The sequence below is a fragment of the Prosopis cineraria genome, unplaced genomic scaffold (genome assembly GCF_029017545.1).
Source record: "Prosopis cineraria cultivar Desert tree isolate PC_DT_omini unplaced genomic scaffold, ASM2901754v1 PC9, whole genome shotgun sequence".
NCBI classification, from domain to species: Eukaryota; Viridiplantae; Streptophyta; class Magnoliopsida; order Fabales; family Fabaceae; genus Prosopis; species Prosopis cineraria.
In genome coordinates this window covers 21,199,639-21,260,810 of record NW_026555340.1, presented here as the reverse complement: position 1 = coordinate 21,260,810, position 61,172 = coordinate 21,199,639, and the positions used below count along the sequence as shown (strand labels likewise).

General features: G+C 29.4%; 7 protein-coding genes across 9 annotated transcripts; 2 read left to right on the top strand and 5 right to left on the bottom strand.

The window, feature by feature from the left end:
• The first annotated feature begins 6,238 nt into the window (after positions 1-6,238).
• LOC129320539 (uncharacterized) lies at positions 6,239-8,484 on the top strand. The gene is given in 4 exon segments (XM_054966045.1): positions 6,239-6,444; positions 6,611-7,397; positions 7,400-7,567; positions 7,569-8,484. Coding segments are annotated over 3 exon segments (1,050 nt in total). The 5' UTR covers positions 6,239-6,444; positions 6,611-6,746; the 3' UTR covers positions 7,800-8,484.
• A 2,739-nt stretch (positions 8,485-11,223) lies between these two features.
• On the bottom strand, positions 11,224-12,201 carry LOC129319656 (late embryogenesis abundant protein D-34-like). The gene is given in 4 exon segments (XM_054964747.1): positions 11,224-11,679; positions 11,681-11,701; positions 11,799-11,851; positions 11,854-12,201. Coding segments are annotated over 4 exon segments (801 nt in total). The 5' UTR covers positions 12,125-12,201.
• A 2,432-nt stretch (positions 12,202-14,633) lies between these two features.
• Positions 14,634-15,101, bottom strand: LOC129319655 (late embryogenesis abundant protein D-34-like). The gene has a single exon (XM_054964746.1). It carries the CDS (start codon positions 15,075-15,077, stop codon positions 14,634-14,636), a length of 444 nt encoding a protein of 147 aa, XP_054820721.1. The 5' UTR covers positions 15,078-15,101.
• Positions 15,102-17,260: 2,159 nt separating this feature from the next.
• On the bottom strand, positions 17,261-19,045 carry LOC129321029 (lactoylglutathione lyase). The gene is made up of 4 exons (XM_054966759.1): positions 18,886-19,045; positions 18,442-18,675; positions 17,662-17,737; positions 17,261-17,517 (listed from the first exon to the last, which is right to left on the bottom strand). Exons 1-4 carry the CDS (start codon positions 18,979-18,981, stop codon positions 17,480-17,482), a joined length of 444 nt encoding a protein of 147 aa, XP_054822734.1. The 5' UTR covers positions 18,982-19,045; the 3' UTR covers positions 17,261-17,479.
• A 2,549-nt stretch (positions 19,046-21,594) lies between these two features.
• LOC129320459 (protein OBERON 2-like) lies at positions 21,595-26,270 on the top strand. Of its 2 annotated transcripts, XM_054965925.1 has the most exons (6): positions 21,595-21,819; positions 22,405-22,538; positions 23,234-23,660; positions 24,110-24,684; positions 24,807-24,873; positions 25,706-26,270. In XM_054965925.1, the coding sequence occupies exons 3-6, from the start codon at positions 23,285-23,287 to the stop codon at positions 26,131-26,133; spliced, it is 1,446 nt and encodes a 481-aa protein (XP_054821900.1). In that variant the 5' UTR covers positions 21,595-21,819; positions 22,405-22,538; positions 23,234-23,284; the 3' UTR covers positions 26,134-26,270. The 2 variants fall into 2 exon arrangements, with proteins under 2 accessions (XP_054821900.1, XP_054821899.1); XM_054965924.1 differs by lacking the exon at positions 22,405-22,538.
• A 5,287-nt stretch (positions 26,271-31,557) lies between these two features.
• LOC129320704 (uncharacterized) lies at positions 31,558-33,293 on the bottom strand. The gene is made up of 2 exons (XM_054966265.1): positions 32,413-33,293; positions 31,558-32,133 (listed from the first exon to the last, which is right to left on the bottom strand). The coding sequence occupies exons 1-2, from the start codon at positions 33,070-33,072 to the stop codon at positions 32,065-32,067; spliced, it is 729 nt and encodes a 242-aa protein (XP_054822240.1). The 5' UTR covers positions 33,073-33,293; the 3' UTR covers positions 31,558-32,064.
• Positions 33,294-49,888: 16,595 nt separating this feature from the next.
• LOC129320953 (uncharacterized) lies at positions 49,889-50,638 on the bottom strand. Of its 2 annotated transcripts, XM_054966649.1 has the most exons (2): positions 50,199-50,638; positions 49,889-50,028 (listed from the first exon to the last, which is right to left on the bottom strand). In XM_054966649.1, exons 1-2 carry the CDS (start codon positions 50,513-50,515, stop codon positions 50,022-50,024), a joined length of 324 nt encoding a protein of 107 aa, XP_054822624.1. In that variant the 5' UTR covers positions 50,516-50,638; the 3' UTR covers positions 49,889-50,021. The 2 variants fall into 2 exon arrangements, with proteins under 2 accessions (XP_054822624.1, XP_054822623.1); XM_054966648.1 differs by having other exon boundaries at positions 49,889-50,638.
• Between the last annotated feature and the right edge of the window lie 10,534 nt (positions 50,639-61,172).

Genomic DNA, 61,172 nt, shown 5'->3' with positions numbered 1-61,172 from the left:
TTTGACTTGTGAAATATCAATTCAATTTTTAAAAGTAATCTCATTTGGTCAGTTTGACCTAAAATTGATCAGTTAGCCATGTCTAATGCATTTGATACTAAAACACGGCCTAAAAAATGGAAAACGGTGCAAACAAACCCTTCAAGTGTTGTACTTATTCCTTGTCTAAATCAAAATTGACGTTGTGCCCCACAATATTTTTTAAAAAAATTAGTCACAAAAAAAAATGTATTACTTATTTTTTTAATCAAATTGAACAAGTGTGTGTGTATTATCTTCTATTGCAAAAGGCTGGCGTGGAGCGTTTTATTATATTTTCGAGGGTAGCAGATTAGTGCGTAAATAAAAAATAATAATAAAGTGGTATGTTATTTATTAATGGGTTAAATGGTAGATTTGTCCTGTAAATTTTTGCCAGGTGCAATCACTGAGTTTCATAAATAATGACTTTATATAGTAATAATTGATAGTTAAACAATTTTAAGGTGAAATGGTAATTTGACTTGAAAATTTATCTAAAAGAATCATTGTTATTTTAAATTTTCAATGAATGTATTGTCTTTTTAGTTTAATAGTTCAATTTAGAAGAAGGATCTAATAACTTGTTACAACCCAAAATTAGAAAAAAGAATTTTGAGTTGAAATGTGATTGATGTCTTAGGGTGTGTTTGGTTTGAGAGGGGGTGATAGAGGGAAGAGTTTTAATGTTATCTTATTTGATTTTATTAGAGGAAAGGGAAGGAAAAGTAATAATTAATTTACTAATTATATTCATATATAGTTTAATTTTTTTAATTATTTCTTGTAGAAAATAATTTTACACCTCACTTAAAATTGCATAATTTTTTTAAAATTTACTTTCATTCTCTCATATTGTCAATATGTGAATAAAAAATTAAGCTATAACTATAATGATAACAATTTTTTTTTTATAAAAAAAAAATAACTTCCTTAAATATATAATAAAATATGATAAACTGTAATTTTTCAAAAAAAAATCCAATAAGATCAAGTAAAGCATAATCTGAAATGGAAGAGAGTTTTTTTTAAATTATAAATGTACTTAAAATATTAAAAAACAAATAAAGATAAAATAATTAAAAGAATTAGTTCCCCTCCAAAACACTTCAATTTGAAAGAGAGCAATATTTTTGCTCAAAAAAAAAATGAAGAAGAAAGAGAGCAATATGGGAAGAGAGATGAGGAGTTATTTTGGCTCCTCTTTTTTCCAAAATTTTTTAACCAAATAAGAGTTTTCTTCAAAAGTGTGCGTTTGGTTTTCAGTTTGTCAAAAGTCAGTTTCATGAAAGTTAGTTGTTGCAACGAAATTTGTGTTTAGATATATTTTTTCAAAAGTCAGTTTGGCAAACTGAAAGTTGTTTGGATTAATAAAAATTTATGCTTTTCAAATGTACTTTTTAATATGTAATGACCAAAAAGGATATTAATTTATGATAATTTATAACTTTTATTATACAAATGTAATATATTAAAAAAAAGGTAAATCAAATTTAAAATGCCATAAAATTTAAAATGTTAAATATTAAGAATTAAAAAATAAAATTTAATTTTGGAAAAAAATTATGTAATAAATAGTTAAACATTCATTAATATTGAATAGTTACATGATTAATGGTTCGATCTATAATATACAATCTGATCTCTAATAGAATCTCGAACCCTATTCATTTCTCTATCAGAAGCTATGCTTGAAATTGCACTTGGAATTGTTGATGAAAATGCAGGCTCATCAGTATCATCGATAGTGTTAACCATATTTTCATCCTCAAAATGCCTGAAGTCAGAATCAGTTACAGATTTTCTTCTAATAAAATTATGTATAGCCATTGTTGCACCAACAATACGAACTTGCTGCACAAATGGATAGTTAGGGATATGTCGTAAGATTGCAAATCTATTTTTCCAAACCCCGAAAGTCCTTTCAATCGTGGTCCTTAAGCTTGAATGATAATAATTAAAAATCTCATTATTATTTGCAAATCTAGATGAACGCCTGAAATCTAGGAGGTGGTACCTATGAGATCTATAAGGACCTAAATATCCACGTGGAGTTGGATAGCCAGTATCTAACAAATAATATTTACCTACCAATAAAAAAATAGAAATTATAAGATCCCAAAAAATATTAAAATAATTGTTTAAATTAGATAAATATGAAATATACCTTGGGGTGGATGTGGAAATTTCATGTCCGGCCTTGTGAGAACATAGTCAAACAAACGAGCATCATGAGCAGTCCCTTCCCATCCAGCCATGACATAAGTGGAGCACATATCCCAATCACATGTGGCTATTATATTTTGTGTTGGAATGCCTTTCCTTTCAATATATTTTCCTTGCTCTTCAACACTAACCACACACGGGATATGTGAGCCATCAATTGCTCCTATGGCATCTTTAAAGAATGGCCAATATCGCGGATCACCTAAAATTTTTGGATGAATATCTTGAAAAGTGCGATCTTTTGGTTGGATATATTCCTTTGCTAGCTTTTCACAAGCATGCAATACATTTCTAAAATGCCTGTGAACAGTCTCTGCTGAATGTTGAAATCGTTCTTGTGCCATCCTATTCCCCACTCCATGTCCAACAATATTTAGGAACATACCGACCATTTCATGAATCCCTGTTCTTCTGGTTGGACGTAGGCCATGTTGCACTAGTTCATCACAAAGTTGAAGAAAAATATCTTTTTCCATACGAAACATATCATAACAACGTTGAGGATGCCCTTGCAAAATTTCTTGCACCCATGCATGACCTGATTGCGAACTGGTTCTACAAGGCTCTTTCAATAAAGTTGTTGAGTAATTGGATATTATTGCAGTAATAGCCTCAATCTCATCGTCTTCTGCATGTACAAGTAATTGTAATAAGCGAGATTGCGTATTGTCATCCATAAAAACTGCATAGCATAATTAACCAACCATTACACTATTTGTCCATGACTTAACGTAAGAAACACATAACACAAGAGTCAAATAACACAGTCAATTTCAAAACAAATTAATAACATGAACGACACTAGCTAAATTTTAAAACATTAGAAGGCAAGCTAAGATGATCTAATTTCATTTTTTGCCCAAGCACCTCAAATAGGCCACTAATGCTCTTCTGTTGTCCCTAAGCCCAATATACATGTCCCTTGCGGTCTTATCTAGCAGGGCCACAGCACACTATCCAAGAAGCACCTCATCATAAGCAATCTCCTCGATTCCATAAAGTTCCTTTGCAACCTCCAACACATTTTGGTCAACTGATTTTGTTTCACCCTCTATGGAATTAAGAATTGACTTCAATGTTGAAACCCTATCCTCTTGTGTGGACACCAATCGACTCACTGAATCAACCATCACCGTTGCAAGACGTTTTCCTTTTTTGTTTTGACCACTTTCACCTCTCTTTCGCTTGCTCCCTGAATTAGTACCACCACTGTATGCATTATTTAAGTTAACCTGCCCAATTCCTGGGAGAGCTCCTCCATTAATGTTTCTTATATCATCACTGTCTCCTGCTCCTTCGGTCAAATCCAATTGAGGCCTGTACACATCTTGTGGATCATCAGCCGCAGGTGTCCACATGTAAGTGCCCTGTGCTGCAACTGGCTAGAACAACTGTGTCAATTCTTGTGCATATGGAAGTGGTCTATGCCTGAATTTCCTATACTCAGGATTCTCCTGCACATTTACAAGAACTGAGTCTAGTATATTTATAAAATAAAATATGAAATGTTTAGCATGCCATGTATAATTGTATACCTTAATCTTTTGACTCCACCACTCCTCTGGTGCTGAAACAGTATTCTTTTCACTATCCCATCCCAAACCGGTCTCTTTGTTTAATAGCTTGTCCCATATATTTCAATCTTTCCTCAAATTGTCCCATTTATTCTTCAACTGCTTCTTATCATAACTTCTTGAACTCAAAGCATTGAACTGTTGCATTAGCGCCTCCCAACCCTCCTTTGATAATGTAGAGCCTTTACGCTCATTTTTCTTAACTTGCTGGAGAGCTAATTTAATAAACAATTCGGTCTCTTCGGTAGTCCATAGTGCCTTCTCTTTACTCATTTTTACTATCAAAATATCACATTCTCGATACAAATGAAATTTGAGGAGTAAAAATCCATAATTGAGTTAGAGTTAAAATATTAAAAATTTTACTATCCTTTTTTATCCTTCTTAAAAATTTTACTATCCTTTTTTTGGAAACAAAAAGAGAAAAAGATTATTCGATCATAGTTAATTAACCACTTGTTATCTTAGCACATATACTTGTCGAAAGAGGCAGTTATTCAAAAGCAGCCATAAGATAATTTCTGCACTCACTCAAAAATTCAAATCCTATAATTCAATAGTATGTATTAAAATAAGCAAGTTTGACCAGAAATTTGTAGCCTTTCTCATCCCTTCATCAATTTTCAAAAAATAAATTAGCTCAAATTCTTATCAAAATGAAATTAAAAAAAAAAACAAAGCAACATAGAACAATCAATAGATCAGTCACCAGAATATATTTCCAAAACACCGTGTCATATTTTAAACATCAGCAGATCAACAGAATAATTACAAAATGCAGTCATAAATAATGTTCTTGTTTGCTTATTTTTTCTTGTTATGTGAAGCTATCAAAAGAAGGCAATTAACAAAAATCACACCAGTCTGAAAAATAAAAAAAAAGACCAGAATGCTTCATGGTGGTCTGAAAAACGAAAGAAACAAACCAAAACAGAATAATTACAATATGCAGTCATAATTAATCTTCTTGCTTGCTTATATTTTCTTGTTATGTGATCAAAACAAGGCAATTAAAAAAAATTCACACCAGTCTGAAAAAGAAAAGAAACAGACCGGAATGCTTTCACGGTGGTCTGAAAAATGAAAGAAACAGACCAGAATGCTTCACGGTGGTCTGAAAAATGAAAGAAACAGACCGGAAACAGTGGCTTCACGGTGGTCCAAAAAAGAAAAGAAACAGATCAGAACAGAGCTTCACGGTGGTCCGAACAAGAAAAGCAACAGATCACATCGAAGAGCAGAACAAAGCAGCACTATTTCCAGATCTGACAAAAAAAGCTTGGAGGCTATCATACCTTGCAGATCGAAGAGCAGATCGGAGAAGAGGATTGGAGTTCCACGAGCTGGTCGGAATGTTCACCTTTGCACTCCACAGGTTGCAAAAGCTGCTGGTCGGAGTTCTCTCAGCTCCGAAATGCCGCCCAAGTCCCAAAATGAGCTTGATCCGTGAAAGATGGGAGAAATTAACGGTGAAATGCAGCCACCGTTGATGAAGGAAGGAGAAGCTTAGGGAAGGAAGAGATCCGGATCTGTGATGGTGGAGGAGAGGCGAAGGAGAGAAGGAGAAGAGATGGCCAACGGTGGACTAGCGGCGGACGAGTGGCGGACTAACGGCGGACGATCGGCGGACACAGAGCAGCAGCAAAGGACGAAGAACACTGATGTATCAGCTGCACAAATGAGGACCACGACTCAGGAGAGTATGCGTGATATGTATCAGCTGCAAAAGTGAGGGGCATCATGGTCAATAAACAAATTAGGTACCAGCAATAAATGTCCATCCAACTGATCACGTTTTGAAAGCAAGTGGGAGTAGCTTTGCAAATTTTTTCATTTCAAACGTATTTAAAAGTCAGTTTAAAAAGTACATTTTGTCTGAAAAAAAAAAGCCAAACAACATTTTACATTCAAAAAGTTAAAACTTACTTTTGGAATGTAAACGTAATCAAATCCAAACGCACGCTAAGTTTTTATGGATGACAACTTAAAGAGATGTATTTAGTTAGAGTTTAGGAATGCAAATTATATTATAAATATTGATAAGAAGTTGTTGGATTCTTCTTTTAATTTAAAACTTGATAATTTAATAATACTATGTCAATTAAAAATTTAGGATACAAATTATTTTTCATAAAAATTTTCAAACAAAATTGTCCATTAACATTAGTTAAAATAGTTCAACTAATTGTGATGTTAGTCGAATATTATAATATAACAGGAAAACATTATACTAATAAGACGTTAAAAATACCAAATAGACATTATGAAAAACTTTTATAGCAAACTTATCTTTTAACCTTAGAATATGATTATAATTATTACAGATTATCTACTACTAATCGGATTTGAACTCATGAATTAGGAATCAAATCTTTAATAATTGACCATCTTTATGAGTAATATGTTCATAATTTTTCTTACAGACAAGGAATGCAACTCACCTTTACAAATACGGTTATGCAACTCACTCCTTGGTGCATGGCGACCGGAACCCTTCAACAAAAGGACGAGCTGAGGCGTCGGTGCAAATGAAGCGCGGGTTCGATGGCGGCGGCGCGTGAAGGAGAGGCTTAGGTCGTGGGTCTCAACTGCGTTGAAGTCTTGCTTCTTCAATCGAAATCTGCAGGTGGTGGGTGTGTTTTAGTTAATCCTGAATGCTGACTGGCTTGTTTAATCTCTTCTTCCCAATTGGAATTTAAACTGATCTTCACTTGCAAATTCAGCTATTCAGTTAGCTTCTGCAAAATCTTCTCTTTGTTCTTCCCCTCATAGTTAATTTTTAAATCATGCAGAGGAGAACGCTGCAGAATTGGAGTTCCGCACTTCCTCTGCCACCGCACGCCAATTGTTTGTTGGTTTGCCTCTGTGAGCCCTCACACTCATAATTCTAATGTCGAGTTCCTTCTCAACATTCTGATTAAGGGGTCGATGCTCGCGAGAAAAGGTGTTGCCTTTGTTTCACGGTGTAATCCACACCTCTTGAGTAAACTCAGTTTTTGCTCTGAGGCCTATCGGAGAATTCCCAATAAGGAGGATGAAGCTACGGCTCATTCCGTACCAGTTCCTGATTTTTCCAGTAGCCTTCATAATCTCTCTCCATTATTCTCTGATGGTAAACTTCCTTCAAATGGTTACACTATTGAGCTTGTGGATCACGACGCTTGGCGGGTCTCATCAGGACTATCTCAAGCTGGGCAAGTTAGGGAACGGGGTACCCCAGAAGCAAGTTCTATAGGTCAGGAAGAAACTGATGAATTCCCTGATTTCAATCACTCCGATGTTGAGGATGATGTTGATTTTGAAGACATTGATAATATGAGAATTCGTGGAAATCTGTTCTACAAACTTGAAAAGAGTTCTAAAGAGTTTGAAGAATATAATCTAGAGTTTCACAGGAAGAAATCTCCAAAGAAAAGAGATGATGGGAACGATAATTCCAAAAAGGAAAAGAAAACTTGCCCAAGTCCTAAAACCTCCAAACTTCAACAAGTCCCAAGCACTAAAAGTGCTAATATACCTCAGCTTCGTCAAGCTAATGTTACTTCTGTGGAGAACAAGAAGCAGAGGACTCTTACTTTTAACCAGCTTACAACCAGCTTACAGGTCCATATCATGAGCCATTTTGCTTGGATATATTCATATCCAAAGCCTCTGTTCGTGCTTGTGTTGTTCATAGGGTGACAAGCAAGGTGGTTGCTGTGGCTCATTCTATTTCAAAGGATATGAAGTTTGACTTCACTTCCACTAAGAAACAAAAGCACCTGTGCTGCTGTAGGGGCTTTACTAGCTCAAAGAGCATTAGCTGATGATATTCATGATGCGATCTACACACCAAGGAAAGGAGAGAGGCTGGAGGGTAAGCTTCAAATTGTTCTTCAGTCTATCATTGATAATGGCTTTAATGTGAAGGTGAAGATTAAACAAAGAAACCCAAGAAGGCTTTTCAATCACTTAAGAATTAGTGACATTGACACACGATAAAGTGTCAATGTGTAATTTGAACTGTTGGTGTGTGCCTAAACATGAATGCTGGATACATGCCAACACAAAAGGCTTGATATCTGAAGCATAGATGCTTCATAGCCAGCCACTTCTAGCAAAGGAACGAGCTCATTTAATTGGCTCTCTTGGTTTTGTCTGTTGACTCACTTGATTGGTTTGATGTATTATGCGGTCGTTATATGCAATGAATATGCATAATTTCATTATCGTAAGTGGATGTAAGGCTTCAAGCACCTTCTAATCTTGTGTTTTGGAATTCCATTACCCCAAAATGAAGCGAAAACTAATTTGTGTTTCCAAAATTCCATGGAAGCTCGCTACCTTATGGACTGGGATTTCAAGCTTGCTACTTTCTCTTGGTTTGGATGCACAAGTTACAGTATGCCTCGCTGGATAGCATGTTCCATAATTTCTGATGGAATTTCAAAGGAGGATTCAGTGTCCACACTTTTGTTCGTTTTGCTTGAAAACTGGTGAATGAAAATTGCAGGTGGCACCAATATGGGTGTTGGGTACATGGCTTTTGTTGTATTAGAGGCTTTGATCAAGAAAGGATTAGAGCTTTGTTAGAATAGAGGCTTCAAAGCAGTGGAAATCTATGCCGACTACGTGGAAGCTGTGAATCTTCTTACCAAAAAAGAGATCCCTCTCATCCATTTCATGACATTTTTCTTGAAGTTATTGATCTTTTTATCTTAATTGGCTAGGTCCTGTTTTTAGTCTTGTTAGGAAAGCTCATAAGTTTACTGATGATTTTGGCAGCTTTGATCATTTCTCACGTTTAGGTTTGGTTTGGATTTAGGGAAAATTGGAAAGAAAATAAGGAAGAGAAAAAATTAGGAAGAAAAATTTCCAAAAATATTTTTTTCCTTATAATTTTCTTTGCTATCTATTTTTCTCCTATGCCGTGGAGGTGGTGAATGATGAACGTTAGGTGGGAAGTGTTGTAAATGCCTTTTTATTTTTTTCCTGGTTCAATTTTTAATGAAAGTTATCCAGTTTTATATTAAAAAAAATTGCGGGTGGCAAAATTCACTATCAAGAGTAGCATTCCTTGCATTGCACTACAAGTTGTAATATACTTGTGAATTTTCGGTGCCCAGATTTACACATTCACAGTTATATAACATATCTGCAAAGCACAACGCATTGTTATGAACGGGTGGCAATATAGGGATCGGAAAATGACACACGAGGGCTTCTCAGGAAGATAATGACGGAGAATGACCTTGAATTTGGAAAATGATAATTAAGTACCAAGGTCTTTTCTTAGAAAAATGTTATCTAATCAGTTAGAAATACAGTGGTTTTTAAAAAAACCAGAAATTCAATTATGAATAATGTAGTTATAAATCCTGGAAGTTTAATTATAATAATGATTATTTGTAATGTAACAAATTAAAGATGGTCACTTACCAACTAATGAACCTTTAACTCCCCGACTAACCCTAGTCAGACGCTAGTTAGTTAATTTCTATATTAATGATCGGCAATAATAAAATTCATTTTTGTTAAAAGATATTATACCGTAAACTACTGGACGAAACAAGAAGATCGCCTTATAAGTTATAATAGATATGTACACAAAAGAAGATAAAAAGATTTACCAAAAAAAAAACAAGAAGATAATAAAATTTATGCTAAATATTTCCATTTTTAATACAAGATGACAGAAAATCGTTCAGGAAAAAAAATCAATTTATGTTAGAGTAAATAATACTTCTATACAAGATTGTCAGATTATTATTTAGTGTATGATGATCAAACAAATCTACTCATTTATTTGCTTATTTAGACTATGTGTCCGTTTGAATTTCAGTTGGAGTATAATAAATTATGAAAATAATTAATTATATTATAACACAATATGTTTGGATACTGTTTTTTTAAAATTAATTTTAACAGAATGAAGATATTGGATAATTTATTTAAAATAAATTTTAGCTGTATAAAATTATCATAAAAGACATTGCTTTTTAAAATTAATTATTGATAAATTTGTATCTAATATTTAAAAATTAAAATATATTATTTAAATTATATATTTGATTAATTATAAAAATTTAAATTATATTAATATTAATAATTTTAATTTATGTAAATAAATAACTCAGTATATCTTAATTTAAATAAATTTAATAAAAGAGAAAGATTTAATTCTTAAATACCAAACATAACTTTATAATAATTAATGAAGATGATAATGTACAAGTGGATCTTTAATAATATCACAAATATAAGCCATATTTTATGAAGATTAAACACTGCTTAGAAATTTTGGCAACATATCCTTTACCAATTAATATTTATTTAAATTAGTTTTATAGTAAGTGCTAAGTGGAGAGTGGTGATGATCGAAATTTATACTGTAACTTTTTAATAATTCAAAGTTTAAATTTTATTGAAAAAGAAAAGAAAACAAGGGAGTTGGTTTTATTTTATTAAATTTTGTACCTATTTTGTAATTTTTTTCTTAGGTCTTTTCTGTAATTTTTCTATGTAATTTTGTAACAAAAGACGGAGGAAAGAAGCTGAAACTGTGAAAAATCCATTTTTTGGGAAATTGATGTTTGGGTAATTAAATGGAAAATCAATTTTTTTTTACCTAAAAAATCGATTATAATCCTTATTCAAACACACACCGCCATGTTGAGTAAAAGTAAGAGCTTTAATTAAATCAAAATAAACGTTGACTTTTGCTTTATCTAAAAGAAACCCTTAATTTTAATCGAACCTCGGTGACAAAATCATTGATGTTAACTAAGCGACTTCATTTTGTCTGATAGATATATTCTCATTTTTAAAATGTCTAATTAAAATATTCTGATTTATACTTTCATTACGTTATATGCTAATAGAAAATGTGATGGTCTATGTCAAAAAAAAAAAAAGTGATGGTCTATAACTACATTAACAAATCACCTTCCTTTGTCACCGAAATTAATAATATCCAGTTATTGTAATAACTCTATATTAAAAGTTTTATGTTTTGTTCACAAAATTTTATCTCAGCAGTGCGTTAACAGAATTGTTCAACGGAATATGCTGCTATTCACACACTTAAACACGCTAATATAACTCAGTCTACCCCTAATAAGCTTGTCGGCAAAAATGAAAACAAAGTTCACACAACCTGAAAGGCAAAGAAAAAAGTAGTCAATTATTTAAACGATGATTACCTGCCATTCGTATTTGATGTATATTTTATTTGATGCATATTGCATACACCATATAATGTACACTCTTATATTCCTATGCAGAAACAACCAAACATAAACCTTAAAAAACACCTTTAAACGTAGTACTCACGAAGGTTCAGCTCCTTTAAACTTGAAGCTAGAACCTTCCTTGAACTGTCCCAAACAAAAACAAAAACAAAAAAGCTAAAACCTTCTTTGTCGGTCTACATAGCTACTTTTACTGGTTGTAACGTTCTCTTGAGCCTTGCGGCGGCGGCCACAGAAGCCGCCACACCTCCCGGAGTGGTCGCCACATTAGGGTTGTTCCTCTGCTCTGCTCCTGCCACTCCCTCGGCATCTTGCCGTGTCGCCGCCTTGTCCGCCGCCAATCTTTTAGTCGCACCCGACATAATGTCACTCATCTTGATCTTGTCTTCCTCCCTATCACATCCGGCGTTGTAAGCCGCCGCCGACTGCGCCATCGCTGACAGTCCACCTGGTTTTATCTCATTCCTTCCGGTCGCCCTCATCTCTGCCGCTTGTATCGCGGCAGCATCGCTCGGCTCCACCGGCTTGTCACCCACTGTATAAGCCGTGGCTTCTAGAGCTTCCCCTATGGTTAATTTTACTGAGTCCCCTCCTCCGGCCGCCCCCGCTTGATCCGGTTGATTCGAGGTCGGTTTGAACATACTGTCCCACAATCTTGGAAACACATCAAAAGACAACAAGTATAAATTATACACTTATTCATAATGATATCCATAAGATTTAAGAGATTGAGAATATGGAAGCAAGCAACCTGACCACCGACTGCTTCAGTGACAATGCGTCTTCCGGCGACTTGAGTCTCATGACGGTGACACCACGGTCGCCGGTAATGTCGTTGACGTCACGGTGACCGACAAGACCAGCTTGTTCATTTTGCATGGCGGCAGATTGCATGGCGGCGGCCACTCCTCCAGGCTGCGTCTGACCGAACACACGGGTTTCAGCACTCTGCATCATGGCGGCGTCTTGAGGAGCCACCGGCTTCTCAGCGAGTTCGCCGGAACATTGAAAAACGTCGCCGTATTTGATTGGATCCTGGTTGGCTCCTTGGGGACGCCTTGGCTGCTCCTGGCTCATCTTCTCCAACAAAACTTGTTCACAAATCCGATAGAGATATTAACCGGCGAGGTAATTGTTGATTTGTTGTTCAGAGCGAGTTCGTGTGTGTTGAAGTTGAAGATGACTTATGTCGCAGAGTTATAAATAGCTTATAGTGTATGGCGGGGTAAGTGGTAAATGGCGACACGTGACAAATGTCCGCCTGCCAGGTGGACGAGCAGAGATAGCCACGTAGTTTACACGTGTCACCTATTGAGCAAGCCCATGCCCAACGGTGCATAAAAGGGCAAATAGAAATAGAATTATAGAACATTGTTGCCAATTGCGCCGGGAGAATTCCAGATCGGGAAAATAACACTTACCGAATTAATATTTTTTATTGAATATGTATATTGTATAATATTAATTAAAATTACAATAAATGAATTATAATTTTAAGAATTTTATAAAATAAAATATTATTTAAAAAATTATTACTAATTTTTGTTAATTTATCACATAATGTTTTATTTATTATTGTTCTAAAAAAGGTAGTCATATTTATTACAGTTCTAAAAAGATATTATTGCATACTGTGAGCTTTTTGGCCAAAAAGAAAACTGTGAGCTTTGAAGCAGTATCAACAATATCAAAACTTACCATCCTCTATATATCTTCCAATCCTTACATTTATTTATCAAACTTGTACATGTTAGGAGGGTTCAAATAGAATATTTTGTAAAGCATGACAACTATATATATCAAGTAATTAACCATCATATCATTGATTCAATATTGTATAAATTCAGTTCTTTTTTAAACAAATTTCAATATGAATGGACCTATAAGTTTAATCCCTTATAGGACATGGGATTGGTACTAGAATTATAGAACTTCTCATTACTCTATACAAATATAAAAAATTGCTATTGCTCAATTCTATTTGTTGAAATGTCAAGTGTGCATTGGCTATAGACAAAGTCACACATTAGATAGAGTTGGGGTTGAAGATGAGGCATATAAGTAAAAAACAGACTCATAAATTCAATTAAGGTTTTGGGTTAAAATATAATATCATACTCATTTATAAGTGATTTTTGAGAATCGTTGGGTGATTTAGTTGTGTTTTTCCTTTTCTTTAAGATGCTCCCGGGACCCAACATTAATCTCAAGCCCAATCCACCGTTCCTATGTACCAAACCGTTAAAGTTATGAGTTGCATGCCAGAGTTGCTGCATAACCATCAGATGAAGTTTGGAGTTGTTGCCACGTTTTGGTTTCTTAAGTTCGTTTTTAACTTGTTGCAGGTTTGACATATCTGAGGCCCATTGGCAATTTTCATGAAATTCACTTCGGGCTTGTTTGTATTTGTTTGTGTTATGGGCTTTATGAAAGGACTATGTTTCAATATATGACGCTTTTTTTGGGTGAAAAATATATGAAGTTAACCATAGCAAAGAAAGGCAAAAACCAATTATCTGATTGTTGATAATATCCATAAACTTTTTGCATTTGATCTATTTATTTAATGCATATATAGTTAAATAAATTACCAAGGTGCACTCTTTTATATTCTTCCAAAAAAAAATAAACAAAATTATTAACAAAAATTGAGCTAATCAAAAAATTTAGTGATTCACTGTAAGTTGCGTTGAATTGAAATCAATCTAATTATGAGTAAAAATAATATAATTTGATTAAAATATACAAAAAATTGTATATTCATATTTAACCCTAAAAAGTAATGTTTTAAAAATGCATTAAGCAGTAAGTAATTAAAATGAAATATTTGTGTATAAACCTCATATAATCCAACAAAACAACTTTCTTAAAGCATAGATTTGATAGGTTGCTGTTTTTTTTAACTGAAAAGTCAAAACAATGTCGCCTTGGGCCCAATAATAACAAAAGAAAATCCACTCCCAACTCTAGTTCACCAGTCTAAGTAACCCAAATTGGGTTTTAATACGATGGACAAAACACTATGCATAGTCCAAAACTCTTGACTTTCTGTTTGAAATAGTTGAAGCGCAAAGTTTTTCATGCATTCAGAAATTGCCATGTTTTCATTTTCATTACCATTTTAAAAGGTTCTAGTTGTTAATCTATCTTTTATCTATTTAATTTTTCTTTTTTCCTCCTCAAATATGTGTTGCTTGTGTTTCGCACATGATAGCTTATTTACTTTCTGGTTTTATTAAACATTATTTATTTATTTGCCATGACTTACAGGAAAAAAACACTTTGGCCATAATGTTATTAATGAATATTTTTCAATAGACATACACACTGTCATTTCTAAAGCTTTATTAATGTCTGATTTTCTATGTAAATCTATGTGCATGCATGTGGAACTGGAAGGTAACGGATGCAAAAATTTAGCCAATGACAATTTTATAAATAAATTAATTAAAAGTTTAAAGGTCACATCAGTTTTAAAAATAGCCAACGTAGTAATTATCATAATTTGAATAATATTAATTCATATAATAAATATAATAGGTCTCTTAACGAGAATTCGAACATCTTCAGTCTTCAAGCCACAAAATTACTGGAAGTTCGGATTCTCATTGAGCCTGGTGGCGACGGCCACCGAAGCCGCCACACCTCCCCGAGTGGTCGACACATTAGTGCTGTTCCTCAGCTCTGCACTCACCACTTCCACGGCGTCTTGCCGTGTCGCCTCCTTATCCGCCGGCAATCTCACCGTCGCACCCGATACGATGTCACTCATCTTGATCTTGTCCTCCTCCCTCACGCATCCCTTGTTGTAAGCCGCCGCTTTCTGCGCTAGCGCCGCCAGTCCACCTGGTGTTATCTCGTGCCTGCCGGTCGCCCTCATCTCAGCCGCTTGTATTGCCGCTGCGTCGCTCTGCTCCACCGGCTTGTCGCCTACTGTATGGACCGTCGCGTCTAGAGCTTCCCCGATGGTTAGTTTTATTCTGTCTCCTCCGGCCGCCGCCACCCTTGGCTGCTCCTTCTCATAGCTCATCTTCTCCGGCAAAACTGGTTCGCAAATCAGATTGTTGTTCAGACTTTTGTGTGTGGTGTGTGTGTGTTGGTGACTATTTTTCACAGCTCTCGGGTGGATGGTTAATTTTATAGTTATGTGATACAGTGAAGGAAAATAGGAAATGGAAATTAGATGACACGTGGCATAGATATGGGTGTGGAGGTGGACGAGTGGGGATAGTCACATAGTTGCGTGTCATCAATTTAGCATTGCATGGCACCACTGCACATAACAAGGCAAGGCATGTTAATGGGACTGGAAAGGGAAATAACACTAACGAAGTTAGGATGGAGTTATGAGATTTAGTGTATCTCAAGTTTTTTATTGAATAAATATATCACGTGATATTATAAAAGTTCTCCATTCAATCAATTAGTTACTAGAGATGTTAGTATAAGATATAGTGAAATTTTTTTTTTGTAGGGTATGTTTGGGAGTATATAATACAAGGAAAAGGAGTGATCATTAATAAAATGGAATGAAATATTTTATTATTTAAGAATTTTATCAGATGATTTTATTTAATTATTATTTAAAATAATTGTAAAATTAATATATTTGAATTAAATAAGTAAGAGAGAGTGAAAGGATGAGAGGGTGAAAAGGCTGAGATAATTTTTAAAAACATTATTTACATTAGGTTATTTCATTTTCGACTTCCAAATTGAGAAGTCAGAAAAATGGGTTTATGATATCTAAGGATGGTTTGTAATGCCAAATTTCACTTCCTTTTAAAAAATTTCCCCCAAACACTGGTATTAAGTTTTTAGCCATTATATCCAATTCCATTCCATCTAAAAGAAAAAAAACTCACAGACACTACCTTAATGTCTTATATTTTAATCCAATATTTTTATATAATTATAAAAAAAATGGTTGAAATACATCATTATAAAATTGCTCTTTAATCCCATTTATAAATCATGGTGTGACGTTTTAGGTAATATTTAAAAGATATTTTTAAAAATTACCCTTAATAAGAGAAAAAAAAATAACATGATATCACTTTTTGAATTTTTTTTATAGGGGTATATCTAGAATTCTACACAATTTTTTATTCCTTATATTTGTTTTGCATTAATATTAATAAAGTTAGTAGAAATGACTTATAAAAAGAACTAGAGGAATACTTTATAAGATTCATTCCCATTCAACACAACACAGACTTCATGATATATACTATTTATACTCCTTCCGTCCCAAATTACAGGGCACTTTTGAAAAAATTTCTCCATATTAAGATATAAAAACTTTGGATAGATTAAAATTTCATTAAATGCACTAATCAAAATATTATCCTTCTCTTTTTATAATTAATTTCCATCCATTTTTTTTAATATATTAAATAATGAATATTTTTAAAAATTTATATTTTTATTTTGAAAAGATAAGATTATTAAGTGTACTTAATGATATTTATTGATATATAAAATTTTATCTAAAAATGTTTTATAATTTAAAATGAAAAGAGTAATATATTATCTGAAATAAATTTTTAAGGAAGAAATCTTCTGGTCAAGGATATTCTCATTTGATTTGATATTTATTTTCAATCAATGACATTCTCTTTTCCTGGACTTCCATTTCTCTTTGGAAGCTCTAGTCCAACTCTCTTTTCTCCTCTCCTTGCAATCCTCCATCCGTCCATTCTTTCTTTTTTTTTTTAATCCCATTTATTTAGTCACCTATATTCCCCCCCCCCCCTAAATTTTTGCTATGACTCTGGCAGCAAATTAATATTTCTAATTATTAGACATGGGATCTTTTCAATTTTAATAACAAGGACAAGTAGCCTTGCGCTTACGCTTGAAAAATACATTAGCAAAATGACTTTTTTTCTAGGGGGGGGGGGGCAGTTAGATTTTGGTTTTTCAGATTAAGATGCTCTGCTTATGTGAGAAAACTGTTGAGTTATGCAATTGCCGTAACAATCACTATAGATGTACCTCAGTCAATGATAAGGTGCACTATTCAATATTGGAGATAGAGATGAGCTTCACTTTCCATAATCCAATCCTATCCCTCTTTTCTCACTCCTTAGATCATGATATTTTCCTCACAGAAGGAAAATAATAAGTATTGAAAGATGGATTGATCATTGAACCAATTAAAAACACCAGTTTAAACATTTAAAGTCAAAACCATAGTCAAATCATATCAAATTACTCATAAACTGGATATTTTATTAAGCCAATCAAGATAATGGGCAAACGGTTCAAGCAAGTGTGATAACCTAGATTTCTATGCCATGAATAACAATCCTATTCCTCTTTTATTATAACTACACAAACATACATATAGGGGAACTTTTATTGGAACCTAGGTCTGTTATCCTCATATGACATTATTCTACAGTATATTGACTCATGCACAGCAATCTCTCATGATTCTTCCTTGCTTGCAGCCTCCAAGCCATTACCTGCAAGTACAATGTAAACGTGAAACTCATATTAGGGTTCTGTGAGAATCTCAATGACAAAGACATACAATGAAATTACACTTAAGTTTCAGTTGAGTTGTCAATCGAATTAGGTTCCAGTAATTTTAAGGTGGGGAAATTTACCATCTGGATCGAAAAAGAAGACTTGCTTTGTCTTCCCATTAGGTAAGGATTTCTGAAAAGTTTCGATGCCCTTGTCCTGCATAAACAAATTCATGTAAGCCCACACATCTCTTTCGTTATTAATAAGAGAAAAGCTAAAAGAAATTAAAGTGAATCTTATTGATGTTAATGGGCATTTTACGTGCATAATTTCGTTTACATAGGATGACAGAACAGTCTAGTCTGGTTTGTGTTTTACTAATAATTAGACTGAAAAGATTCAGACGAAGACGAAGAATTTCAGGCGTTTTTGTTGTGAGATTCTCTTAATTGAATTGTGATATTTGAAACATTCTTAAGAACGTGCCAATGATGTGCATATGTATCCGAGAACCTCATGCACAGCCAAGAACTTTCATCAATTTTCATCAAATAAACAAAAGAACTGAGTGCAAAACACTAAAAAATTGTTAATTTTGATCGATTATCCACGACGGTACTTCATTAGATTATTCTTTCGGCAAATGATCCAAAGAAATTGGAAGAACTAAAAGACCAAAGCTATAATCAATTGACTCGTTAATTTTGGAGACCAAAGCCACATAGATTTAAAATGACCAAAAGATTAGTTTCCCCACACAATTCTACTTGTTAGTCCCTCACTCATTTGTACACTCCAAAAGAAACATCGAGAAACAGACCCAGAAATTACATTATCAGTTCACAAAACAATATATAACAAACCAAGAAATAAACACACCATAATCAAACCATAGAATTCAACATAATCTAGAAGTGTACCTTAAGAGTATGTAGGAATGAGTCAAAATTGGAGACAGAGAAGCAGATATGGTGACCTCTGGGAAGATGATGAGGATCAGCAATGGGAGAGACGGCACTCCACGGACCTTCAGGAAGCTTAGTCGAAGGGTTCCTCTCAATGAGATGAAGGTAAAGAGAAGACGAAGGAAGACGAAGCCACACCACCTTGAAATCTCCGAAGTGAGGGCTTTCTACCTCCTCGAACCCAAATATCTGAAGAAATATAAAGAATAATAAAACATCACACCGAATTTCCACTAAGATTATTGTTCTTCAAGCCTAATAATGCACAAATTTGAAATCAATGATGATGATAATACGAATACCAAATAGGATTATGAGAAGAATAAATCGGAAGTTACGTGAAGCGAAAAGAGGAATAAATTGGGAGTGAGAAAATCGGGAAAAATGAAGAAAAGACACCTCCTGGTAGAACTTGGCGAGGCGGTGGACGTCGGAGGTCTCTCTGGAAATATGGTTGAGGCTCACTTCTTGTACTGCCATGTCTTTGTTTCGCATTTGCCTTGGGAAGTCATGGAGAATGAAGACGACGCTTGGAAATGTTACTAACGCAGGCAAGGGGCTTGAAAACGACGCCGGTTAGATTTGTGCGTGACCCCTAATGGAAAATATTAACATACCAAAATTTGTGGCCATTGCTGTTATTTGGAAAAAAAAATAAAAGTAAAAAGAGAAAAAAGTACATTTAAGTCCAATATGAGAAAACTAATTATTTACAAACCCCATCTACATGTAAATACTGAAATTTAACAAATAAATATAAAGCTTAACTTGTAAATGGACTGAGAAAATAATTAATTTCCTCATTTGGATCCTTAGTGTAATTTTTCCCAAAGAATCATGTGAGGTTAAGAATAAAACAATTTTTTATAATTTTTATTTATTTATTTGTACAACCTTGACAACTTAAAGTTATTTGTTTCTTTATTTTTATTTGTACCATTGACCATCACCATTTGGTATTGATCTAATGTCATTATGTATTGTTAACCATCATCAACCACCATTAACAGTTGTCGATTACTGTTGTTGCCACAAATCACCTTCTATTATCAAATCCCATATTTACCATCATCCGCTAACATACTCAATACATGCATTTTTTAAACAAACTGAGATAAAATAAAATAAAATGATCATTAATAAAATACATGTATTTTTAAAACATGCACTGAGCACATTATCCATGTGCACTTGATCTCCATCAAGTTTTTTAAAATGGGTTTGGCTTGAGAACTGAGAAAGGACCAAGAAAAGGAATGTAGATTATAGGTAGTGAATAATTTCCTACTTATAATGCTATATGTAGAGAGAGAGAAAATTAATTATGACATATGAAATTCATTTGTTAGGTGCGAGTGGCCCATGTGCCACAACAACACTAATACTCGTCTTCTAACAATAAGAATACGTGTTCAAACTCAAAATGAGATATGGAAGATGCAAGTATTTTTTTTTTTTCATTACAAAGGGAAAATCAAAACTAGGAAACACCGCTAAAAAGTCTAGGTTGCCCTATGTTTAGAGCATCATTCTATAAAAATATTCAAACAGTATCCAAAATTTCATCTAGGACATGAAGACCAAATCCTATTAACAATGCATGAGATGTTAGAAAGTCAATGCACATGTTATCTTTATGAAAAATATGTGATACCTGCACTCACCAACTCCTAGTCAGAAGGTGATTAATCTGGTTTATAAGTTAGAAGACACATGTATTTCATTCTTTTAAGGAGTAAATATAAATATTAATGGTTAAGTGCGTGTAATTATAATTGCTGCCAGCTAAAAAAAATGGCTTATTTGGTAGCATATAATTTGGTTGATGGAATTGGAAATAGAAAGAGAATTTGGTGTGAAGGAGAGATGTTCATCGGAAAACCAAAATCTTGTTAAAGGCTAGAAGGTGACTTTTTATATAGGTGATAAAATGGTAATAAAAATAGTTATACATTCTTCAAAAAAATTTTATCCATTCAAATAAATTATAAAAATACTTCACATTATGCCACATCACTTGCTTGCCAAAACTTGGGAGATTTAAAAAATATCTAGGCATGTAAATACCCTTACTAAGACAAAGGCTTAGGGTTTTGTTAGAAAGCATGAATCTTGCCAAAAGGCTATGGATTATAGATCAAGTAGTTAAAGAGAATTACAATTAACGCGGAGAACGATTTAGGGGGTCCCACCTTCATTTTTACTTTCTTCGTATTTAGTTTAAAATTTTCCTTGTAAAAATGGTAAAAACTATTTTTAAAACCCCCATATTTTATAAAATTTAAAATTTTGCTCCCCATGGATGACACTCTAAATCCACCCTGAATTAACCCTAGAACAATCCAAAATACCCTAACCTCAACCAATCATAGATTGTTGATGAAACATTCTTGGATAAAATTAAGAAAATGTAGAGGCAACGACATTATACAACATGAAATGTTAGATTAAACAAAGGACTTTGATTTATGTGATTTATAAAACATATTTTGATGGCAAATTAACTAGATCCAATCATCCAAACTTTGAAAAAAAAAACATGTTAATAAAAGGAAATAAAATGAAAGTTGAGCAACAATAGCCAAATTAACTAGATTTCATTGTCACAATATTAATCTAACGATCTAAAATTAAAATAAGATGTGCATGAAATATATTAAAATGAAGGATTCATATTTTGCAAAGTGGCTCGTTTAACTCAATATATATCTATAAAATTATCTAACGATCTACAATTAAAATAAAATATAGGAGAGATATTTTTTTTTTTGGTTGCCCAAAGTATCCACCACCGGTAATAGTGACTAATCCTTTCACTGGGGGGTCTCTCACAAGGAGGCAAACGGCTGGCTATAGAGTGCTCTCCATTCGCATGAGTGAGGAATCGAACTTCCCACCACATACTTAAGGGACGAAACGAGATAACCATTACACCATACTCACATAGTTATAGGAGAGATATTAATAGGAAATACGATCGAGATTTTACGAGTTAGCCCGTTTAACTCGAAAGATGGGCTGAGATTTTTTTTGCCCCCTTCAAAAAAAAAAAAAAGGGATTTAGAAACAAGCTTGAACATAGACTTGTCGTCCATTTTGGGCGGGCTGCTTTCTGGTTTCATAGCCTAGCAAGATAAAACTATAAGAAGAAAAAGGCAAGCTCTCGTCCCCGGAAGACTGAGAGAGGGATATTCATTCAAGCTGCGGCTGTGCGCTGTGGCTGTGGCGTGAGAAGGAAAGTCGTCTTCAGCTCCAAACTCTTCCATCCACCGTCTGGCTACACTAGTCACGGCGGAGCTCAGGCTCCCACCACCACGGCAATCACCAGCCCCTGTAAGTAAATCTTTATTGGGTTTTTCCAGTGGGCGTGGTTGAATTGTTAATTGTCTGATTGGTTTAATTTTTAAAAAAAGAACAAGAATTGATATATTGTTCCAACAATTCGGAAGCAGAGTGGTGTATATTTATTCAAAGTATCACCCACAAGGGCCAATATCAATGAGAAAGTATAGAGTTTAGGTAGGAAGGCTTATGTGCAATCTTACAAAGCCCCTAGTTTGCCTCCAGGTTTATATTCTGTGTAAGATAGACATAATTAATGTATTGGCACAGAAAATTCATAGATATCATGTTGATTTGTTCTTCGTTTAATTTATTTGTTCAATACTATTTGCCAATGTATAAATCATAGGGTGAATCGAATGATAATTAGGTTAGATGATGATATCATGGCAGAGATAATAATGACATTGATCTCGATGAATCGGAGGATAATTAGGTTTGGGCTTGCTTGCTTATGATATTTTTAGTTTGGTTTAGTTTTTTCAAAACAATTTTCACAAACTAGGGTTTGCAAAGTGAAATTTGTATAAAAGCTTATCCAAAGTGCTTCTGATCATAGTCTCAATGTTTTTAAAGGTGAGCACCTGAGTGAACCCATCACCTCTCTTCATGTGAGAGGCGATTCGGCGGTCTACACCTCGCCTCAGCACCTAAGGCGCAAAGGCGAGCGCCTTTAACAACACTAGTCTTAAACATGGTTAATTGAAAAGGTAATCTGAATGTAGAAAAATTATCCCAACCAGCTTTTGGCCCCTCAAAAGAATTGTTAGTAACTTAGCTGTCATTTTGTGAGATTTATGGTTACTTATTTTTCTTTCCTTTTTTGGACAATGCTTGGTTCCAATTTATCATGTTGAGCATCTGTTTATGTTGTAGACATATACATAACTTATATAGTATATTTCAATTTGTTCTTCAACGTGTCCTTGACTCATACAATTTAACACAATTTATGATTCACAGTTAAAGAATAAGCCTCCTGATTCATGTTTTGAATTGTGTTTTGACAACTATGATTGGTACCAATCAGGATGAGTGTTCTAGAGTCTAGACAACAATTATGTTAAATTATAGCATTTGGTGTAAGAACATGGCATATCAAGTCTACCTTAAGGAGTTATCAATAGGTATCAATTAGGACCTGTGGTTAATGTTGAAGGGAGGCTGTATTTTAAAAATTTCCGGTTTTGAAAATCCTCAAGACAGTGAAATCTATTGCCAGCTTGTTGAAATTTATTTCTTTGAATAAGTATTTAAAATTTCTGCAAATTCATTGAACTGCAGACTAGTCCATTAAGCACACTGACACATAAGGGTGGATATGTATGGCCTGTCTGACAGTGCTGTTCATTGAGGACTTCCATTCTACATTTTGAATTTGAATTTCTTCTTGTAAAAATTGCAGTTGAATTTGATCATTCTTTGGAGGTAGTGACTCTAGCATTTGCTTCACTTGATGGAGATAGATGCTGAGAACAATGGTAGTGCAACTGGAATGAGTCTGTTACCCTTGTTGCCCGTGGCAGCAGAAACACATGGTGAAGGTTTACCATATGCACCTGAGAATTGGCCCGAACCTGGTGATATTTGGGGTTGGAGAACTGGTAGGAGAGTTGCTCAGAATGGCCATTTCTTGGATAGGTACCTGTATCTTCCCGCACGTCTTTCTCATTCTGAGATCCCAGGCTCCAGTCGCAAACATAGACTCTGTTTTCCAAGCAAGCTTTCAGTTGAACGCTACATCAAATCAAATTATCCAGAAACTGATATTGAGGCATTCTTTGCTTTGTTCAGCTGGAAGATTCCATCCATACCATCTACACCAACCAAAGGTCAGTTACAATTTTTCACGTGTGTGTGTGTGTGTGTGTCTATACTTTCTGAGTTCAACCCCCCCCTTGAAGTTTATGTTTTTCCATTTTCCCATTTGGACAGTCTGCCTCACCATGCCATCAGATTTTTGATTTAACATTGATTGTAAATTAGCTAACTGAAAGCTAATTGGATAATCTCCTGTAACGTTGTGCTGTAATGGACTTATCTATGCAAGGAATCTTGTCCATTGATGGGAATGCGTTTGTGTTGAAAATCCTTCACATTTTTGCATATTCTTTGTAATTTCACCTTGTTATGATACATTTCTAATATATGTTGAATGCACTTGTAAGTCCTCTGTTGGTTATGCCTTCTTCTTTTTTTTTTGGGATGTGGTGTTATGCTGATTTTTGTTTCTTGTCCAATCTCAGAGCTAAATAACTTAGAATGTTGCTCTGTATTGTAGGCAACTCAGATCCTATAGTTGCCGTACCTCTCCGACAGATTTCACATGATTCATATACAGAACAGTCAGCATCTGAGTCAGAGTCTGTTTCTTCTGGGTGTAAAGTTAAAAATAAGATGTGCAATGGTCAGGTGTTGAAAAAAGCAGGAGAAGATTCACCGGCTATGCCTTGTGATATTTGTTGTGCTGAGCCAGGATTTTGCCGTGATTGTTGCTGCATTCTTTGTTCCAAAATTGTTGATTCAGCTTATAGAGGCTATAATTACATCCAGTGTCAGGAAAAGATTAACAACAATATCTGTGGGCATATTTCGCATATGGAATGTGCTCTTCGATGTCGCATGGCTGGAACAGTTGGTGGAAGCATTGGATTGGATGCTGAGTATTATTGCCGACGTTGTGATGGGAGAACTGATCTGATTCCTCATGTTAACAAGCTTCTACGCATCTGTAAAGCTATTGATTCAAAGGATGACATTGAAAACATTTTAAACCTTGGTGCTTGTCTCTTGCGTGGTTCAAAGAAAGCTATTGCAAAGAAGCTGCTGAGACATTTTGAATTGGCTAATTTAAAGGTATGAACATTTGATTTGACTCTACCTAAAACAGTAAAAGCTTTATTGCGTGATTTGTGCATGTCTGCCCTCTCTTTACCGCATTAAAGCTGCAATATGACCAATTTGGTTGTTTACATCAGCTTAAATGTGGGTTTGATGATATCTGGGAGGAGGAGGAGGAAGGCAATCATGCAGCTTATTCTGCTGGTAAATATCCTCACTGTATTACTCATGCATCATAGTGTAATCAAACTGCTTTCCACTAAGAACTGTGTGTATGCTTTTGAAGGTGCTGGTGATATTTTAGCTTCAAGTTATCAATATATTAAATATGTAATTCTGGTCCTATTTATAGTGCAAAGAGAGAAGGATTTTTTTTTTTTGTCCTATTTATAAACCATGTCATTAATTTTTTATTACAAGTTTCTTCTTTTACCTTCCAATAAATATTGATGAGAAAAAGTATGTTATTAAAATATTTACTCCATCCTAAATTATAAGACAATTTGAGATGAGTTTAGGCATGCTAATAAAGTTCAATAATGACACTTTATAAAATTATTTTTTCAGAACAAAAATATAAGCTTTCAAAAATGTCCTTCATTTAATAAAACTTCAAAATCTATAATTATTCCAATTCTCTCTCCACTTAAAGGGTAATATTGGAAGAGCATCATTAATGAAACCTTATTTTTATCAAATTGTCTTATACGTTGGGACAGCAAAATTCTTTCAATGTTATCTTATAATTTAGGATATAGGAAGTATATTTAAGAGGGACAAAATTGAAAACTTATTAAATTTTTTTTAGACAAAGTTAATAAATTTTAAGATTTTTTTTATTTCAATAAAACATATTAGAAATAACTTATAAATAGAGGATCAGAGGGAGTATAATATAAAATCCATAAAAAGCTGCACTTTTCAGTTTTCATAGATTAATAATGGTGTGATTTATCTTAGATTAATAATTCCCCCTTTTTTATAAAATCCACATTCATTTTTTTTTTTTAAACTTTGATATTGCATCTATGAACAGGCTTCACGGAGAATGGCCATGCTCCAATGGATGTAATGCGAGATGAGAGCCCTTTAAATGTTAGAAATTCAGAATCCTGTGGTCATCCGCCAGAGTTGGTAGAACTTGAGGTGGAGATTGATCAGGCTCTTCAGGATCTTAGAAAGTCACAGGAATTTGAGTACAAATTGGCAGAAGAAAGACTACATGCCCAGAAGAATTATTTGAACAATTTGTATCAGCAACTGAAAAGTGAGAAGTCTGAACTGGCGCGTCCAAGATCATCATCATCTTCTTCTGTTGTATCTGATCATGCTATCAGAAAAAGAGAGGAACAAATAAGACTGGAATCACAGAAACTTGAAGACATGAAAAAGGTAGCCCATGGCTTTGGCAGTACACCGCATTATATATTAAGGGAACACTTTGGCTTAGGAATTGCAGATTAAGATTGCAAATGTATCTGCCACTGCTGCTCCACAAAATCTTCAGGAACATTGTTAAATGTCTTTGGGATAGAGGTTTGCTTAATGTAAAAATTGATCAAAGGTAGTGGAAATTTTAGTTTAGACTTTCTTTTAATTAAGGCTAATCCTCATCTCATTTGCACAGAAAATTATGTTTAGTATTGAAAGAAAATCTCATAATCATGTCTGTAAATACTAAAATCACTTTATGGTCTCATTATACCTTTACATATTTCATTGTCCTTAATCAAAGATTTTTTATTTATTTATTTGGGGGTGGGATATTTGACCCTACCAGCTCGATCAAGTTTAAGGTTTTCTTTAATTTTTATTTTTAAAAATAAAAAATTAACAACTTATTTAAATAAATGTTTTGAATATAATTGTTTTTAAAATTGTTCTCATTTTTTGTTTTTAAAAACAATAAAGCTGTTTTTATTTTATTTTTATTGTTTTCAAAATACATTAGATTTGATTATTGAAAGTTATAAGTTATTTTAAAAAAATAATTTTTATAAGTCATTATCATTAATCGCCAATGATTATTACTATTGGCCAATTTTTAATTTTAAAATTATTTTTAAATTAATACAACCTAACAAATTTTCTTGTTTTATTTTGAAAAACAATTTGAAAAACTGTTGCGAAACAGTTTTTTTTTTTTAATGATAACAGAAACCAAACAACCTTTTCAACTTTGCAGGCTTATGTTTTTCCTCCTTCCCTATTGTAAGTTGGTATTTTTCTTTTTTCATTTACATTTAGTAGATTTCACAAAAACAACAAAATGAATGTTGTGCGCCAAAATCCTCAAGCAATATATATCAATACAAAGATTCAAACTATTGAACTTGTTCGATTTTATTCCTATTTTTATTTTTAAAAAATTTTTTTAAACATTTTAGAATAAAATAAAAAGAAAATATGTTTCATTATATTAATTTGAAAAAAAATAATTAGAACTAAAAAAATATCAACCAATAGTGATGATCACCAATTATTAATGGTAGTAATTGGCCAAAAATGATAATGGTTGCTAATCAAAGTGACCAATAATAGCTAATGATGGCAATTGGCTAGTGATAATGGCTGATGGCTAAAGTTGTTAACAATAATAGTTAGTGGTGGTGACGGTGAATAATAGTAACCAATGGTGATAGCTATTAGCAGTAGTTGATAATTATTGACACTAATGGCTAGTAATAATTAATTGATAACAGTTAATAATAATTAATAACGGACAATAATAAATGACAATAATTGATAGTGATAACTAATGGTGACAATTAACAGTGACAACTAATGGGGAATAGTAATGATTGCTAGCGATAGAGGTTAATATTGATGGGCAACAACAAATGATGGCAATTGGGTTTCATGGTGATAATTTACAATAGTTAAATATAATGTATTTTAAAAATAAAAAAGAAAACAAAAATAATTACAAAATGTTTCTATTTTCTAATTTTTTAAAAAATAAAAAAGAACAATTATGAAAATAAAATAATCCAAAACTCTTATCTAAACAATATTTTATTTAAAAAAAAAACTGTTCCGTACCTTCACAGGTTCAAACTTCAAAATCTGAAGTGAATGATGAACAATACAATTTATCTTGCATATTCTGTACACTGCCAAACCGAGGAGCATCCACCCCATCCAATGTACGGGAGCACATTTGGTCCTCACTAGGGGCATCACCCCTAAAATAATCTGAAGTATCCAGGATTAGATTCAAATACTTTTTTATTATTTAAAATAAAAAGTTTATAAAATTTAATAAATCTATTAATTACCAATATTATCTTCTTACAATTTTTATAAATTGACCATATAACTTTACTTTGGACTGTGTTAAATCTGACAATATAATAACTTAAAAGTTTTGCATCTGAACAATATAAAGTAATTCTGTATAATCAAGTTATAAAAGTTCTAAAAAATTAATATTAAATTTGAATTGATCTGATTAAATATGAATTGTACATATTGATAATTAATAAAATTTATTCAAATTTTTATAAATTTTTATTTTAAAAAATATTAAAAATAAAAAAATTATGTAAATCCAAAATATAGACTGACCATGTTATTTTAGGTGTGTGCTCATCTCTCCCGATAAGCACCGAATGTGCTCCCTCCAATATACACTCTTATCAACGTATATCCTATAACATTAAATTAAATGGGAATAGCTCTCGTTGTATCCAAAATCTCCTCTCATCTTCAAGTAATCAAGCCTTCCAAACTAAACGATGTTAAAAAATTGTGAACAAAATATTTTGAGGTAGCTTTTAAATTGATAGATTTAAATTTAATCTTGTATTTAAAATTATTTATTTAAATAGTGTAAATAATTTTAAAGGTAAAAGAAAGAGACAAATTAAAAATTGAAAAAGAAACAAAAGATTAGAAGTGACAAGCTTATCTTTATTTTTTTAATTGGTCAGAGATAGAGTTGATAATTTAGATTAACTCAAATAAGTTTAGAAAATCTTAAGACTAACCTTAGGAATTTAGAATTTTTTTCACTTCAAGTTTATTCAAACCGCTTAAATAAACTCAATAAAATTCAAACTAAACTCAAACCTGAATGAATCTAGTGTAGCAGCCCTCCGCTCACCCCGCCTACCCGAGGTCTTTTGCGGCGCTGGACACTCTCCCCCCAGGCCCCACAACAGGGCGACCCCACCCCTTACGGTGAGCATCAGGAGACAAAGGCTTCCCCGCAGTAGTGTGCAGGATTATTCCCCTTGCGAGGAGCCTCCCCAGGTTCGATCCTCCAACCTCTCCTACATAACAAAGTTGAGGCTGAACCTGGTACCATTGAACCACGGGTAGTGGTTCAGCGCCCTGTTGTGGGGCCTGGGGGGAGAGTGTCCAGCGCCGCAAAAGACCTCGGGTAGGCGGGGTGAGCGGAGGGCTGTTACATCTAGTCCAAATATCTGAATTCTTTTATTATTTAAAATTGAAATAAGATAAAAATATTAAATTAAAATGAGATAAAAAATAAAAATATTAATTTTTTAAGATAAAAATTGAATTGGCTAAAAAAAATAAAATAAAAAATATTGAACAATTTAGATATTTAAGCCACGCCAGAAGCCTAGATGCAGAGGCAAAATGACATTATGTCTGGGAGGGGGGCCCCCACCCCCCAAAATTTCAGCATTTTGTATAAAATATTATGTTAACTTAATTACACTTCAACCACGCCATGCTTTCAATCTACCCTCGGTGACAATTTTTCTAAAATATTGAATCTAGTAAATAATAATTTTTGTATACTCATTAAGTTCGCATGCTTTACAGACCACAAAAATCTTTTTCGCGTGATTTATTTTCATCTAGATTATTCGATCTTTTCAACTGAAATTCTTGTTCTAGATAATTAATCGGAAAAAAATTGTATATAATTATATTTGCATTTAGATTGTTTGATTTTTTCAACTAGAATGACATCAAGATTTATTATGATAAAATTTGATTAAAAATATCTTATATTTTTTTAACATGTAATTTCATTTTGTCAATTTTTTTAATTTTCAAACATATCATATAATTATATTTCCTTTGAATTATAATAGAGGACATTGGCAACGAAGTCATAGTTTCAAAAAAATTAAGTGAAATCTGAATCTCTTAAGAAAGTATATCTTTTTAATTATACTCTTATTAAATAATTTATATAAGTTGCTTAACAATGACAATTGAAATTTCAATGCATGATTTTTTTTTTTTCAAAATGACTAGTAAATAAAGTAGGGTATAGTTGAGCAAGTTATTATAAAATTATCTAATATCCTATATTTTGAATCAAAGAAGGTTTCTAAAAAAAATGTCCTATATATATAGTGGATTCCAGGGAGTTTGTAATTTATTCTCTAATGATTTTTAAAGTTATAAAATTATTTTAAAGATTAATTATTATAACTATTAATAAATATATAAATATATGTATGTATATTAATTTTTTAAAAAATTTGGCCCCTGAAACACACAAGCTAGTTCCACCCCTGCTTGGCTAGATAGGTTATATATATATATATATATATATATATATAAACTCAATCCACATGAATTATTAACTCTAAAAGAATAAGAAATAAAAAGAGTAGCAAGAATAATAGAGATACTAATAATGAAAACATGAAAAAAAAGAGAGAGAGGTTGGAATAGCGGATATTTCAAATGACTAGAGTTGGAGAATTTGAAATTATAAAAAAAATTATAATAAAATATGAATTTGAATCTCGATCAAATTCAAATTCAAAAACTTTTATATATCAAAATGAAGGATTTGATTTAAACCGAGATCCAGATCATCATGCTTATCCAACGGCACCTTAATAGTTTTCTGCTGCATCTGTAGTTTGACAAATCATTCGTGCACAATCAATAAAAAAAAAGAAAAAAAAACAATAAACTCCAGTGGAAATATCAACTATTGAGCCTTCAACGAGTTGTTATTCTTCCCAATAAATAAAGAGTGATTCCATGCAGAGTTCTATCTTTCAAAAATAAAATAAAATAAGATTTTTCATCATTAGATTCAGTTTCTGATTCTTTTTTTAACAAGAAGAGGGGTAGAGCCCAAAAGGTATAGGAGAACGATGAGGCTTTGGGAAAAATTACAACAGTGCGAACCCAGCCCATCCAATAGCAAAAAGAAGAGAGAGAAACATTCTTTTGAGACAGAACAGAGCTCTTCATAGTAATACCCTTTGGCAAAAAGGATAACAAGTCACAAGACAAGATTTAGCATGATGCTCTGTATTTGCCATACTGTTCTGAGAATATGTCCCAAACTTCATGCAAAGAACATGCTTTCCAACAAAATGAAGCAACAAAGATTTATGGCTCTACCACATTCAAAATCCAGACGTGTCCCATGTCCAATAACTAATTGCAGGACGTCTTGAAACGCAACACATCTTGCTTAAGGAACCTCCAGGTTCATAATTAGATTACCCTCTGATTTTATTCTCAGGACATGTGAAATACATATGAATGTAGCGGAGCACTTCCTAATGACACTGTTTTCACCTGGCACTATTTGCTCAAAGTTGTACTTTTGATCCTTAAGTTTATATAGTTTCAGTTTTATTCTTCATTTTTCAGAATGTCACTAACGTTTTCTTCCAACCTAATTTATGAGAATCTCTTAATGGAATATTCACTTTAGATGATTATGACCTAGACATTGACAAAATTTTGAAACCAATCTTAACATTCTAGGCTACAAACTACTTATGCTACAACCCTTTCCATCACAGTAAACATGACAGACAATGGGTTGTCTCAGTATAACAACATGAGAATATGTTCTTAGTTACGAGAAGACAATCTTTATTGTAAGGAGAGAAACAAGAAATGCAACTGATTGGCCAATGAGATGACAGACTCAATCTTTCAAGATTGAGGACCTGTTGTTGAGGGTGTGATCCTACGCATTCAACTTTTTCCTCTCCTAATGCTTAGGCCCCATTTATAACCAAAAGGAAAAGGAAATGCAAATGATTGAGCACCAACAAGTATAAAGAAGGGAAATGAAATTTCACCTTCTACAAACTCAAATGATGCAACAGTTGGTCAATGATGGGAACTCGAATGAAACGAAAACAAGGAGGTAAAGATATAACTGCCTTGCAATTCATGTGTTGCTCTTATTGGGCACAGAAAAATGTTGAACAGAACGGATCATGAAAGAAAAATGTGATGTTTGGATTAGGCAGACCTAAATCTAAGGCTTTCCAGCAGAACTAGCTATATGGCCTAACAGGAAAACGAACAAAATTGAAAAATCAGAAAAGAAACAGCAAGTTCATAATCTCTCTTCTCTTGCCTGTTATCCCATCCAACTTATCCTTTTATTGTTAGGGATCATGAAAAGATTTGGCCCTGAAGTTCAGCTCAACCAAAATGTGCAGAATAACTGTGTAGAAGCAAATGCTCCTCAAACTCAGAAGCGTAAGCAATGACCTGTGTTCACCAGGAAGCAGAGTTACTAATAATTAAGGAGTACAGTCCCTGAAGACATAGAATGAGTCAAGGGAATGCATTATATGCACCATGCATTTGTTAACGAATTCATGAAATTGCCATTAGCCGGATATAACATCATTGCAATGTGAAAGGAACGCGTTTTGATTCAAAGGCAACAAGAGAATACAGTCACTAGTTCCAATATTAACCAGAAAACTAACTTGCATACTCAAGGAACGTTGAACAAGAACAAGGTAAAAAAGAATATCACTGTACAAGCACAAGTCTTCCTCCGAAATTCCCATTACCATCACTCCACAACCCTCCATTTTCATCCTCAGCATGCTCCAATTCTTCACTCTTTGGCACTGTCACAATGAGCTCTCCGTCAGCAAAAACTGCGCTGGCAAGTTCCGGCCGGGTCGATTCCGGCAGCCGAAACCTCCATATGTCAAGCTCCAGTTCATCCAGCGATAACTCCAAAGACCCACTATCCCTCACCACAACCTTGGTGACCCCAGGATGGATTTCCACCATATGAGCTTGCACGTCGCCGATTCCGTCAGTTTCAGCCACGAATCGGAAGAAGTCAGGGCTTTCCTCGATTGTCACATCGGCGTCGGAGCGAAATGGAAGCTCCAAGACGCGACTGAAGACATGGGGGAGCCTCCGCAGCTTCTTATTTGTGAAACCCAGAAGTGCCTGAGCTTCAGAAAGAGGATTTCCTGCATTCATGTCAAATTGAATGGTGATGTTGCGTTTTCTGGGCACAGGATGAACCTTCATAGTTTGGGAATCACTTGCGGCGAAAACAGAACAAGCTTGCAACAAGATTAATATCGCAATCAAAGACGATGCGTCTGGGATGAAAGTTGCACAATAAAGGATGAGAATCAAGAACTGGGTCTGATTGCGAGGTCGAAATGAAATAATCATACAAGGACGGTTTTTTGTCGTGTAGTCTTATTTCGGTAAAAGCTATGGAGAATGGAAACTCGAATCCTAACTCAATGCCTAACGATGATTGAGGCATAAGATGGAAGGTTCACGAGAATACACGAACGAAAGCCTGAAGAAATTCTTTGCGAGCAAAAGCAAATGCTCTGTCCATGGCTCAAGCGAGAGGAGAATCACACGCTGCTCGGAGAAGGACAGATATTGTCGTTATTAACCTTTTGCTTCGCCGAATTTACCAAAGAACCATTTGCCCATATCCGATTGCCATTAGCGAAAACATAATCCTTTCGTTTTAAAATATAAAATATTTTTAATTAAATTTTATTTTTTAATAAATTAATTATCTATTTTTTAATTAAATTTATTTTTTTATATTTATTCCTATTAAATACTTTATAATACATATAAAATCATTATCAATAATAACATTTTTTAAAAAAAGCAATGATTACACTTTAAAAGATTAAAAATACCTTATATTTTTTAACATCTAATTTTTTAAAAAATATATTACATTTTTAAATGAAAGGAGTAATAATTTATTTATATAATTTTATCACATTTTGCTTTTAGTTTTTATAATGTATTTTTAATTTCTATAATTCAACATCTTTACAGACTTTAGAATTAAATTTCACTCATTCTTAATTAAATATAAAAACCAAAAATATTAAAAAATTATAAGAACTAAAAATAAAATTCAATAAAATTATAGAAACTAATGGTTCTATTTTTCCTTAATGTTATTAATTTATTAGCAAATAAATGATAATCACATTTCTTTAACAAATCATATTATTTCTTATAATTCATAAATTAGGCAGATTTAATGTGCATTTCACAAATATCAAAATCTGAAATAGGACTTATTAATTATGATATTTTATTATAATTTTGTATTTCAAAAATATTTAGAAAATGATAATAAAATCACCCCAAAATATGTAAATAACAATCTAATTTTTTAAAATGATATAATTTCATTAAAGTCCTTAGGGACTTCTATGTTAATAAATTTTAAAATAAAATAATTATTTTATTCTTATTAAAAATAACAAACTTCAATCATAACTTTTACTTAAAGAATAATAAATGTTATTTTATGAATTATAATAGTTGAACAAGAAATTATAATTTATTATGTGTAATTTTTATTATTAAAAAATAAGCCTAATCATACTTTTTACTTAAGGAATAACAATTTTATATTGTGAATCACAAGAATTAAACAGCAAATTATAATTTGACATGTGTAATTTTTATTATTAATAAATAAGCTCTTCAAATAATAAACCTCAATTACTACTTTTGTTCAAGGAATAATAATTTTTACTCAAATAATCAAAAATTGGACATAAAATTACAACCTATTACTAAGAATAAAATAATTTCTTCAATTTCAAATTTATTAACACAAAAATTCTTAAAAATTTTGATGAAATTATATCATTTTAAGGGATTAAATTATTATTTATATAATTCAAGAGATTTTATTATCATTTTTTAAAAAAATTATAAATTTTATATTGATAAAAAATTATTTTTAAATTTAAAGTTACATAACATTTCTTTTTAATTTTTAAATTTTACGCAATATTTTTCAATTCTTTGACCAATTAATCCTAACACTTTTTTTTTTGGGGTAATAGACTAACCTTGGCACTTTAATAGACTTTTATATCAATAAATTTTAAAATAAAAGACTATTTTACTCTTATTAAAAATAACAAAATTTAATCATAACTTTTGCTTAAAAAATAACAAATGTTATCCTGTGAATTGTGATAGTTGAACAAAAAATTATAATTTATTAAGTGTAATTTTTGTTATTGAGAAAAAAATCCCGATCATACCTTTTACTTAAAGAATAATAATTTTTATTTCATAAATCATAAAAGTTAAACAATAAATTATAATTTGACAAGTATAATTTGTGTTATTGAAAAATAAGTTCTTAAAACAACAACCCTCAATCACTACTTTTGTTTAAAGAATAACAACTTTTATTCAAATAATATCAATAATTAAATGAAAAATCACAACTTATCAATAACGATAAAATGATCTTTTTAATTTAAAATTTATTAACACAGAAGTTTCTAGGGGCTTTAGTAAAATTATAGTATTTTTATGGATCAGATTATCATTTATATAAGGGTTAAGGGTCAAAAATATTCATAAAGTGCACACGACAAGTTACAAATGACCTTAAATTCAACTAAGAATTACTCATATTCCTCAATTTTAAAAAATTATTGCTTCGTTACCCTAACACTAACATATTGTTATGTGAGTCTCACATGTAATTTTTTTAATGTTTTATTATAAAATATTGCTTGTGGGTTCCACATTATTTTTTTAAAAATAGGTTAAGGGTCAATTTTATTTCTAAAATATATATGAAAGGTTACAAATAATTTTAAACTCCATTTGGGATCAATTTTATCCCTCAACCATTAATTTTTTTTAAATTTATTACCCTACCATTTTCTTCATTTATTTTCTCTATTAATTGAGCTCATTTTACTATTTTTTTAATATTTTTATTATAAAATATTTAAGTGAGTCCCACCACTCATTTTTTAATAATTTTTCTTCTTTCTCCCCTCTCTACCCTTCAATCGTTGAGTTAAGATCGTGTATCATCTAAGTCATTGTGTATAAGTTCCTCAATTGAAAGCAATATGTACCCAGAACTCAATCTACGACTAGAGACACAACATGCGCTCATTCAGTGCGAAATCCTAAATGAAAAATGAGAAACATGGTAACTAGAGGCTAGCTTTACATTACAAAATATCACTTTGTAGTTTGAGCCCAAAACTCAATCTACAGCCGAATAGCAACTTGCACGTAAACATACATGTCGCACTTCGAGCATGACTTAAAGTAATCACAGTGCCAATCTCCTTTTAACATAGCACTCAAAGAGAGGAGAGAGGGGAGAGATAAAAAATATTAAAAAATAATTGATGGGATTCACTTAAATATTCTATAATGAAAATATTAAAAATCTAAAATGGGCTCCATTAATAAAAAAAATAAATGAAGAAAACGACATGGTGATAAATTTAAAAATTCTAATAGTTAAGAGATAAAATTGATCTCAAATTGAGTATAGGATCATTTATAACATTTTTTATATAATTCAAGATAAAATTGGCCTTTAACCCATTTAAAAAATAATAATGTGAGGCCATAAACAATATTTCATAATAAAAAATATTAAAAAATTTATTATAAATGATCATAAAAATTACTATTAGGCGAAAGGATCATGAAATTGTAATTGACTATAAAACTTATTTGTAGTGCCTTAAAATTAACTGTACTACATAATTACAAAAAAAATTTAAAAATAATTTTAAACCAATGAAAAACATAAAATGTAACAATTTTAAAAATAAATATTTTTAAATTATATTTATTTAATTTTCAAAAGTAATAAATTTAAAATTATATTCACTTAATTATTTTTAAAAATATATTGATCTAATTAAATTTAATACTATATTTTTGTTTTATGTGTGTGGAATTGAAATACATACAACTTTAAAAGAATTTTTTTGCAACTCATGCAATACCGTTAATTTTAAGATATTATTAACAAGTTTTATATTAAAGTTATAATTATAATAGTCTTGATATTTAGGCCTAATTTTAATTTTTATGATTTTTTAAATAAATATGATTTTCTCTAAGTACTTAGCAATAATTTTCCCTTAGAAAAATCTTGTATTCACAAATTAATGAAACAAAAAAACTCAAATTTAATTAAAATTTTAAATTGACACGCTGATGATTTCATGATTAATGAATGAACAAAATTTCACCCACACACAAAATATTTATTCATTCAATTTAGATTTAGGGTAAAATATATTCACTCTTTAATTTTGAAGGAGGTTTGAATAATTTTGTATTGTAATCAAGTTAAAATATTAAAAAAAGTCAAAATATTTTACTCTTTAATAATAAATTAATATGCCATGTGAATTTAAATTTTCTCTACCACTTATATCAATTTTAATCGGTAAAATATTACTAATCATTTAATAATATAAAATGTTGATTCGTCATGCAGTATTCAAATAAATTCGTGTCTGGATCAATTGACTGTTGTTTCTCTAATAAATGGGTCTATTCTTGGCTGTGATCGTGAGTTGATTTGAAAATCGAATTTAATTTTGTTAATTAGAGGTCATTCATTAATCAAGCAAATGAAATTGGCACCTCAAACAGCCTATGTATTTTTAGACAGTCAAGTAAATATTAAACCTGCATTTTAACCAATTCAATTAAATAACAATAAAAATTATTGAAAAAATTGAGATCATATCACACGATTGAGAAAGATATGATTAATTGTTGTCGTTTGTGCATAACTAATTGAGTTTAGATTTTATAATCATCTTGAAATAAATGAAATAATCCCCCCATTCAAAATAATTGCTCTTAATTACATATATCTCCATTTTATTTTAGAAACTTATATAAACCTCTCCTATACAAAACACAAACATCCTTTTTATTTTTAAGATTTTATTTTCATTCACCTAACTGTTAGTTAACTATTAAATTACAAATGTTTGACCAAAATGCCCCTTCTTTAAATATAAATATTTTCTAAAAGTTATTCAAATCACAAGAAAAAAAATTTAATCTATATGCTTTTTTTAAATTTTTATTTATATTTTAAATTTTTTAGTTATATAAATGCATTTATTTAGTAACATTTTCTAAAATTTAAATATATAAATTGGACAAAGTAATATTTCAAACATGTAGTTAACAAATTAATGAAATAAAGATTTAATATAACAAAGTACAGACCATAATTTATATCTATGTTATATTCTATTAATTTTAACACAATTTTAAATTATTTATTTAAATATTTTCATAATTATTTAAATTTTTTAAAATTGAGAGAGGGAGTAGATAATTAGATCATAAGGGTAAAATAATAAATTTAAATTTTTAACATAATTACAAATAAAAAAATTAAGTATTTTATAATTCTTAATAGAATATTTTTAATGGTGTTAACAATTAGATCAAAATGTAAGTTTTAAAAATAGAGGGAAGTCCTTGTAATTTAACCAAAATGAAAGAGAGGCTAATGCATTTTACTCTTAAAGTAATGTATAAATATTAAAAAAGTTAGACTAAAATACAGTAATCTCTTTTCCGTTTTACTAAAATGATATAGACTTTTTTTCTACTTTTAAAACATGCACTTTAGTTTAATCTTTAATTTTATTAGCAATATTTATTTACAAATTTTAAAATAGATAATTTTTTTATTTTGATTATATTAAAAATTTTAAATTATTAATTTATCTTTATGATCTAATTGTCTACTCTCTCCTAATTTTAAAAAAACTTTAAATAATTAAGTATGTCAATATTTAAATAAATGATTAAAAAATTTGTGTTAAATTAATTAATTTAAATAAAAACTTTAAATTATATTGAGAAATTTATTACTTTCAATTCTAAGTGGTTGCAAAATGCCAGGATTTGAGAGGTGGGAAAATTTGGAAGTTGCATTCAAAATTTCAGAGATGTAAGAGAGGAAGGAAGGTGAGATAGTGATGAAGAAAAGGACAGACAATGAAGGTGCAATGATGTTTCCTAGAAAATCATGAATGGCCAAATATTTTGTTTGTTAGCTTTTGTTCTGTTATTTTAAGATTTCGATTCTGAATAATTTAATCAGTAATTTCTGATTACTTAAAAAAAAAACTCATATTCTACGGTTGGTACTTTCCATTTATTTTCACATCTCTTGCGACTTTTGCTTTGCAATACTTCATGACATGTGCCTAGGTCCCACGTTATTTTATTTTTTATACGCATAATTTTAATTTTATCTACACAAGCTATAAAAATGCCAAAAGAAAATAGATGAAAATATTGTTTGATTGGAAATGAGGCTTCTTGATTTTTTTTAATTTAATTTTCTGAGTTCTCTAAAAATTTTAAGAATTGTAACTTGTCTGAGTTGAGTATAGAGAGAATCTAATGCCTATACTAACTAAATTGTTAATTTCCTCCATATCAACGACATGGAGTGATAGAGCCTTTTCAAAATTATAGAAACTTACTTTATTTGAACTTTATCGCTATTCATTAGGTGCGTCTCACAACAAGACCACTTTCATGGATCACAATAAAATTCTTTGTAAAATAACAATTTGCTAAAAACCTAAAAAAATGCAATAAGAGTGTTATATGTTTGGATTAATAGAAATTTGAGTTTGAATTTAATTCAAATATCTCATTTAAATATATGAAAATTTATAAATTTAGGTTCAATTCAAATCCAAATCCGTTTTTTATTATAATTTTTTTATAATTTCAAATTATCTCCACATCTTAGTAATTTAAAATTACTATTATTTTAAACATTTCATTTTTTCCGTATTTTCACTATTACTATATCTATGACTCTTGCATCTTTTTTTATTTCTCATTTTCATTTTTCATTAATTAAAAAATAGTGTTAAACCCATCATTTTCAATTTTTTATTTTCTTTTTTAATCTCAATTCATCTATCTTCTTCATTTAAAATTTTTTAAACTATATAAACTAACAATTTTAAATACATTAATAGATTTGAAATGCAACATTTCAAATACAAAATTTAAAATCAAATCCATCAGCCCTAACACCAACTTGATGAATTTAAAACGAATAAAAATGTAAATCAAAGAAAAAGACTAATTCTTGCACTTGAGTGTAAACGCATAGGTGTTGACTGATTGTGTGATTAGCTTGTCATGAGATGGTGTTACCTTGCTTCTTATATAAGCAATGTGACAATTTTTTTTCAAGAAGATGATAGCCAAGCAACGAGGTAAAAGATAAGTTAAGATAAATTTAATAATAATTAGGTGACAAAACAATATTTAATTGCAAACTAAAGGTTGGGAAAATGATATTAATGACATCGCAAAAACATTAATGAAAATTATAAAGACCTAACTATTGAAATCTTAATGATAAACATTATCTTTACTTGCAATAAGTTATCTTTTATTGATTGATTTAAGATTCACAATGAATTTTAGTAAATTTCAACTAATGCTATAAAGATTTTAAACTATCTTTTATTGATTTTTCAAGTGATAGTAAAAAATTATAAGTAGTTAGCTTGTAATTCATAATTGATTCTTGTAAATTTTCAACTAACGTTATAAACAATCTTAACTATATTTAATAGATTTTTTAAATAATTTATTTACACATTGACAGTAAAAAAAACATAAGTAATTAGCTTGTGATCTACAATTAATTATCATAAATTTTCAACTAACGTTACAAATAATCTCAAATATATTTATTTAATTTTTCAAATAGTTTAGTTGTATATCGATAGTAAAAAATCAAGTTTCACAACTAACTCTTATAGATTATCAATTAACATTATAAATAATAATAAATGTATTTAGTAAATTTTTTAATTGATTATTTGCAGTTTTTGTATTGCATGTAAGTAAAGACCATGGTTTGTTATTAAAATTTTAATAATTCAAAGAATGTAATTATCATTAATATTTTTATGAAATTCCTTATTTTCATTTCCCTTAAAGATTAGTGGTGGCAAATTATACTATACAAAGTTGCAAATAGAAACAATTAATCAATTTAAAGAATATGAAAATAATGCTTGATTGAAAATGACATTGACGTAATCTTCACCTTAATTTCTGAGATTTTCAAACAAGACTCAAGATTTCCAAGTACTACCTGCTCTCAAGTGTTTGATTGATTGTGTGATTGGCTTTGTTGATATTGATCGTATGTTTTAACAATTTTCCACAAGGTAGTAATTTCTTGAGACAATGACAGATAGGCATCAAAGTATTAAACTCTAAAATATTACATGTTTTGGCTATTAATTTTATAACTTTATTATGATAAATTTATAATTTATTTTTTAAATTTTAATATGATTGAAAAATAAAAAAATTTATTTTTTTGTTAAAATTTAAAACACAGGTTATAAATTTTTTACAATAAAATTATAAAATTAAAAGTCAAATTTATAAATTCTTAAAATTTAATACTTTGAGGCTTAATTTGAATTATTTATTATTTTCATACTTATCTATCATTCTCCCAATTTCTTACTCACAACCCATCTGACTTGGTGGTGTGACTGATAAGTAACTTTCTTTTTATAAAATATTTTTTATTACTTACATGTATAATAAGGAGTCAATGAGTCACACTAACTCAGCAAATAGCAATAGCCAATTAATAACTTTTGATTAAAATTTTAAGAATATTGGCCTAACTATTTTATGTCCTAACAATTAATTAATTTTTTAATACAAGACTATAGAAACTAACAATAATTAATTGAGTTTGATAAAAGTTATTTAGACTGTCTTAGAAATTAATTTTGGGCTAATAAAAGTTTATTATGCTCGGCCTACTTATAAGTCATGCCCATGGAATTTGTCCATGGGCCAAGTTGTATGGATACTTTAAAATATCTTGCATTAGCCCACATTTAGGCCCGAATCATTTTTTTTTTTTAAGTAGCCTTATCATCTTAGCCCATTTTCCCTCCAACTTTAAAAACTCAAGTATTGCCTTACTTTTTTAAAAAAGAAAAAGAAAAAATCTATTAAATTTTTTTTTGGTTTTCCTCCTGGTATTTTGGAGTGTGAATATTTTGAATTCATTATCCGCCCATTCCATTCCAAACTAATTCGGATTCTCACATAGATTAAGCTCTTAATGTGGTGGTTTTGCAACTATCACTAGTGAGACATACTTTATGTGCTCAGCTGCACGTTTGCATACTTTAAAACTCGAACATGAGACCTTATATTAAGCTATCTAAGTTTCTAACTGTTCAGACAAGCACCCATTAGTAAAAATCTATAAACTTACTCTAAAACTATCTTCACTTTTTTTTTTCGTGCACTTTGTATATAGAATCTTTCGATCTATCACTATTTGGAATTGAGTTGAGTACGACCGCAAGGGGTGGCAATCTTTCCTAACTAGTATCTAACGCAACTATATACAATAAAATGTTTTGAAATAAATAATATTATTATAAAATTATTCACATCTTTTTCATCACACTCTTTATCATTGTTTATTAAAAAAATTATTATTTAATATTTATAATTTTGATTCAATTATAATTTAATTTTTAAATTTTAACTTATTGTAACTCAATTCTTATAATTTTAAATCAGATGTAATTTAATTCTTAAACTTTAACTTTTGTAACTCAATTCTTTTAATTTCAATCATTTAAAATATTGGTTCATATATATATATATATATTAATAATGAAATTATAAAGATTAAAATTAGGTTAAAATTTAGGACTAATATTTTAAATTACTAAACTCTTGTAATCTTTATAAAGATTATAAAAATTAAAATTTAAGAATAATTTTAAACCTTTATAATTTTATTTTTTAAAATGTGGGAACCGATAATTTAAATTATTAAAATTATAGTTAAGAGTTAAAATTTATGAACTGGATTAAAGGCGAGTTAAAATTTTAAAGACCGAGTTAAAATAAATTAAAGCTAAAAAATTGAGTTACAATTGAATCAAAACTACAGAAATCAAATGATTAATTTTTTTATTATTTTAAAAACAGGAAAATATATTTATAACCAATTACAGTAGTTTAATTAATTATTAAATAATCATTTTCTCAATAAAATTCCGAAATAACTTCCTCAAATACCTACTAACAAAGCTCTTCACTACCCTCATGCCTGTTATACAAAAGACTGAAAAATAAGTTGTATGTCTTTGACATATCAATAGTGAGACTTCTCAAACATTTTTTAATTTATATTGGTAATTGTTAATTTATAACAACGAATCAAATATATCTGTGTGTGTGTGTGTTTGCCTTTGCCCAATGCCCACAGGCAAACGTAATCACAGTATTAAAGTTGTGATTGTAACAGAAGCAAGACCGTGACTCCACGGCACAACAGTTGATGAAGCACATATACGACAAGTGAATCAATTCCCCAACCGGTTCCTAAAATTCGTTCGAATTATATAAATGACAGTTTAATTTTTTAAAATATCATAATTTTAATAAAATCTTTAAGGATCTCTTTGTTAATAATTTTTTTAATAAAAAAATATTTTACTCTTACTAAAAAAATAAATCCCGATCATAATTTTTATTCTGTAAATTATAAAAGTCGAACAATAAATCATAATTTGTCAAGTGTAACATATATTATTGAAAAATAAGTCTCAATTATAATTTTTGTTCTGCAAATCACAAGAGTTAAATAAAAAATTATAATTTATTAAATGTAATTTCTATTATTGAAAAATAAGTTCTTAAAATAACAAACCTCATTTACAACTTTTATTTAAAGAATTACAACTTTTCTTTAAATAATCATAAAAATTGAATAAAAAGTCACAATTGGTCACTAAGGGTAAAATTATTTTTTCACTAAAAAAGTTATTGACAAAGAGATTCTTAGGGACTTTATAAAAATTATAATATTTTGATGGACTATATTATTATTTATATAATTCAAAAAGATATTATTATTATTTTTTCTAAGATGTATGGATAGATTGATTGGGTTAGATTTTTTTTTTAACTAGAAATGACATTGTTTTGAGTTAAGAAAATCTATTAAATATGTGCTTTAGTAACTCTGCTTTGTTAGATAACATTGCATTTACTAATAAATTAACGCCTGTTTTATTTAAATATTATTCTTTTATGTGTTATATATGATAATTTCTATACATTTTAATTATATTATATTATTTTAATTATGATTGTGTTGACCCTAGTATAACCACAGATGAACACCATTGATCCTTGAATCATGGGAGAATTATATCTAAGGACCATTCAAAAAATTATTTACACTAATATGAAATAAATTGTTGTTAAAATAGGAATGTAATTTATTTTTTTTTTGAATAAAACTTATTGTTAATCCTTGTTTGTGAATAATTTCTTTGAGTGATTCTTAAATGTAGTTCTCCCTTGAATCATTGTCTTAACCAATTTAATAAGTAATCTAATTTATAATACTTTGATGAAACATAAGAGGAATTCTATATCTCTAATTAACCTAGCTCTTACTATAAATCTCAAGAGGTTGGATGCTAATTATTTTTCCAAGAACTGTTAAATTAGTTTCTATTTTGAGAGATGATAGCTGAGTCTACAAATAAGAAACTAATGACAGTTAATTCCCTAGTAAAATTTTCTGATAAAAAAGTCATGATTATCAATTCAAATAATTGCAAATTCAAAAGTTTTAATTGTAAAAGACATTTAATTTTTAAATGTCATTCTTAATTTATAATTGAAAGTTCTGTATGCAATTATCTGAATCAATATTTGCAATTCAAATTTCAAAATTTTTTATCAAAAGTCGTCATTAATTCCTCTTTCTAGGAATCAGTCTCCCTTCTATTTTACAATAAATGTGTGTGTGTGACAGGAATCTGGCAACTACTTTGCAATCAAAGAAATTAAAACTTATCTTGAAGAACACGTTATATTATATTAACCACTTTTGAATTATATTGCTTCAATCACATTGTTTATCATTTATATAGGTTTTATATTATATATAGATAGTATAATTGATTTTAACAAATGAAATGTTTTTTATATATTAAAAAAACTTAGGCGAGTTGGGTTATGGAAACTCATTAAGATTAGAGCATACCTTCAGGCATGAAGAGTGTTTATAAAAGTACTTACATATCTCTTATCAATAAAATTTTTACATCAACAAATAGATTTAGTCTTATAACTTTGTGAGTTATAGGTGAAACTGAATCTTTATCAGATGAATCAATCATTCTAGCATATGAATTGTTAAGTTAGTTGAAGAGTGATGCAGTTGAATGGCCCCATGAAAATGGACATGTTATCATCAAGAAGAAGCAGAACCAAGTATTTTAAGGGCACATAGTCCCTTGCTTGAGCAGTTCATTGTCCCACAAGCCATTATACATTCTTTCAAGCAAACAGACCAATCAACAATTATTGATTCCCATGTTCACAGCTTTCCTTTCTTCTTTTTTCTATTTGTTTTACATGCATTCGTGTTTTACTAAGTTTACTTCACACACAAGAATTAATAATCAAATCCCAACTACTTATTTAAGGAATTCAATCTTATAATTGCCCCATTGAAGTTTGAGCTGATTATATAAGTCGTATGAATAATATTTTCCAATATATTATATGAAGAAGAATAAAATTATATATATATATATATATATATTTCACGGTATAACCAAATAAACGAATGTACGAAAATGCTTTTTTGTCTATGAGAGGGTTTTAATGTAGACATTTCTATATGTGTGAGAATTCTTTCAAATACTTTCTCTAAAAAGAATTCTAATAAGTTCATCTTTTCAAAGTACTTAAAAAAAATGTTCTTGTACATTTTGCCTCTACTTTCTTGAGTATTTTTATATAGAAAAAAATTAATCATTTAATTCTTAAAATTTTGATTCAGTTATAACTTAATATCTAGAATTTAACTTGTTATAACTTAATCTTTATAGTTTTGACTCGGTCGTAATTTAATTATTAAATTTTAACTCTCGCAGCTTAGTCCCTATAATTTTAAGTATTTAAAAGACTGGTCCCTATATTTTACAAATAAAATTATAAATATTAAAACTATATTAAAATTTAGGGCTAATATTTTAAATTAATCAACCCTTTTAATCTTTATAAAGATTAAAATTTCAAAAATTTTTAATATTTATAATTTTATTTTTTTAAATATAGAAACTAATGTTTAATTGGTTAAAACTATAAGAACTAAGTTGTAAAATCAAAGTTTAAGGACTGAGTTATAATCAAGCCAAAACTATAAGGATTGAATTATAACGAGTCAGAATTTAAAAATTAAGTTATATTTATGTCAAAACTATAGAGACTAAATGATTAATTTTTTTTTCTATATAAGCATTCTGATAAGGTTGTTTTTCACAAATCACTTTTTTTTTTGTTAGCGTTAATCAAATGATGATCACAATGATTAAAATTATTAAGAATGACAAATATATTAGAATTATGATACACAAAACAATGATAATAAAACGTGGGTGAATGATAATGAATCCCAAATTAATTAGCAACAAATTCAAAGGGGTGAAAGTGAATGAGTGAAAACCCTCAATACATCATACTCAACAATCAATCTCATCCATTCATTTTGCATTATCAAAATGGTGGGACGAATTGGATATAGACATCATAGATTAATAATGCAAAAATTTTTTAAAAAAATTATGGGCATTATCTTTGTGTGGTAGTTTCAATTGGAATGTGGAAAATGTGAGAAATTTTTTGTGAAGAAAATTGTTTGATTTCATTTGAAGAGAAGAAGGAATAGGAAAGTTGAATTGTGTAAGGATTCATGAAATGTTAGGCCAGGACGATGAAAAGAAGGAAAGTTCACTTTATTGTTTGTAAGTCTTCTGCCATATAATTGCATGCCTTCCACGTCAACGACATGCTCACAGTAACTCTAGCTACTCTTTTACCAAGAAAAGAAAAAAAAACCTCTCTAGCTACTCTAACCTTTTTAACAACTAGCAAGACTCTTGCATTTGTAGGGAGTATACAATAATTCGAATCAACAAGCAGTTAGTATGACTGATAATATAATTATATCAACTTAATTAAAGATTTTGAGTTTAAATTTTAAAAATATAACGACATTGGATTGTAGAGGTTTTGCCTAAAAGCATATTAACTCGGCCTGATCTAAATTAGTCAAAGCTATTGATTTCAAACACTAAAAGATGTATTATCAAAAATAAAATAAATTGCATTGTTGATAAATATAAATAAGCAAATTACTCATTGAATTTTAGATTTAGTAGTACTATAAACTCTAAAATCATTTATTATGCAAATTATTCTTTTAATTTTTAAAAATGGTGCAATCAAGCCATCGCTATAAATAAAAGTTAATTTTTATTATTAATTAATTAAAAAAATTGATAAAAAAGGATAAAAAAATTTATTCATTTTTATAACTTTTTTGGTCATTATCTTTAATTTTTTAGTCATTTATTGCAATATTTTTCATTTGTGTATATAATAATTTGTTATAAATTTTATATTTTATATTAATGATAACTCTAGAGGCACATGCTGCCATTATAATTTAAGTTCCCAGATCTAGTACTCTTTTATATATATATATATATATATATATATATTTTCAACACCAGAATTTTTTAAAAAACTTGATTTTGTATTAATTTCTTAGTTGTCATTTTCTTTTATTGTATTTGAATGCATTTTGCCCTTTATTATTTTTTTCATTGTACCTAGCTCAACTAGTGATCCTATTTTTAGGGGCATCTCATATCTAGATGGTTGAATTCATGTCTTATTAGAACATTGATATATTTCTTATTTTAAATAAATTTATTTTTATCAATCCATTAATATGTTATCTTGTGAAAATTAGTCAAATTAACTTTTATTGATTTCATCCAAAAAAAAACTTTTATTGATATTTTGCCAGAGAGCTCTGTCTTAAGGGCGAAGGAACTTGTTAGTGTACTTATACTACATTCTCATATTTAATTTGGAAAATCAATTTTTGTTCTTCTTATTGGATGCCCTACATGAAATTTATTGTTTGAGATCTCTTTTGATTTGGATAATATTAATTGCATTTGTCAACAAAACTATGATCAACCACACAAACAATTTAATAAAAAAGAATCAAAATTGAATAGCATAATTCTTTTAAGCAAGTTGAGAAATGAGGTCATCATCCATATGGCTCACCGAAAAAATTAACATTTTTTCTTTTAAAAATTGAGAATTATGGCATAAACTATACCCATATGGCAGTTGACATTTTTTGTTTCTTTATCAAATAGTAATTAATATATGATTCAGATTCTGAGATATTTCAGGTATGATTAATTTTATTACCATTATAGAGGAGTGGTGCTCAATTTAAATTTTGTTTATTTTATTTCATATTCAAACACACACACACACTAGCTCTGAGGCTTTTTTTTTTTTAATGCATAGTAATAATATCCTTTCAATACATTCAAATATTTTTTGCCCTCAATACTACATTGTAAAGTTCTCAATTTTATACTTTTATTAGTTGGATTAACACTTTTAAGTAGTTCATTTTTTTTCAAAATACCCTTAATTAAGAGGTATAATTATTAAACATTTCTAATTGAGAGTTGAGACACCTTACTAAATAAAGATAGACATGAAAAGAGTATATAATTTTAAAGATAATTAACTAATTCCTTGGAGATGTAATTCACTTTAAAATGCTTTATAATATTAAACTAAAAGAATAATGTTATGCTTGGCTCGCAAAAGAAAATAAGAATGAAAGAAAATGAGGGGAAGGAAAATGAGAAGAGACAATAGAAGGGATGTAATTTTCTCTCATTATGCTTGGCTGAATGAGAGAAAACTGAAAGAAGAGAAAAATTATTAATTTTATATGAACAATAATAACCTTACTATTTATAAAAATATTTATATAATAAAATTTAATATTTTACCATATTATATATAATAAAAAGTATTATATATTATTGACTGAACAAAAATATTATTAAAAATTATTCTATTCAATATTGATGAAAAATTATTTTATCCCATTTAAAATTTATTTATTAAATTATTAATATATAATAATCTTAAAATTTGAAACTACAACCAAGTATAAAATACTTAACTGAAAATTAACTTAAAAATTTAAAATTAGTATTTACTTAATTAGTTTAAAAATTAAATATGTTGTTTGTTTAATAAAAATTCATAATCAACATATAACTACACTACAAATATTATGATAAAAATAAAAGAAAGCAAGAGGCAACAATAAAAAAATTGATAGATAAATTTAAAAATAATTTTTTTTTTAAAATCTTTCCTGAAGAGAAAAGTTAAAAGTAAAAATATATGAATAGGAAATGTTATTTCTCTCTCACTTTTCTTCTCTCTTCACTTTTCTTTCTGTAGCTGAATAAGAAAAAATATTATTTTTCTTCCACTTTTTCTTCTCAGTTTTCCCTCCCCTTGCTTTTCCCTCCTGCCAAGCATAGTATAACAGTCATGTGAGGCAATTCTAGAAGGGGGGAAAATCATCTGCCTAGCAAGGATCAGATTCATCTCTTACTAGAAGATAGATTTGACTATTTTTGATAAATTTATGGAGCAAAACTTTTTTTTTAATCAATTTACACACATGCAATATTAAAAAAGATTGTGATCATCATTTTCTAAAATTATGGAATAGCTGTAATTGATTATCCTAAGACCTAATAAATCACTTTCTTATGGTGGATTTCATCAAATGCCACTACTTGCAGAACACGTTAATTTATCGGACCCCAAGAAAATGAAAGTTAACTTGGAAAATTTCTGAAAGGAAAAATGGATGCAAGAGTCAAGTCCCACTGCTCTGACATGCCCCTAAAGAAATCCAGAATGTTTGTATAATTAGTAATTACCTGATACGATTTCCCTGAAGACATGCACTAAATTTAAATCCAAAACATAAGATACTATCTCAAAAGCATTAAAATCTTTGACGTCCTATGCAGATTTATTTTTTGAAAAGTTGTTAAAACTTCAGAGAAGTTAACCCAAAAACAACGGGATAAAAAAAACCTTCAGAGCAGAATGGTTCAGTTCAGTTTCTGGGATGAGGGAAGAGAGAGAGAGAGAGAGAGATGAGAAAATCAAAAGAAGCAGGGGGAAAATAAAACCCTTCATCTGTACAAAAAAAGTCTACCCATCAATTCTTATTCCATATTCATTTCTCAACGCAGGAAACAGAGTCCTCTGTTCTCTCCGTTTTGACTACCTTCTTCTTCTTCTACCTCTTCTCTCTCTCTGCTTTGTTTCCATTAGGTCCTAAACAAACACCGATACATACATGAACAACATGATACTAACCAACAAGTTAAGATACATAGTGCTTAAATATGTGATTCGATTCTGAAAGTATCGGTGGTTGTTGATGCTTTTATGTTTAGTACAATGTCAGGGTGGATGAATCACCAACGTGGGAAGCATTTGTTGACCTGGAATACTTGTTGGATGAAGAAGGCGAGGTGGAAGAGAAGTCGGCGGATCTTCGTCGGAGCATCTGCTTCATGCCATCGGCGACACGAACGGCAGGGTTGGATTTGAACTTGCGACAGAAAGACATGTGAGCTTTGACAGCTTCGTCCATGGCAGAGAGGGGCTTTTTGGCTCTGTTAACTTCATCTCTGACAGCTTCGGAGCAGAGGCCACAGAGCCATTTGCCATCAAATTTGGACTTAACTTGGGAGATGTAATCTTGGGTACAGTCCTCTTTCAAGCCACAACACTCACACTTGGCTGATTCAATCTCCATGGTCTTGTTCACAGAAAGGCTAAGAAGAAAAAGAAGGAGAAGATGGTGAGAAAATTTCTCTTTGTGATCAAAACACGGAGTCTCTTTGTGTTTGATTTTGGAGGGCAATGATGGATGGGATGTGGTCTGATTTATTAACCATTTATGTTTCTCTGTTTCTTTTATTAATATTATTTTTTACTTTATTTTTTATTTTTCAATTTTAAAGTATATCTATTTATTTATATATAATATCATTGTTCATAAATCATGAATAATGCAACTCACTTAAGATTCTATACAAAACATTTGTCTATAATTTAGCTTCTTTCAATGTAAACCTACTCTATCTTAAATTTTACATCTATCTTTTGATTTTGATTTTACTTGGATAAATTTTTTCATGTAACACATATTTTTAGATTAGTTAATATTATAATTAACAATAAATATTGATTCTTTTTTATTTCAAGTGTTACCTTTAGTTTTCAATTAGGAAAGTCCTTCTTTTTCTTGTTTTTTGCCAACAACTAGGTAAGTCCCTATATATTGCTCAGGATATAAGTAACAAGTAGAATTCTCCATATGTTGTGAATACTATGCACTCTTAAAAGATTTTTATTTTATTTTTAATATTTTTCTCAATCACTATACATTATATGCTAGGTTACACAATATAATTGTTATGAATGAATAGATTTTATTCTACGTATTATTAATATTGATAATTTTTTAACAATTGAATTTTAATTTTACAATGTTTAAGAGAAAATAGTATTAATGGCATTTAAAATTTAAGATATTAAATTAAAAAATAAGAGGGTCAAATCAAAATGAAAATGCAAAGTTAAAACATCAAAGAGTACATATAATCCAAGTAAAAAAAAAATCACTATTTATAAATAAAAAATAATGCAACTTATTTTATATTTTATGTTAAGTATAGGCTTACAATTTTTTTTTTGTGTCATCATAAACCTAAAATCTAGCTAAATAAAATTAAGAAGGAGATGTGAAATTTAAAATAAAATAAAATAAATCAAATTCAACTAAAATAAAAAGAATCAAATTAAGTCTCTGTTACATATTTTCCTTAAGTACTTTTAATTACATAGAGAGACTATAACTATACACTAATATAATAAACTTGATCAAACAAGCGTAATTTTGAAAACTGATTGAAAATATGAACTTATTTAATAAAAATAATTGATTTTAACTATATGAAATTTATTAAATATCTCTTATAAAACTAACGAGAGTCAAAATGTGAGAGAGTGTGCGCGTGAGAGTGAGAGAGAAAAAGTGCCATAATTTCCTCCATGTTCTAAGGGACATGAAGCAGTGGAAAATAAGACAATGGTGGTCGAGGGCCATCGTCTGTGGGGCCCCCATCTAAAAATCTTTTAGTTGATTATCTATTTCTAATGTTTTATATTTATATATATATAAAATTATTTTTATGTTCCGTACAATTTCTGAAAATTTATAATAAATAAAGAGTTGGATCTTTCACGTTGAGATACATCAAAAGCTGAAAATCACTAGTATTCTTGAGACGTGTGTGTGTTTTTAACTAATTGATATAAACTTTTTCTACAAGCATTTGTCACTACTTATTAAAAGGAGCATTTATTAAGAATTAGATTAGATGTGATGTAACAATAAAGGCTGTATCTTGTAAGATACTGAGCTCTTTTTTTTTGTTTGTTATAGGATGTGTTTATCGTGATAAGTATGTAAATTTAAATTGCAAATTCAAATGATAAACTTATAAAGCTTTATTTATATTAATAAATAATCAATAAAAATTTATTATTAAATAATTAAAATATAAATTATTAAAATTAAATATATTTATATTGATAAATTATCATACAAAATATAAAATTTTAAAATAAAAAAATTTATTTTTGATATTTTTTTAATTAAAATTATTTTTTTCTTTTTAATTTTTTTAACCATGTTCTATAATTTTTATGAACCAATTTCTTCATAGTATATATTGAACTCACTTAATTCAAAAAAAATTAATGAACTTAACAAGCTTGCACCTAATTCAAATTTATAAATTAGTAGATGATTTTGTAAGTTAAAAATATAAAAATGATAAATTTAGAGGTAAACTCATGAGTTTAATTAAATTTATATTTATTTTAAATTTATGAGTGAGTTGATATAATTTTATATATTAAAAATATAAAAATATTATATTTATAAAATTAATTCAAGAGTTTGACAAATGCGTTCTCAAATTTCCATATTAATTAAGAACGAGGCTGAAAATCTGAACATATAATGATGACAGAATAGTTTCAATCTTCTACAAGAACAGAGTTGTCAATTGCATTATCTTCGAATAATTGTGATTTGTAAACTCTCATTTTCTCGCAAGAAAAATGGAAAAACAACGATAAAATCATTCAAATTATATAAATAATAATTTAATTTTTAAAAATGTCATAATTTTACAAAAAAATTTTAAGAACTTCTGTATCACTAAATTTAAAATAAAAAATTATTTTACTCTTATTGAAAATAACAAACCCTAATTAAACTTTTTACTTAAAGAATAATAATTTTTATTCTTTGAATCGTAAGAGTTGAGCAAGAAATTATAATTTATTAAGTATAATTTGTTATTGAAAAATAAAACCCGATCACAACTTTTGTTAAATGAATAACAATTTTTATTTTATGAATTGTAAGAATTAAACAAGAAATAATAATTTGTTAAATACTCCCTCTATTCAAAATTGTACGGCATTTTTAATCGAATCTTACTCCCTAATAAAGTAGTTAGTTATTTTTTAATTAACCCTATCTTTTCATATTTATCCCTATTAAACACCCTACAATAAATATAAAATTATTATCTAGTACTTTTGAAAAAAAAGACAATAATTACATCTTAAAAGACTAAAAATATCTTACATTTTTAAATAAAGGGAGTATTAATTTATGTTATTGAAAAATAAATTTCAATCATAACTTTTACTTAAAAAGTAACAAAATTTGTTTACACATATATCCATTATCATTTTGTCGAATTAATAAGAAAACCAATTCACACATGACTCTTGATGGCATTGTTGTTTGTGTTTTTTTTTTTGGTGGCAAGAACTTATTCTTGTTTGAGTTACCCCCTTCTTGGTGGCTCAATTAATGGGTTCTAATTATGATGGATATGATTAATCTACTCTTGGCCTGACTAAGACTTCATACTTTTTTCTTTTTTTTATTTACCATCTCCCCTATTAAACGAGAGAAATTTAAAACAAATAAAATAAAATAAAAAGATGGAAAGGAAGGAAACTCAAAGCACATGGCAAGGTAGACTTGGTTGGTTTGATTGATTATCTTAATACCATGAATGTTGAGTGTTGACTAAGCACTTTCGTCATTATGTCCCTATAGTTAGTTCATGTGCATTAGCTTTGCTTAATATAATCAAGTATCAACATCATAACTAAAACAAATATAAATTCTAATAAAAGAACAAGATTTAGATTTTTTTTTTGTATTTTTGATTAAAATGTTTGTTAAAAATATAATCTGTTGATTCTTTTTGGCTTAATATGCAATTTAAACCTTGAACTATAAATAAAAGAGCAATTTAAATTCTAAACTTTAAAAAAGTGCATTCTAAACTTTAAATAATTAAAATTGGGGCAATGTCATCCCTATCATTAACTTTCAACAAATAACCGTTAAATTCATTTGAAAAAAATTACATTTGAAGCCTCAATTTGACGAATGTTTATTTGAAACTAATGTTATGGGCAAAATTGATCAAACTTTAATTGTTTAGAATTCAAAATGCACCTTTTTAAAAGTTTAGGGTTCAAATTACCCATAAACATAAAGTGTAGGGTTCAAATTGTATATTAACTTATGATAATATTACCAATTTTTCAGGATATGAGAAGATGGAACAAAAAAAATGAAACTATATAAAAGAAGGTTGTAAATTATAATAATAAGTAAATCAGTTTTTGGTGGAGATTATGGTGGATATGAACGAGGCAGTGTCAAGTTGGCTATTTTTATTCTTGTTGGGTGAAATTTTGATAAGCTATCAATGGCAGCAATAGAAGCGTAACATAATCTTTCATTATAAGTACACTTTCATATTTTTTTAATGTTTATTCTTTGACATAATGGAATCTTATAATAATATCAATGAAAAAACATTATCATTTTTTGTTAGGAAAAAATCTAGAATAGATTCATCTTCATGCACTTTTTTCTCTATCTCTTTCTTTATCATAAAAGCATTTGGTTAATGTTTATAAATTTTTACCTTCATCAATTAATTCAAAATAAAAAACTTACACATTCCTTCAAAATCATTTTAAAAATTGATATAATATGCAAAATACACTTTTTTCCATTACTGTTAAATTATTATGGATTAGAGTGTATTTTTTAAAATACAAAAGAGTTAATATGTAATTTGGACCCTCAATTATAAGTTCAGGGATGATTTGAACCCTAAAATTTAAAGATGTGCATTTTGAATTCTAAAAAATTAAAATTGAGGTAATTTTACCCCTAATGTTAACTTTCAACAAACTTCTATCAAATTGAAGTGTAAAGTATAATTTTTTTTAAATGAATTTAACAGATGTTTGATAAAAATTAACAGTAGGAGAAAAATATTTCAATTTTAATTGTTTAAAGTTTAAAATATAGCTTTTAAAATTTAAAATTTAAATCACAATTAGAGTTATAGTTCAAGGTTTAAATTATATATTAATTTTTTTTATTTACAGCATCATCCTTTGATCTTTATTTTAATTGAACTTTTCATCTTTAAAATTTCTTGTTTGCTCTCCCCTCATCTTAAGAAGCTTAAGCGTATTATTACCACCCACCCAAATTAATACGAATCTTTACTATATGGAATCGTTACTTTCGAAATGCCTTTGGCATTTTATTTATAATTTTATTAAGGAAGGTAATAGTTAAATATCAAATTTATTTTTTTTAATGATTTTGATGCAAAGTTGTTAATTTAAACTAATATTGATTAGACTACATAAACCTATAAAGTTTGTCTCTCTCTCTCTCTCTACATATATATATTAATTAAAGTTTGTGTTTATACATGTTCATAGTTCATTGATTAATAAAAGTCCATTATTATGCAACATGAGACTATAGTCTTAAGTTCAAGTCAATCTAAATGGTGGGAAAAAAAGGACATTTTTGAAATATCTACCTCATTCGGAATCCAAGTTGGCTCGAATCCATATAAGTTTAATGTGATTTTCGATAACAGATGGTTTTGTCAAAAAATAAAAAATAAGTGGTAGTTGATTCAACAAGCAGCAAAATGATATCCACTTCATATCAAAATCTCATCTTTATCAAGAAAAAAAGATAATTTAAGGAAAAGTTCTTCACTGATTGACAGTCTCACCATATACAATATTAGAGTCATTCAACTAATAAGCACATTACTGAAGGAATTATATATGCATGTGAATATATATATATATATATATATATGTATGTATATGTATACACACACCTAGATGTGTTTGGTTTCCATGCTCATCCTCATCACCTGATAAGCAATTTGAAACAAATTTACTTATTTTATTTTATATTTATTAAATTGAGACTTATAAATTTTAATAAATCTATCCTTTTATTAATCTAAACAATATAAGTTTAATTTAAATGGTTCAATTTAATATTAAATATTTTTATAATTTTTATAAATCAATTGTTTAGATATACTTTTTATAGTTTAAATTTAAAATTTTTAAGGTGCAATTTTTTCTTAATTTTTTAAAGAGACAATTTGAAGATTATCTTTATTTTTACTTTTTAATATTATATTTATTTGTAAAAAATTATAAAAAATTTAATTTAAATCTAGATTAAATAAAATACATCTGAACAGTTAATTTATAAAATTTATAAAAAAATTAATATTAAATTAAATTTATATCATCTAAATTAATTATAAAATAAATTTATTAAAATTTTATAATAAATTCATTAAGTGAGGAGCACCATGTCGCTTGATGAGCACCAATCCAAACGCATATACAGACAGATGGTGACACGACAATAAATTGCAATTGACTATACAATGCAGATTTTTCTGCTGTCTTGCAAGTTGCAATATATGCATAGTGGCTTAATTTCTTGACACATCAAAACACAGTTATTTCCTTTTCTTTTTCCTTCTTCGTACAAACTAATCTTTTGACCCAGGCTTCATCACTTTTGATCCTACCCTTTTTCAATCTCTCAATAATGTCATGTTTCGTTTATAATCCTCATCAATTTAGATCTTACATGGAAGAAAATACATACACGTGCTCATTACTTAGGAAGTTAAGAGATAGATGTGGATTATTGTTGGAATTGACAGAAAACTTATATAGAATAACTCCAAAAAATATATATTTATAAATAATAGCTGAAAACGAAACATCATATCGAAAGAGTTAACATACTTCAGACAGCAAGCAAATAATTTACTGTCTGAAAAACTTATTCAGTGTAGCTTTGCCTGTTTGTCTTGACCAAACAAGTCAGCATGTATAGCCAAAAATGCATGAATGTGATCAACATAGACTCAGGAAACAACTCAACCCTACTTCACATTGAACTCATTATATATAAATACATATATTATATATAGGTTATTACATACAACTGTCACCATTGTTCTCAGACTTTATCAGATTAAATCTCTTATTATGACGATTTTAAGGGTTATTTCTCCCCATGGATCTCATATCGCAAGTTTAAAATCTTATTTTTAAAGTACTTTTTAAAAATATCAAGCTTAAAGTTGTTGAAGTATATCATTATCCATAATTGAGTCATTTCATTTCTGACAAGCGCCTCTTGTTTTCAACCCAGTTATCAAAGGAAAGAGAGAAAAAGAGTGTTCTTTCTGTGATTGAGAAAGGAAATTGATGGGGTCAAGATCCTTTCTCGTTTACTTAGTGCAATCAGGACCTCTTGCATTCAAGAACTAACATCATAGCATATAATCAAAGAACTTTATCAAAGAAAAAACATATTAAAGAGAGATTAAAAAGAAGTGGGGGAGACAGGAGAGTTCAAATTTTCTGTAATCTGTTAAGGTTATATTTAGATGTATAAATATTTGAATTTGAATCAAATCTTTCATTTGAATACATAAAAGTCTATGAATATGAATTTGATTCAAATTCATATTTTATTTTAACTTCTTTATAATTTTAAATTTTCTTTAAATTTTAGTTATTTGAAATTAAATTTCAGCTATTCCGATCCTCTTGTTTCTTTTTTTTTTCACTTTTTATATTGTATCTCTATCATCATCACCTCTCCTCTCATCTTTGTCTTTTACCAATTGAAAAATAAAAGCAAACTCATCGCTCTCAATGTTTTGTTACCGCTTTGAATCTCGGCATGTCTCTCTCCTGTTTTAAAATTTTTTACAATATCTAAAATCTAAATAAAAGATCTTAAATGTATGAATTTTAAATGTGAGATTTTAAATCCATCAATCCAAATATTATGTAAATAAATTGGAGATATGACTGAGATAGAGAAAAAGAAAGTAGGTAAATACATATGACCGAAGTGAATCGTATATACATGTCAGTTCTTTGTGTTACTATTTAGTTAAAGATGATCAAATTTGAGGTACAAGTTTTCGGGGAAGAAACAAATTTCATATATGTTTTTATTTTCTCATGCCACTCTCTTTTTAACTTTACTAATGCCCTTTTTTTTGAAGATATACAAATACTTGATTGTAGGGAATCTATTTTCTTTGCAGTTATCTTCTTTTTGGGTGACATCAGACTGATCATACTTTAACATCATTGAAAGGAAACACTAATTATTAGGGGATGATACACTTACCGTTGGATTTTTGCTGGACTTTAGTCTGTGTGCGTGCGTGGTCTAAAGCAGCTTTTCCTTCCTTTCTGCAACGTTGCTTTCGATTACAACGTTTTAATCTAATCATGTTGACCCAAACTCACATGCCCATATCTGTAATTCTTGAATTTGGACAAGTGCAAGATCCCAATTCTTCAGCCATTGCCACATTTTGACGAGCCTTGAACTGTTTTGCCGCAATAGGAAAGAAATGGTCAAAGGCAGGGTTAGGTGCAAGTTGGAAGATAATGCGCATGCATCCAAGAAACTAAACATCAAATGTAAACCCATAAATTATATTATGTTAATTCCATTTACCAACTATATATTACCATAGCAATTTAGTTTAGAGACGTCAACCATTTGCCTTTAGTATTTTGAGAGAGCTTATCTCTATAATTGAGAAAGCTTACTCGTTGAATTTACCATTCATAGATCATAAACAATACCATTCATATACATACATACATATATTATCAAAATCAAAATCAGTACTAAAATATAAAATTAATAGTAAATCATATGATTTATAAATCAAGAACAATACGACTCATTTTTCATATTCCATACGTTACATGGACGCTTCACATACATGGATCAAATTTGGAGGCAGGATGTGTCCTTTTATGACAAGCTTTCACTGCATGTTACGTTAAAAGTTTGAAACATCCACGTAGGTTTGGAGTTTGGCCAAGAACGCAACTGAAAGCACATCTTACTTGCATTTATTGGCAAAATATTTAATGGTATGTTTAGATTAATGAAAATTTAATTTGAACTTGATCCCTAATTTAGATAGACAAAAATTTATAAATTTAAATTTGGTTCAAATTCAAATCCATTTAAAATTATAATTCCTTTGTAATTTTAATTTTCTTTGTACTATAATCATTTAAAATTTTAATTACTTCAAATATTTTGCTCTTTTCATATTTTTACTATTGATATCTTTATGAATTTCATTTCTTTTCTCATCTCCAATTGATTAACAAATATAAATAAACTCATCATTTTTAATTTTTTTTTTTGTTTGAATCTTAGTTCTTTCTTTTTTTTTTTTTTTTTGCTTCATTTGAAATTTTTCAAACTACTCAAATAAATGATTTTGAATACATGAATTTTAAACGTGAGATTTAAAATTTAAAATTCAAACCCAAATCTATCAATCCAAATGCTACTTAAATGATTTCTAATACTATAAATGCTATATTATTATCCTTGGAGCTTCCATTCAGGCTTTGAAGTTTAATGTAACATACTTAACATTAAAATCAAATTGATATATAGTGAATGAAAAGGGGGGCCTCACCAGCAGAGATGAGTAGTCTGTTGAACAAATAAATAAAGTGGATAGGTTCATCACATAGGAAAAAGAAATCATAATTGAATGGGTTAGACTTTCAATTCTTAAAGAAGATAGCATTATTAGGACCTCTATAATTATTGGTGACCAACCACACTTCATTTTTCAAGAACAAAGCACCCACGCATCAAAGAAGCTCAAAACAGAAAGCTGTCAAATTTTACCTAATTTGAGTTTGGTCCCAACTCTAACTTTAACCTGAGGATTTGATTTAGGTCGCATGGATACTGATACACATAAATAAGTTAATTCTTTAATTTTTAAAAATATAAGATACAATATGTTTCTAATACGTGTATATATATTTATAAAAAATATAATTTTAATTTAAAAAATACTCAAATTAGCATGCATATATAATCCTTTATAATAATGTCAAGTAAATATAATCATTAATTGTAGTTTTATTTTATCTATACTTAGGTGCCTACCACTTAGTCCCTACTAATAGGTATAGTATTAATATATCCTCCTTCTCAACTATTATAAGATTACATTTTCACATTTTTATAATTAAGAAAAGTGTAATATTTATTTTTTTATTACATCCAAAACTTATTTTTTAAGGAAAAGCTAACTTTGACTTTAAAAGTAAATCAAAAAATGATATTAGTAATAAAAAATTTAATATTGCAAGTTTAAATAAATTTAATTTTTTTAATTTTTGTTTTTCAAGTATTAATTAACAATATAGAAGTATTGAATATGTATCGAAAATTAATTTTTTTAAGAAATTAAAAAATATTTTGATATTTTATGAATACGTATTGAAGAGGTATCGGTATGGGTATGATATGACATGGATACGTAAGGTAATTTGAAGTATCGAAGTTTTATTGATCAATTAAAGAGAGTTGGGACCACTGCAATTAAAACAAAACTTAAAGCTATCTTATGCTTATACGGATACAGAAGGTAATTTGAAATATCAGTGCTTTACTGATCAATAAAGGGAGTTGGGACCAATGCAATTAAGACAAAACTTAAAGCTATGGCTAAAAATGAAACTAGTATCAAGATATGTTCTATCATAGCTATAAACCACATATATACACATTAACATTTATTTTTAGCGAGTGGCATATCAGAATATCAGATATTGGCAAGCCAATCAATCAAGTCAGCATGAATAGGACACTCTCAATAAAAGGTAAATTCACAAACAAAAATTTAATGAGAAATTAGAAACCCCATGTCATGAAATCGTTAAAAGTTCCATCTTAATGAAATAATTTATTTATTAGATCATTTTAGAAACTATAAAATAAAAATAATAAATGCTCCAGATATAATTTATAAAATAATGTCAATTTATCTACTTTATAAACACCTCCCGCATTTGATAACAAAATACTCTCTCTCTCGCGCGCTCGCATCGATGTGTATATTTTGTTTGTATTCATATCATGTGGC

Coding starts and splice junctions, on each gene's coding strand:
- LOC129321029 (XM_054966759.1), bottom strand. CDS start 18,981: ATGCGAAACAAAGACATGGCAGTACAAGAAGTGAGCCTCAACCATATT. Junction 17,738..18,441: donor CATTCCTACATACTCTTAAG/GTACACTTCTAG, acceptor TTGTTTATGCAG/GACAAGGGCATCGAAACTTT. Junction 17,518..17,661: donor CTTCTTTTTCGATCCAGATG/GTAAATTTCCCC, acceptor TTGTACTTGCAG/GTAATGGCTTGGAGGCTGCA.
- LOC129320704 (XM_054966265.1), bottom strand. CDS start 33,072: ATGATTATTTCATTTCGACCTCGCAATCAGACCCAGTTCTTGATTCTC. Junction 32,134..32,412: donor TCGGAGGAAGACTTGTGCTT/GTACAGTGATAT, acceptor TGGTGAACACAG/GTCATTGCTTACGCTTCTGA.
- LOC129320953 (XM_054966648.1), bottom strand. CDS start 50,515: ATGGAGATTGAATCAGCCAAGTGTGAGTGTTGTGGCTTGAAAGAGGAC.
- LOC129320459 (XM_054965924.1), top strand. CDS start 23,285: ATGGAGATAGATGCTGAGAACAATGGTAGTGCAACTGGAATGAGTCTG. Junction 23,661..24,109: donor ACCATCTACACCAACCAAAG/GTCAGTTACAAT, acceptor TCTGTATTGTAG/GCAACTCAGATCCTATAGTT. Junction 24,874..25,705: donor TCATGCAGCTTATTCTGCTG/GTAAATATCCTC, acceptor ATCTATGAACAG/GCTTCACGGAGAATGGCCAT.
- LOC129319655 (XM_054964746.1), bottom strand. CDS start 15,077: ATGAGCTATGAGAAGGAGCAGCCAAGGGTGGCGGCGGCCGGAGGAGAC.